The sequence below is a fragment of the Mus musculus genome, chromosome Y (assembly GCF_000001635.26).
Source record: "Mus musculus strain C57BL/6J chromosome Y, GRCm38.p6 C57BL/6J".
In the NCBI taxonomy this organism is placed as follows: Eukaryota; Metazoa; Chordata; class Mammalia; order Rodentia; family Muridae; genus Mus; species Mus musculus.
In genome coordinates, this window is record NC_000087.7 from 26,742,373 (window position 1) to 26,814,461 (window position 72,089).

The 72,089-nt window shown below is 38.5% G+C and overlaps 1 protein-coding gene across 2 annotated transcripts; it reads right to left on the reverse strand.

Moving 5' to 3' along the window:
- Positions 1–8,428: 8,428 nt before the first annotated feature.
- On the reverse strand, positions 8,429–33,004 carry Gm20890 (predicted gene, 20890). 2 transcript variants are annotated; one of them, XM_030251605.1, is made up of 9 exons: positions 32,887–33,004; positions 27,490–27,556; positions 26,796–26,830; positions 19,721–19,787; positions 19,110–19,144; positions 11,822–11,939; positions 10,956–11,055; positions 8,818–8,916; positions 8,429–8,458 (listed from the first exon to the last, which is right to left on the reverse strand). In XM_030251605.1, the coding sequence occupies exons 1-9, from the start codon at positions 33,002–33,004 to the stop codon at positions 8,429–8,431; spliced, it is 669 nt and encodes a 222-aa protein (XP_030107465.1). The 2 variants fall into 2 exon arrangements, with proteins under 2 accessions (XP_030107465.1, XP_030107466.1); XM_030251606.1 differs by lacking the exons at positions 19,110–19,144; positions 19,721–19,787.
- Between the last annotated feature and the right edge of the window lie 39,085 nt (positions 33,005–72,089).

A 72,089-nucleotide genomic window follows, 5' to 3' on the forward strand; every position in this document is an offset into this window, starting at 1 on the left:
AGAAGCAGACTGGCCAATGAAAGCCATGGCCATCGCTGCCTGCTGGCCCTCTGATGTAGGGTCAAAGTGAGTGTAAGGCCTGTATGGTTCTAAGAGGTGCTCAAAAAAAACACTGCTGGGTGCTACTTTTCCTCTTGTAGGATCCCTCTTACCTTGGCCAAATTAGTGGGGCACCTGCCAGCTCCTTTCAGCCCTGTTACTAGAGCCCAGAGGAAAACTGTCAACTGCCCCCTACTGTGAGGACTTTCAGGGTCCCAGTCAGGACTTGTCAGAGGCAAGCCTGCATCTATTTCATTCAGAAGATGTGACAGCCATTCATTGACCCCTAGCATGTTCTTTCTGGCCTCCAGCAGTATCTTTTTTTTTCTCCTCTGTGGTGAAAAGAATGCTCAAATTCTGTTGACAGTTATCCCTAGTGGGCTGATGAGAGAACATGAGAGATTACATTAGATGAGTATGGCTAGAGGGATTTCCAGAAAAGGGGGCATGATATGCCTTCAAATTATAGGATCAGTAGAGGAAAATGGCCAGTACTAAAGGGACTGCAGTTGTCTGGGTTCTGATGGAGGAGGGCCGTAAGTATATAAAGGCAGCACTGTGCAGTCTGTTTCCTCTAGGTTCCGAGCTCAACAGCCTCAGGTTCCAGCTGCTGGTCCCACCCCCACATCTCCAGCGGCACCTCAGACATGTTGAGAGGTCTGGGAGGGGACGAGTTGGGGATATGGTGGTAGGGTGTTATGCCATTGTGGAGGTTCTTCTAACTCTGGATATATCTTTGTGGGAGCCAGGGTTGCAGTTCAGACTCCACTATTTTTATCTCAGTTTTTTTTTTCTCTGAGTGGCAGAGTTAGGTCTCAGGAGTCTGGCTTTTTCCACTGAACTCAAGGTTTCAACAAGGATGGGGGGGATCCTTGGCTAAATTTTTTTAGATGAGATTCTATGGCACTTGATTTGGTTGAGACCCTGGTCCCCTCTGCCTAAACAACATTTTTAAGGGCAGAAATCACAATCAAATCAAGAGTGTCCTCTGGTGTTAAACCAACACCAAAAGCGTGCCATTCCCTAGAGCAGAAAGTTCTTCAAAATCTCTTTCTGACATCTACAGACGGGTTGTGAATCCTAGTCTTAATTTCAGTCCAAATCACAAGACTCATACGAGGGGAGTGCTAAGAGTCTGTCTCATTGTCAGAGTCACATTCAGGGAGACAAACAAGATATACACACAATAAATTACGATAACTGCAACCAGTACCCAATCAGACAGCCGAGTAAGCACACTCTTAACTTTGCACCCAGTAACAGAAACAGATGACTGAGTGAGCACACTCTCACTTGGCACCCAGTAACAGAAATGGATTGCTGAGTGAGCACCTTTCAATTGGCACACAGTAACAGAAACAGATGGTTGAGTGAGCACCACTCAATTAGCACCTAGTAACAGAAACAGACGGGTGAGTGAGCACAGTCTCAATTGGCTCCCCGATGGGAAATACCCAGGCATCCCTGGAGCTCCCTCAGACCTTCTGGGATGTCTCCCAGGTTGGCAGACAGTTACTCCTGACACGTCTGTCAGTAACACTCCCCTCCATCCCAGACAGGGAATTTGTTGCTCTCATGTGCACAGGCTACTGTAAACTAAGAATACAAAATTCAAAAAAAGCCTGCAGACAAAGACATAGACAAAGACATAGACAAAGGCAGGATCTTACCTCTCAGCGGGGATTTCTGAGAACTGGGGTAGGCCACAAATCTCAGCAAATGAGCACCCACATGTAAGACCACCAAAAGCTGGGCCTCCACTCAAGTCCTAGGATGAGCTGGCCAGCACCCCAAAGACTCAAGAGAAAACCCCCCCTGATGCCAAATTCAAGAGTTTTTACTAAATCTAGCTGAGGACAAACTCCTTCTGCCTTGCAAGGCAGGGGAGTTTGACCCTGAGCAGTAAGAACAGGGGGTTTTAACAGCTAGATGAAGAATTGGGAGGAGTTGGGAGGAGAGTTCGGAGGAGATGGGGAGAGTTGGGAGGAGTTGGGAGTAAACTTGGCTATGGGTGGGGAGTAGTCTGCATATCCTCTCTATCTCCATATCCCTATAGGTCTTCCTACAATTATCAAATCTCTGGCTGTAAGGCACAGAAACAAAAAGGCTTTTTGCTGCCTATAGAGAACAAAGAGCTTCTTTCTGAATGTATTTTAGAGATTAGGGAAAACAAGGTTGGGGATTGTCCAGGGTTTTACCTTCCAGGGAGAAATGCTCTAAGCCTTGGCCTCATATTTCTCTTTTGTACCTCATCTTTCTGCATATGAGAGGGACTCTCAGCTTTTATTCCTTTCTCTGGCAGGGAGAAGCCTACTGACTTTTGTCAGTTTGAGGGACTCCTTGAAGCTCTTTGAAGGTGTTTGCCTTCCTGCTTAAAGAGCTTCCTGGATTTCTTTTGAGTTGTTTATCTCTCTGCTTAAGGAGCTTCCTGTAGGGTGGAAGGTTTCAATCCTCTGAGGATACTATTATACAAATGTATATTAAGGGCTTTTGGAGTTATAGTAGTAATAAATTCAATGTTTCTTGTATTGTACAGTTAATAATTTTATGTCACAAAATAATATTATACTAATAATTATTTAAACTGTGTCTTATACTGCTAATATGGTTTCACATATACATGGGAGTTTGGTAGCCTCAGGACTCTGTCCAGGTAGCTGGATCATGTTAATGAATTTTACACTCAGATTGCCATTCATTTTATTTTTAGTTGCCAATTTCAAGGGCACACCATTTACTTTGCGACTACCAGTACTTTAGATTTTTTTTTTTATTTTCATGACAGGGTTTCTGTGTATACCCCCAGCTGTCCTGAAACACACTTTGAACAGCAGCCTGGCCTTGAACTCAAAAATCTGCCTGCCTCTGCCTCCAAAGTGCTGGGATTAAAGTCGAGTGCCACCACCACCTGGCTAGTACTTTAGATTTCTAAATGGTCCCCTCTGGTAAGTTGGAACAGGAAGAAAATTGTACAGCTAGTCCCCAAAACACACAATCCTGACTAGGTGAGAAAAAGTATAATCGAGGCTGTGTACCCAACATATCCAGTATAGCCCACAAAGGGCATGGTACCTGATACCTGCATTGACATTTTTTTTCGGTCCTGTCAGAGATTAGAGAAACTAGACAAGGAATAGATGTTTTGTTCAAAGTGGTTTGGGAATCCACACCATTGAATTTCCCAAGTGACTGCATTAAAGAATGTTTGGCCCAGGCATGTGGGGCTTCCAGCTGAAGTTTAAATCACCCTTCCATTAGGTAGGTCAGTTTTCCCCAACAACTTAAGTATTAGTTCAATTTTGGTTTTGGTTTTGTCCAGGATCTCATTATGTAGGTCAGAGTAATCTGGAACACACTGTGTAAACCAGGCTAGCCTCAAAATCACAGAGGATTCTGACTCTGGAGTGCTTAGGTTTAAACACATGTGCTATTACCACTCCTAGTCCCAATAATTGAAGTTTTAGTGAGTCAAGATTTGTAGCAGGACCGGGGAACCTTGTCTCATACAAAGGATTACAGGAATCCAGTTCTTTTTTTTTTTTTTTTTTTATCTATCCAGGCCATAGTTCTTCCATGTTAGTTTTTTCACATGCATGGCCAAAATACACCCTTAGCTACTGGACTCTAGTGTCTACCAGGATGCCGCACATGCACACTGTAGTGAAGTCTGCTTGGCAGTCCAAGAGCCCTGGAAGCACTCATGAGTCAAAGAGTTTCAAAATGAACTCAACTCCTGGAGCTTTGGCATTCTCATAACCCACATATTCATACCCTATCCCCTTGTTAGTCTGGTGTACAGATCCATGTGCTCTCTTTTAGTAATATCTTATTATAAGTGCCTTTTAAGATTGATTTCTGACATAGCTAAGCCTTTGCCAGTGTTCCAATGTCCTAGAAAGTCCTTGAGCTGACCATGGGTTTGGAATTCAATGTTGCCTATTCAGTGACATTCAGAATTGCCTTTGGTATTACACTATCACTTAGAATAAAAGCCAAATCACTCCCACATACAGGAATTTACAATGGTTTAGGCAGTAGATCTGGCTGTGGTTTTAGGGTAATGAGATGGTTAGCTAGAGCCAAACTCCCTAATTAGAAATATGTCTTGGTTGTGAAAGCCATTGCCCTAGGAGTGTAAGACCTCACACCTGGCTTCTAAGACTTTAGGTGACCTTAGATAGGGCTGACTTTGTCTCAGTTGTTTTATTGACCAGTTCCTGCCTGTCTTTGTGTTTACATTCCTCTGTTTTGTGTAAGAGCCATTAAGCACCCAGTAACCTCATTTGTACTTTGCCAATGTGTCACCTAACTTCCCTATTTTCTTGTGTATAAAAAGTTTGATGCTCAATTTGACAAATGACATTCAGATAGTACACAATCTCACGTGTTCATCTTTCTGTCATTCGCAGGCTCTTTGCCCATCTCGGACTAGTGACTCTTTCCATGCAGAAAGAGGGACCCAGAGGGTCTGTGGCAACAGGACCAAAAACAGATTTCTTGCTATGGGAGCAATGAGAAATGGGCTAATTTTTATTTCCTCATGAAAAGAATGGAAGATCTGGATGTCACTTAATGCATGATAGAAACTCTCTTGACATTTAACACAGATCCTGTGATCGTGCCCTTTCCAATCTGCCAGCCAGTATTCTGTCAGGGGTTTCTTAAGTTAGTGATATTGAAATTAGAATGTTTCAAGGTCCCTAGTTGACAGTCTGATGCAGAAGGCTCCTTTTGAAGGAGCACCATTTTTGCACTTGTAGTGCCAGGTTGTTCATAAGATGTGCTTCCAGTAGGAAATGTAAAAATGGGCTTTAGGGGTACATCTGGCCAGAGTTGAAGGATGTTCACATATATAGTTATCATTTAGCCTGTATGCCCACTCTGAGTGCTACCACTGACTCAATGAAGTTGATCAGCCATAATCTAGGTTTGCAGAGACATATAAAATTATTGACACTGGTTGTCCTAGGTTAGAGAATAGTAACTTTTGGATCATTTGTCCCTGTCCTAAGGGATGGCTCTGGTCGTCTTGTCATTCCACTGTTGGGGAAAACTACATATCAAAAAATAATGTCTCCCATGTTGGTAGATGGAGTATGTGATTTTTTTTATACTTGAAAAGTGGATGTGACAAATGAAGCTGGGTCCAAGTAAATCCTTATCCCAAATGAGTCAGACAAATACAGTAGATAACAGAATTAGCAGGCTGGGCCCACAAAGCAGGGGAAGATCAGTCCAAGCAAGTAGTTAAAAAAAAAAATCTGTTCATGCTGTAGGCAGCCAGCACCTAAAAGATGGTGCTGGTCTCCGGTACACCATCGCAGTAAACAACACCACTGAGCAGGTGCTAGACCAAATCTGGCACCAACCCCTCCTGAGTGGGTGCATGCAAATTAACATGTCTGCAGACTGACCAACCCTAGCAGGACGCATAGCCCTCCCCAGTGCTGGGGTGTATTTAAGCAGTCCTCCCTGGGTTCCTGGGGTTCCTGTAGCATTGAGGCATTCCTGCTCTTAAGCTGTTGAAAAGAATTCAACTGTGTTGAATTCTCTTTACCAGGAAGAGGTAGGCGAAACATCACCCCAGCAATTGTGTTCCTCTTTTCTTGCCTTTGGGAGGGCCTCAGCAAACCTAGCCCTTTCTGAGCTTCCTAAAACTTGGAAGTTTTATTTGCTTCTGAGTTGTAGGATCCTCCATCCTCCTTATAGGAAAAAATGTATGAGAATTTTGCTTCCTATAAAAACCCAGCAATGTTATATGTGTAGTTTTTTTTTATTTTGTTTTGTTTTAATCTCATGTCTGTCCCCAGCTGCAGATAGTTTTTGTTTGAAATTCTAGTGATTCTTGAGAGTGAATAAAAGAAAGAGCTCCTGAGAGGACCTAGGGCAGATGCTGCTCCTGCTGCACCTGCTTTTGTTATCACAGGATTAAATGAGCAATGCTCTTGTCAATGGAGCAAGTTTGTGGATTTATTTGTGTCAAAGGGCACTGATGGACATACATTGTTGCAAGGAGAAAAACAAGTGCATAATTTAGCATTCTTAGTGATTAGGTAAGGTTAGGTTATCTGAATTTATCTGAAGGCCAAGCCAAATGAAATGTTGTTTTGATTCCTTTTTGGGAATACAAAAATCCATGTCTCAAACTAATATTTATAGATTTTGTCAGTTGCTTTTAATGTGTTAGTGTTATGAAATATTACATGGCAAGGGAATACATTTGCTGGACCCATGCATGTTGTGACCTTCAGAAATTACACCACGGAACAGACCTGGTATAAAGGGAATGATTGGGAGAGGGTAGAGGAGTGAGGAAATGGGGGAGGTATAGAGGCATAGAGGCAGAAACAAAACCATTAGGTCAGAAAAATGTGGGGCAAAGAACAGATAGAGGGCTAGCTGAAAACAAAGAGAGAGACAGAGCTATAGAAACAAGAACAATGGGAACAGAGAGGTTGGGCCTAGAACAGAGAGAGGGGGCTAATCAGTCCTTTTATCCTGCCTTGAAGTTAGCAGTTTAGTTTCTTTCAAGAAAGAAATATATTTTCTATGAATTTTGTAAGTTAACAGGAAATATTTTCATCTCTGAGAGCAATGTTAATTTTAAAGTGTTTATAGGAAATTTTTGTGGGACTACTTTCTTAAGAACAATATAAGCCAGGTATGTTGTCACATACCTGTAATAATACCTACATGGAATGCTGAGATCACCTGGAACCTAAACATTCTAGAACTTCTTGGACAATACACAACATACTATGTGCCTATTTCAAAAATGAAATGAAGTGAAATAAAATCAACCCAATGTACCTTCTTTATTTGTATCTCTTACCTTTGGAAACTAATAAGATAATGAATCAAAAAATAAATAAATTTCAATTATCTGTATGAATGAAAACAATTTTAAATGTTAAGAAGGTTAAAAAAATCACTAAAGTGATGGGGAGGAAAGAGCCTGGGTGGGAAATGGGACAAGAAGGTGAACATGATCAGGTATTATGTGTGTGGGGAACATAACTGAAGTGCTGAGGAAAAGCAAAAAGAATGGAAACAGGCAACTTTTTGAGGTAGGAGGTGAGAAAACCCTCGGTTATATCAGAGACCTGGGAGGTGAGAGACCCTAAGGACTCAAAGGGAGGGACCTTAGAAGAAATGCCCTACAGTGGGGAGAGGGAACTTGTAGAGTCCTCCTCCAGTGGAGGGACAGGACATCAAGTGGAAAGATTGAGTTACTATCCCACAGTAAAAAGCTCTAACCCAGAATTGTTCCTGTCTGAAAGAACTGCAAGGAAAAATCATGGAGAAAAGCCTAAAGAAAAGGAGATCCAGTGACAAGACCAAATTGTGATAAAGCTCAAGGAGAGGCATCAAGGCCTGACACTATTACTGATGTTATTCTGTGCTCACCAAAAATGGGCTTATCGTGACTGCTTTCTGAAAGACCAAACCAGCAGGTGAAAGAGTCAGATGCTCAAATTTATATGCAACAAATAGACAGAAGCTGGGAACCCCTGTGGATGAATTGGGGAAAAGCTGGAAGAAGCTGAGGAAGAGGTCTACCCGGTAGGAGGACCAACAATCTCAAATAACCTGGACCTCCCAGGATGTCTCAGACACTGAGCCAGCAACCAGGCTTCATACACCAGATGATATAAAGCCACCAACACATATACAGAAAAGGACTGCCAGGTCTGGACTCAGTCAGATGAGGTCCATCTAATCCTCAAGGGACTTCAGGCCCCAGGGAGCAGGGAGGTCTGGTGGAGAGGGGACAGGATGGTGGGGACATACTCTTGGAGATGGGGATTGTGGGCTTGGGGCCCTGGGAGCATGGGGGCATATAGGCAGGAGATATGGGGTGTGGAACAGTAAGAGGGGGAACTAGGAGAAGAATAAAATCTCGACTTTAAAAAAAGTATAAGAATAAATTTTAAATAATTCAACTATATTAGTGTGTGGAATTTCAGTCCACGGGACTATATACCATTCACATATTCATTTAGATTTCCTTTGGAAGTTAATATAAAGATGCACTTACACTTAAACAAGAAAATGATTAAAGATATTTAAAAATAAAGAAGTTCTATTTTAACTCTAAAGGTATAACTGCTAGTTAACTTTGTAATCACATCACTGGGATTAACTTCCTTCTCAGAATCATCAGAATAACAAGGATTAAAGAAACTTTAAAACTCTGTTTCATAGGAAACAAAAAAGTTAGAGATTTTTTTTATTTGTTTTATATATATACCAGCAAGTGAAAATTTTTCATGCTTCATTTTTCTGAAGATGGGAAAGTAGAAGAGTACTTCAGATTATTCTCCATGATGGCTCTTTCAAACATAGACATTTTTTTTCTCAGTTCACCATCTACACCAAAAAGCATATCTTAGTTCTTGGTCCCCAAGTTCATCAAAACCTAAAACAGAAAAGTACCTCTTATTAAATAAATTCCCAAGGATACAAATATGAAAGATTCTGTGCAGATGATGTATAGGGTAAAGGTTAAGGTCAGGATTAGGATTAGGGTTAGTGTTAGGGTTATGTTTAATAAAGCAGGATAATTATAGTGTTATTAAAGTATGAGGTACATCTGAGGTCAAATTCCCATTTTATCATTTTATATCTTTAATAATTCATACAAAGCCATTAGGATTTTATGGATAATAGCAGTCATTTCAGTAAGAAATAATTCAAAATAATAAGTAGTTAAAACTTTATGATTATTAAAACATATTTAGATTCCTAAGGTCATTTTATGGACCATGTGCAACATACCTCCATGGACTTCTCATGCATTTCTTTAACTGCTTCCAGGGTCTGGTTCTGACTACATTTGGACAGTTTCAATGCTTGTTGTTCTTTTTGACAACTATTCTACAAATGTAAAAGGAAAACATTAGTATAACAATTCTGTTTATTTTTGTTGTTACTGCCATGCAACATGCATGGCAGTCTAACAATAAAACACTAAATGTATATCTAATACTAAAACATTTATGTGAGCAAAAATAATTCTATATGAAAGTTAAAAGGAATAGTTTTCCAACTGATTTAAAATTTTAACAACTATTTTGACTAAATATATATATATATATTTACAATAATATGAAATAACATTATGCTACCAATTGTGGGGTAGGAATTTTTTTTAATGTGAAAGAGTTTTTCATAATGCACAGACTGGCCTTAGCCTCCCAAGTTCTTATGTTTATAGGCATGCACCATGTATACATGAACTCGGTAAAATCCTAGTCTTGGAAGCTTAGATTGGTTTTCTCTAGATTCCAATCTCAAGCAACATATAGAAGTAGTAACATAAAGTTCTCATTGAATTCTTTAGGGTTGCGCACAACCTTGATAATTTGCATTTAAAAAAATTAAGACAAGCCCTTTACACCTTTTCACCTTGGGCTACTACAATCCTGTTTTGCCCTTTATTCACTGTGATCAATTTTTTACCTCACATTTGCACTCAAATCATCATAATTAAGTAAAATTACCTCTAATTTGCAATGCTTATCTTTAAAAAAAGTGCACCTGCATACATTTGTAGACAAAGGGTTAATATTGGGTGTCATCTTTGATTTCACAGTACTGTTTCAGAGACAGAATCTCACTAAACCTAGAGCTCATCATTTATGCTACACCTGGTGGCTACAAAGATCTGGAGATCTTCTTTTCTCTGAACTAAATCTGAGATTGGTTGTTTTAAAATGCTCACAACCACACCAACTTTTTTTTGTTGTGGTGGTGGTGGTTTGTTTTTAGTGTTGCTAGTTTGTTGTTGTTTATTTTGTTGTTGTTGGTGGTGGTGTGGGCATTCATCCCAATGCAGGGAATATAAGCTGGGGTCTCCATGCCTACACGGGAGAAAGATTACCAATTAAACCATCTTCCAGCCCTGTAAATCAATCTTATTGGGCCCACATGCAGCATATGACACATTTAGGGATCTTTTCTTCTTTAAAACTTTCCTTCACTCATGGTAGTTTTCTTTCTACCAGTGGTTCTCTTCCTTTACTGGCTCCCTCTCACCAGCTGCCATATGCAGAATTACAAATTTTGAAGTACCCTGCTGTTCTGTCTTTAGACTCCTTATTTACAGGGATGATCACTTTCCCTTGAAATGTCATCCAGAGTCCAATGTTTAAAAACTGTCTTCAATTGGAGTATTTATTATTTATCTTTAGTTCCTATCTCTTTCCAGAACTGACTCATAATGGCAGGTTCCTCAATGCCTTCTGAGGCAAGAATGAATTTGCTGTTCCTTTCAAATTGAATACTTTCCAAACTATTAACCAGTAAATAAAATAAAATAGTTAATATGATTATCGTTGTCTCAGATCTTACTTGGAAACCAGGTGATGACTCTACAGGTAGAGTAATGGAGACGTGATCTAAAATTGTTTGCTGATATTCTTCCACAGGAAAATTCTTCCAGGGCTGTTGAGATTGTTTGTTTCCATCCTCTGTTGTTACTAAATCTTTACTAAATTTAGGACTGTAAGAACTGATTTACCAAATTGAGTTGGTTTTTTAATATAAACAACAGAGTCCAGGTGAAACCAATAAATAAGCTTTCTCTCTTCTTTGAACTCTGATATATTGTGGTTTTTTTGTTTTTTTGTTTTTTTGTTTTTTTTTTTTTTTGTAGTCACTGGTAATCATCTCTTGATCTTTCTGCAAATGTCTGCCTCTTGAAAATTTATGATCTGGTATACCATAAAATGCCTAGTCGTTTTCATTGATATAGTATGCAATCAATAGTTTATATCTCAGTAAGACTAGAACAGAAGCAAGGATAGATAGATAATGGAACTTAATTTAGTTTCATATGCTCAACTCAAGGCTAGTTGTTCCATTCCTACTTAGTAATACTAGGTTAAATATTAAGTTTTTTTTATGGTACCAACCACTGATTTTTCTTTTTCTTCATTGAATTTCTGTACATCCATATCAGACTTCTGAAATGTAGTTATATACTGCTCACAAAATTTGTTGTTGATGTTCTTCCTGTAAAGCACAGTAACAAAAGCAGGCACATTTCATACCAATATGAAAATGAACACTCAGAACAAATTCAATTGAACATTTCATACTATAAAAAGAAAAATAGCAGTATAAAATATCTAATGGGAAATCATTATAGATTTTTCCGCTAACATATTATCAGAGAGGTTTTCATTTACGTTTTAGCTTTTCAAAATTAAAGAAATATAAACACACACAACACACACGTAACACACACACATACACACACACACACACACACACACACACATATATATATATATATACATGTACAAAATTTAATTATATTTCAATGTGTTTTTTTTTCATTATTTTCTACCAAATATAAGTTCTAATTTATTTTTCATACATTGCCTTAGTAAAGACAGTGCAAAACATGTCAACTAAAATATACAAATTGTCTGCATATGTAATTGTAGTTGTTCCTTTTGAATATTGTTAAACATAATAATCCATAAATTACATTCCTAAGACTATGTGCAAGACTTCTGTATTTCCACAATGAATGTAAATTAAAATTTAAATCTCATTAACATTGACTTAAAGCAGAAAATAAAATTTTCATAGATTTCTATGAATTAGATTTAGTTTGCTTGAAGGCATCATGTTATAGGGTTAACTGTTTAGACAAAATCAAAGCCACACATTTTTACTAAAGAATCAGACATGATATAATTTTTTTTAAACTTCAGCCACATATAATTTTTAAAATGATACACATTTGACCCTACAAATATAACAACTCTACCTCTCTCGTTCGTTCGTTTTGCAAAATCTTTCTAATTTCTGGTTGCTGCCTTTGAAAGATTCTTTGACATAAGTTTCCATCCATTTTCTCTTTATGTGAAGCGTCTTATAAATGTCATCTATATTAAAAATAAAGAGTCATTTTGAAGAAAAATTAGATGATTCCATGTATTCAAGTAAAAATAGATATAGATAAATTTCATTCAATAATGCTATGGAAACTTAAAATTAAATGATAGATATCACAAACATGCTTCATACTTTAGAATACTTAGGGTTTGGTATGTTCAGATGAAGGATGTTCAACCTGTAAAGTCTACAGAAATGTTCCACAACATAGAAAAAAACAGTCCATGTATTTTGGATAAGAAATATCTAATCTTATCTGAATTTTAATTTCTGTAAGGAAAATAATTTTGAGCTTCAAGAACAGTTTTCAAAAGAACAAATGCACAAAACAAAGGATCAAAAGTATACTTAATTCTTCATAAGGAAACACTTTTAATAAAGGCTAATTCTTTTCCAAATCTAAAAAAGATGATGCAACTGAAAGAACAAACTTGACTGTGGAACTGTTAGACCCATTGTTTAAAATATTCAATTAAAATAAGAGGGCAACCGGTCATATTGGTTCCCATGTTAATCCTAGTATTCTGGAGGAAAAGGCAGAGAGATATTTGTGTGTTCCAGGTTAACCTGGTCAACATACTGAGTTCCAGGACAGACAGAGCTACAAATGAGACCCTGTCAGAATCAAACCTGCGTTTGATTCCTAGCACCTACATAATGTGCACAAATATCTCCAACTCCAGTTCCAGGGGATGTGATGCCCTGTTCTAAATTCTGCATGCACCAGGTACATATGTATATGACTCACAGACATACTTATAGGCAAAATACCTATATAAATAAAAATAGATAAAAATGTTAAAATCTATGTTTAAAACAATGATCTCCAAGTTTTTTTTTAATCAAAATAAAATTATTTCTAAAGTGAATTGGTAATTATATTTCAGAACATATCCTTTAAAAAAACACTTGAAGAAAATTATGGTAGGAACTTTTGATCAGTAACTGCTGCAGTTCATGAAAATTGTAATGCTTCAGAAAATGTTTAGTACCTTTCTAGCATGCACAGTTAGCTTTCAGTAACTAGGATGAAGCTATATTTCGGTGTACATGTTTAATATTCTCACCATACATAGTACTAGACAAAATCAGATTATTAAATGATTATTCTGCCTCCTCTAAATAGAGCAAATCCTTCAGTTGAAAAAAATAATTTGGTAAAATGGGTAACTTGAAAGAAGCAAAATATTATTTTTTAAAAATATAATATTGTTTCATGGGGGTAGAGATATGGCTCAGCAGTTAAGAGTACTTCCTGTTCTTTGCAAAGGACATAGGTTTGGTGTCTAGCACTCATATGGTGGCTCACAACTATCTGACTCCAGTTCCAGGTATCTGAAATAATCAACTGATATCTGAACAACAGGTACACATGTGGTGCACATATATAACTGTAAGCAAAACACTAATACACATAAATAAGTCCAAAAATAGGTATTAGGAGCATTGTTTAGTAAGCCATGTAAGATGTTTTTTTTTGTGTGTATGATCCTAGTATTGGAAGCTTAAGCAGGAGATTTCCAGTGTAAAGACTGCATAGGTTAAATAGGAAAATGCAGGCCAGCCTGAACTACATAATGACACCATATCTCAAAGACAAGTTACTGTCTTCTGAGAAAGCTCACTTAGCATTCAGTTACATATAATTTAAAACAGATACTTTAGAATCTGAGTATCATTCTCTCATTGTTTAGTAAGTTGTCTTCCACTTACAGTTACATAATTCATTTCATAAAAAGAAAAAAAAAAAAACAATGAAGGGATTGGAGAGATGATTCAGCAGTTAAGAGCACTGGTTCCCTTCCAGCTTTCTGAGATTGGAGTACCAAAACCCACAAGGTGGCTCACTACCTATAACTTCAGTTTCAGGGGATTCAAGGCCTTCATCTGGCTTCCTCAGGTACAAGACACACTAGTTGTGCACATACACACGTGAAAGAAAAAAAAAACAATAACCATAACATAATATTTAAAAATAAGTTATAAGGGTTACATTAAAGAATTCAGTTTTGCATTGTGCCATATAAAGAAGGAAGCACAGAAGACTCCTAGAAAAGAAACTGACTTAATATAAAATTAGCACTGGATCAATGAAAATATGTTTCATGTACAGAATTTTGTATACATATCACTTAGCTATGAGTACATGGAACTGTGAAATTGTTTACATCTATTTTTTTTCCTTTTAAAATTCCTTCAAAGCTGTTACAAAAAAGCCTCAGTAGTCAAGAGGGCCTACTGTGAAAAGAGGAGTTTCACAAAGTACTTTTTTTTTGTTTTTTAAGGTAAGTAATGTTACTTCATGCTTATCAAAGGATAATTCATCAAAGATGAACTCACAATTCTGAATATCTATGCTCCAAATACAAGGGCAACCAAATTCATAAAGAAATTTTACTAGAACTCAAAGTACATATTGTACCCCATATAATAATAGTGAGAAACTTCAACACCCCACTCTGAGCAACGCAGAGGTCCTGGAAAAAAGAAATGAAAAAGAGACACTGTGAAACTAATGAGAAGTTATGAAACAATCGGATTCATCAGATACATATATATGTATCTGTCACACACACACAGACACACACATCCAAACATGCACACATATATTGAAGCAAATTCACACACAGTTCTCACTAGATGAAGAGAAATTATTTGAAAAAAAATCAACAAACCTTCATGATAATAGTCTTGGATAGATTAAGAATTTTAAGCACATACCTAAATATAGAAGCAAACCAGAAGCCAACATCAAATTAAATGGAAAGAAACTTGATGCAATCCCACTAAAATAAGACAAGACAGGACTAGACAAGGCTTCTTACTCTTTCCCTACCAATTCACTATAGTACTACAAGTTCTAGACAGAGCAACTAGAAAACAAAAATTGGTCAAAGGAATAAAAATTGGAAAGGAATAAATCAAAATATCACTATTAGCAGATAATAAAATAGTATACTTAAGTGACCACAAAAATTCCATCAGAGAACCCATAAACCTGAAAAACAACTTCAGCAACGTGGCTAGATATACAATTAACTCAAACAAAACAGTACCTTTCTTCTACTCAAAAGATAAACAGGATTAAAGGCAATTATGGAAACAACACCTTTCAAAAGTCACAAATTATAGTTCCTTGATGTGACTCAAACCAAGCAGGTGAAAGATTTCTATGACAAGAACTTCAAGTCTCTGAAGAAAGAAACTGAAAAATCTCAGAAGATGGAAAGGTCTCCCATGGTCATAGATTAAGTTAGTAAAAATGGCTGTCTTCCCAAAAGCAATCTACAGATTCCATGCACTCTCCATCAAAATTTAAACTCAATTCTTCGTAGAGACAGAAAGAGCAATATGCAAAACCATTCGGAATATCAAAACTCCAGAATATCCCAAAACTATTCTCAACAATAAAAGAACTTCAGGGGGAATCATCCCTGACCATAAGCTGTATTATGCAGAAATAGTGATACAAAAATGTATGGTAATGGTACAGAGACAATGCCTTCATGAAATGGAGAGATCTAAAATATATCATCCTGTGTGATCTCAAAGGAAAAAAAGCATGGTATGCACTCACTGATAAGTGGATATTATCCTAAAAGCTCAGAATACCCAAAATGTAATTCACAGACCACATGAAGCTGAAGAAGAATGAAGACAAAAGTGTAGGTGTTTCAGTCCTTCTTAGAATGGGGAACATAATATTCCTGATAGGAAATGTGGAGATCAGGGCAGAGACTTAAGGAATGACCATCCAGATTCTGTCCAACCTTTGGATCCATCCCATATACAGAAACCAGGCACAGTCACTATTGTGGATACCAACAAGTGCTTGCTGATAGGAGCATAATATGACTGTCTCCTGAGAGGCTCTGCCAGGGCTTGGCAAGAACAGAGGCTGATGCTCACAGCCAACAATCAGACTGATCATGGGGTCCCCAGGGGAGCAGTTAGAGGAAGAACTGAAGGAGCTGAAGGGGTTTGCAACCTTACAGGAAGAACAACAATATGAACCGAGCAGACAGACCAGAGCACTCAGGGACTAAGCCACCAAACAAAGAGGGGCACCCATGACTCTAGCGGCATATAGAGCAGAGGATGGTATTGTCAGACATCAGTGGGAGGAGAGGTCCTTGGTCCTGTGAAAGCTCCATGCCCCAGTGTAGGCAAATGCCAGGGTAGGGAGGTGGAGTATGTGGGTGAGGGAACAGGCTCATAGAAACAAAGCAAGTGTCAAATGGAATAGGGATTTCCTGGGATTAAACCAGGAAATGGCTGATATTTGAAATGTAAATAAATACACACACACTCACACACACACACACACACACACACACACACACACACACACACACACAGATGGCTTTAACTGTGTCTTCAGGTGGGTTTACATCTAATCACAGGATGATCTAAATTTTTCCCATTCCTGCTAGTTTTTTGATAAATTAGAGTAAATGTGTCTGCATCTCAATCTCCAAATAAAATCATAGTTGCTCTTATCACAACCAAGCTCCTCAACCTTTTTCATCACAATACAAATCTAAGACAAATCTTAAATATAAAATTCTTCCTGGCTGGACAAATATTTTACTGCTACAGCAAGAAGCTCTGGTTTCAATCTTCAGGAATGAAAAATAAAAACCCCCAAAATTTAGATATAAAAAATAAAGAAGGCATGATTCCTCGGGCCCCATTACATTTCTGAGGCTGAGGACTTCAGGTACAAGGCCAGTCCAGGCTGCAATTGAGGTTTCTGACAATCCTGAGATATAGAGCTAGAGGTTACTTTCCTAAACCAAAACAACAAATAAATAAAGACAGCCTGGTCTGAATTATGTCTGAATTCCCAGCACTTCTGAGGCTGAGAGAAGCCTCTAGTATTTGAGGCAGTTTGGAACCTATATATAGAAATTTCGGCAATGTGGCATTTTCACAACACGTTAAAATGTAGACTGGTCTTCAGTTTCTTTTTAATAAATTCCTGGTGGGAAGCAGTTGCACAGAAGAGGGTTTTGTCTGTTTCATCCACTAAGTGAAGTCCAGTTTACTCACACCTCACATCCCCAGTCCCCAAGAATACTTTCAGGGTCTCCATTTCCTTGGCCTTCCTGATTTCGCTAGGAGCTAGTCTGTTCAAACTCTTGCACTTACAGTGAAGTTCTCAGTTTTTCTCAGCAGAGGCCTAAGTGGGAAAGGTCGATTGTGAACCTGGAAGTAGCAACTTCCTGAGTCCAGTGAGGGTCACCTAATCTCATTACTCCTGAAGAAACACCTCCAAAACTCCACCTTCATCCCCACCCAGACCCCTAGCTGAACCAGGATTAACCAACAGACAATTGACTACCTCCACTGAGACTTCATCCTACCATGATTCCTCAAGAATTTTGCTTCCTCAAGAACTCTTTGTAGCCACCATACTGGGTAACAGGGTTTGAACAGCAGGAAAATAATCTCAGCCAAGCCCATTGCTGATTGGCTGTGTTTGCACATGAGTACTAAGTGTAAGAGAGGCTCTTTCAGTCATCTGTGATTAAAGCTTCAAAAAGCGGGTAGTATTTTAACTTCCACTACTACCCAGAGGCTTTCCATTTTCTAAGTTTGCAATACTAACTTGAAAGTTAAAATAAAATGAACTCCAAAGACGACTCTCCTACTTTGTTTCAGATGAAGGGACTGTTCTGTGTAACTCTAAATTGTTTTTTTTTTGTTTGTTTGTTTGTTTGTTTTGTTTTTTTGTTTCTTTTTTTTTTTGGTTTTTTTTTTAAAACTAAAGTGTTTTTGCATGTTTGTATTTATATAACATGTATGACTAGTTCCCCTAGAAACTAGAATAGGATGCCAAAATCCCTGGATCTAGAATTAAAAATGATTTTGAGAATTATGTGGGTTCTAGGAACTAAACCTTGGTTCTGTACAAAAGCAACAAGTGTTCTTAATTTCTAAGCCATCTTTCCATTCCTATCCTGTGTGTGTTTTAAGGTGTGCTGGACCATTTCTCACGATAGATGTTTAATTTTACTATATAATGGAGAGTATAAAAAATGACTTTGTTAATGTTGTCTATTTCCAGAAACAGAAAAACAAACAAACAAACAAAACAGCAACAAAAAAACCATAATTTTAATGGATTGTGTAAATCATAAATAGTTTCAGGATAAAAATGGAGTGTATACATTTCAGTATATGGGTGCATAAGGAGGCCAGATATAGACATCTGTTTTATTCTCAATTATATTCCAAATTTCTTTTTCATTTTCAGTTTTTTTTTTCAAGTCAGGGTTTATCTGTATAGCTCTGGTTAACCAGGAACTCACCCTGTATACCAGGGTGGCATCAAAATCAAAAATCTCCCTGCCTCTGCCTCCCAACGTCTGGGATTAAGGCATGTGCCACCACTGACTGACCCAACTTAAAACTTGAGATAGGTTCTCTCTGAATATGCAGCTAACCAATGCCACTACCTCGGCTAGCCAGCAAGCTGTCTCCACCTACTCAGCACTGGTTGGCAGCCTGCATTTTAGAAGTGGATTCTAGGCCCCCACTTTTATTTTCAAGAAAAACATTTTACTAAAACAGCCATCTCTCTAGCCACTCTTCAAGGTTTGTTCTATTGCTATAGACACTGCAATTTTTTGTTTGTTTGTTTTTTTGTTTGTTTGGTTTCTTTTTCTATTTCTCTAATCATGCCTAAGTTTAGGCTCCTAAAATGCTTAGTGGTGGTTTTGCTTGTTTCCTTACAACAGCAAATTGGTTTTCTTGCTCACTTTACAATTTGCAGCTAATTTGGCACACTGGACGAACTGACATTTCATTTACTAGTCTTATTGCTGTGTTTTGTTTCTTTGGTGCTTTTTTTTTTTTTTTTTTTTTTTTTTAATTTGCTGGGTTTGTTTTTTTTTTGCTGGTTTTTTGTTTTTGTTTTTGTTTTCACCACTGAAGAAGAAATTTATAACTTTTAATGGTGCTTTACCACTGAGCTACATCTTTAGTTAATCTTTAGTTTTGAATGTTGGATGAGAAGTTATCTGTGTGTATTTTTTAACGAAAACTATAATTTCTGTGAAGCCTACAATTATCCCCCTATGCTATAGGTTCTATAGAGATCTGTTTCCCTCGTTTGGCCTCTTCAAGAAGCAGGGAAATATTTCTAAAACACATACCTCCAGATTTATCCAACATACTGCCTACTTCATGTCTGTGAAGACAGAACAATAAAAAATTAAAGCAAGAAATATAGTAGACTGGTAGGCCATTTTTTTTTACCACACACAAAACTTTACACAGAACATTCTTTAATTTTTTATAATAAATATATAATGTTTGGTTTGGAACAAAAGTCATATGCATATAAAATATATGGTGGACTACCAACTTGAACTTGAATTATTTACTTTTAACAATTCATAAGTTTACACCCCACAAGGAGTTTATTCATAACTCTCCCACAATTGCCAAGACCCTTTTTTCCCCCAGATAGTCCCCTACTTATTTTTATGATGTTTCTCCTTTTCTTTGAGTGTGTCAAAGATCACATGCAGGTGGTCCTATTGTATGAGTTCCTATGTGTTTGTGATCACAAAGTCTAAAGGATCCCAAGCTGGGCTTGAACTTAACATATATCAGCATCTGACATTGAAATGCTGATCTTCCTGAATCTAGTTTTCCAGTGAAGGTAACACAAACACTACTTTTGAAGTACTCTATTGAACTGGCAAAAAAAAAAAAGAAAGAAAAAAAAAGAGAAAAAAAGAAAAAGAATTGAAAATATTACCCCATGTCTTCATCTCCTTTTACTTGAGGCGATATATTTTCATCTTTACCAATTGCTGGATTATTTACTGTATTGACAATAGAAAATGTAAACATTTGAAAGTATGCAATATTAGTAATAGTTAATAAAGTACTATCAATTTGAATTTCTTTGGAAAAACTGCCCATTTTGAGTTTTTGAAACAGATTTTAAAAATTAAGTAAAATTAAGTACATCCAGGAAATCTAGGACACAAGGAGAAGAAAAAAATAAGGATAACAGGTATAGATGAGAAGTAAGATTTCCAAATTATAGGGCCAGTGAATATCTTCAACAAAACTATAAAAGAAACCTTTCCTAACCTAATGAAAGAGATGTCCATGAACATACAAGAAGCATGCAGAACTCCAAATAGTTTGGACCAGAAAAACAACAACAAAAACAAAAATCCCTGCCATCATATATTAATCAAAGCACCAAATGAACAAAAGAAAGAAAGAATATTACAAGCAGTAAGGTAAAATGGTCAAGTAACATATACAGGAATTCCTATCAGAATTACACCTAACTTCTCCCCAGAGACTATGAAAGCCATAAGATCCACGGTAGATATCATACAGACACTAAGAGAGCAGAAATAAGAGCCAAAGCTATAATATGCAGTAAAACTATTTTACCATAGATTGAGAAAACAAGGTATTCCGTGAAAAAACAATATTTACACAATATCTTTGAACAAACCAAACCCTTCAAGGGATAATAAAGGGAAAACTCCAATATAAGGAGGGAAATCACATGCTAGCAAAAGCAAGATATTAATCTTGAAGTAAACCTAAAAGAAGATAGCTACATGAACAAAATTCCAACAAAAATAACAGGAAGAAACAAAGACTTTGTCTTAGTATCTCTTAATATCACCATATTCTATTCACCAATTAGAAAGAAATAGACAAACAGACTGGATGTGTAAGCAAGACCCAGCATACCAGAAACAAACCTCAGGGACAAAGACAGACATTTCCTCACAGTAAAAGGCTGGAAAACAATTTTCTAAGCAAATGTTCCAAAGAAACAAATTTGGAGTAGCCATTCTAATATCAAATAAATTTGACTTTCAACCCAATGTTATCAAAAAAGACAAGGAGTGGCACTTCATATTCATCAAAGTTAAAATTTACCAAGATGAATTTTCAATTCTAAACATTTATAGTCCAAATGCAATGGCATCCATATTCATATAAGAAACTTTAGTACAGCTCAAAATGCACATTGCACCACACACAATAATAGCAGAAGACTTCAACAACCCTCCTCATCAATGGAAAGATCCTGGAAAGAAAAATTAAAAAAAGACACAGTTAAACTAACAGAAGTTATGAAACAAATACATTAGTTGATATCTATAGAACATTTTATTCTAGAACAAAAATTGTCCATTCTGCTCAGCACCTCATGACGCCTTCTCCAAAATTAACAATATAATCAGTCACAAAACATGCCTCAACAGATATAAAAATATCCAAATAATCTCATACATCCTATCTAATCACCAAGGACTAAGGCTGATCTGAAATAATAATATAAATAATTGAAAACCCATGTACACGTAGAAGGTGAACAAAAATCCAGTCAGTGATAAATCAGGTAGGGAAGAAATAAAAAAAAAATAAATGTAAGACTTTTTAGAGTTTAAAAAAAAATGAAGTTACTACATACCGAAAGTTGTGGAACACAACTAAAGCAGTGTTAAAGGGAATCTCATAGCTCTGAATGCCTCTAAATAGAAACTGGAGAGAAGATACAGTAGTAGGTTGACAGCACACCTAAAACCCCTTGAATAACAGGAAGGAAATTCACCCAAGAGGAGTTGAAGGCAGGAACTAATCACACTCAGGGCTGAAATCAAACAAGTGGAAACAAAGGAACTATAACATAAAATCAAACAAACTAGGAGCTGGACCTTTGAGAAAGTCAAAAAGATAGATAAAACATAAGCCAGACTAATTACAGGGCACAGGGAAAATATCAACATTAACAAAACCAGTAATGAAAAGGGAGACATAACAACAGATACTTAGTAAATCCAAAAAAATCATCAGATCCTACTATATAAGCCTGTAACTTAGCAAAAGTGGAAAATCTGGATGAATTGGACAATTATCTAGACAGATGTCAGGTACTAAATTTCAATCAGGTTGAGATAAACCCTGTAAACTCTCCCATAATCCACAAAGAAATAGAAGCAGTCATTAAGAGCTCCCCCCTCAAAAAAAAAAAAAAAAAAAAAAAAAGCCCCGTATCTGATGGGTTTAGTACAGATTTCTATCAGGCTTTCAATGAAACACCAATACCAACAATCTTCAATCTATTATGCAAAAACAAAAGAAAATGAACACTACTTAATTTGTTCTATGAAGCCACATTTACTCTTATACCCAAACCATACAAAAACCCAATGAAGACAGGATACTTCAGACCAATTTAACTTATAAATATTGATGCAAAAGTACTCAATAACATCCTGTTAAACACAATCCAAGAACACATCAAAATGATCATCCTTCATGATCAAGCGGCTTCATCCCAGGGATACAGGAATGGTTCAATATATGGGAATCCATCAATGTAATCCAATATGTAAAGAATCTCAAGGAAAAAAACACAGTATTATCTCATTAGACGCTGAGGAATCATTTAAAAAAAATCAACACACCTTCATGATGAAGTCTTGGATAGATTCAGAAAGCAAGGCCCATAACTAAACATAGTAGCAAACCAGGATCCAACATCAAAATAAATGGAGAGAAACTCGATGCAATCCCACTAATATATGACAAGGCTTCCCACTCTCTCCCTACCTATTCACTATAGTACTAGAAGTTCTAGCCAGATTAAATAGACAACAAAAAGAGGTCAAAAAGTTAAAAATTGGAAAAGAACAAATGAAAATATCACTATTAATAGGTAATAAGATAGTATATTTAGTGACCCCAAAAAAATCCTCTAAAGAACCCTTAAGCCTGAGAAACAACTTTAGCAAAGTGATTGGATATACAATTAACTCAAATAGATCAGTAGCCTTCCTCTACTCAAAGGATAAACAGGCTGAAAAGGAAGTTATGGAAGCAACACTCTTCACAATAGTCTCATATTTTAATAACTTGGTGTGACACGAAAAAAGCAAGTCAAAGTTCTGTAGGACAAGAACTTCATGTCTCTGAAGATAGAATTGAAATTCTCAGAAGATGGAAAGATCTCCCATGGCCATAGATTGGTGTCCCAAATAATTTAGTAAAAATGTCTATCTTGCCATAAGTAAGCTCTGATTCCATGCCCTCTCCATCAATATTCAAACTTAATTCTTTATAAAGATAGAAAGAGCAATATGCAAAATCATTTAGAATAACGAAAATCCAGGATATTGTAAAACTATTCACAACAATAAAAGAACTTCAGGGGGAATCATCCCTGACCTCAAGCTGTATTATAGAGAAATAGTGATAAAAATGTATAGTGACCATAAAGAAAAAATGACTTCAGGAAGTTCACACGCAAACGGATAGGTCTAAAGTATATCATCCTGTATGAGGTAACACAATCCCAAAGGAAAAAATATGGTATGCACTCACTGATAAGTGGATATTATCCTAAAAGTTCAGAATACCCAAAATGTAATTCACAGACCACATAAACCTTAAGAAGGAAGAAAAAAGTGTGCATGTTTCCGTCCTTCTCAGAATGGGGAACAAAATACTACTGGGAGGAAATATGGAGACAAAGTGCAGGCCAGAGACTGAAGGAACGACCATTCAGAATCTGCCCCACCTGTGGATCCATCCCGTATATAAACACCAGACCCTGTCACTATTGTGGATACCAACAAATGATTGCTGAAAGGAGCCTAATAAGGCTGTGCCCTTAGGGGCTCTGCCAGAGGTTGGCAAAAACAGAGGCTCATGCTCACAGCCAACAATCAGACTGATTATGGGGTCCACAGTGGAGGAGTTAGAGGAAGGACTGAAGGAGCTGAAGGGGTTTGTAATCTTACAGGAAGAACAATAATATGAACCAAGCAGACCGCCCCCCTCCCCCTAGAGCACTCAGGGACGAAGCCAGCAAACAAAGAGGGGGACCATGGCTCCAGCTAAATACATAGCAGAGGATGTCCTTGTCAAACATCAGTGAGAGGAGAGGTCCTTGGTCATGTGAAGTTTGGTGTCCCAGTGTAGGCAAATACCAGAGCAGGGACATGGGTGTTGGTGGGTGGGGGAACATGCTCATAGAAGCAGAGGGAGGGTGGAATGGTAAAGGGAATTTCTGGGGTGAAACCAGGAAATGACTAATATTTGAAATGTAAATAAACACACACACACACACACACACACACACACACACACACACACACACCTAATATGATGGCTTTAACTGTGACTTCAAGTGGGTTTATATGCAATCACAGGATGATCTAAATTTTGGTCCCATTGTTGCTAGGGTTTTGATAAATTAGAGTAAATGTGTTTGCATCTCAATCTCCAAATGAAATCATGGTTGCTTTTATCATAACCAAGCTCCTCAATTTTTTTCATCATAATACAAATCTAAAGCAGATCTAAAATATAAAGTTTTTCTGGCTGGACAAATATTTTACTGCTACAGCAAGAAGCTCTGGTTTCAATCTTCAACAAGGAAAAAAGGAATAAAAAACAAACAAACAAACAAACAAACAAACAAAAATTTAAATATAAAAAATAAAGAACACATATTTCCTCAGGCCCAGGTACATTTGTAAGGCTGGGGACTTCAGTTTCAAGGCCAGTCAAAGCTGCAGGTGAGGTTTCAGACAATCCTGAGATATAGAGTTAGAGCTTACTGTCCTAAACCAAAACAACAAATAAATAACAACAACCTGGCCTGAATTATGTCTGAAGTCCCAGCACTTCTGAGGCTGAGAGGAGCCTCTGTATTTTGAGGCAATTGGAGCCTATACATAGAAATTTCGGGAATCTGCCATTTTAACAACAGGTAGAGGTAAATGAAGACTGGTTTTCAGTTCGTTTTTAATGAATTCCTGGCAGGCAGCAGCAGCTAAAAGAAGGTTTTAGTCTGTTGGCTCCACTAACTGACTTCCAATTTACTCACTCCTCACCTCCCCAAGCCCCAAGAAGACTTCCAGGGTCTCCAATTCCCTGGCCTTCCTGCTTTCTGTTAGAAGATAATTCTGTTCAAACCCCTGCCCTTAGCGAAGTTCTCTGTTTTTCTCAGCAGAGAACTAAGTGGGAAAAGTTGATTGTGAGCCTGGAAGCAGTACCTTCCTGAGTCCAGTGAGGGTCACCTCCTCTCCTTACTCCTAAAGTAACACCTCCACCCCTCCACCTTCTTCCCCACACAGGCCCCCAGCTCAAACAGTATTAATCATCTTTCAACAGACAATTGACTACCTCTACTGAGACTTCTCCCTACCATGCTTCCACAAGAACTCGGCTTGATGACTACCACAAAGCATACTGGGTAACAGGGTTTGGATAGCGGGAAAACAATCTCAGCCAAGGCCCTTGCTGATTGGCAGTGTTTGCACATGTGTACTAAGGGTGAGAAAGGCTCAATCAGTCGTCTGTCATTGAAGAGCAAAAAGGAGGTAGTATTTTAGCTGCCACTACTACCCAGAGGCTTTCCATTTTCCAAGTTTACAATACTAACTTGAAAGCTAAAATAAAACGGACCCCAAACAAGACTCTCCTACTTTGTTTCAGATGAAGGTGCTGTTGTTTGTAATTTTCAATTGTTTTATTTATTTAAGTAATTTGTTTTTGCATGTTTGTGTTTATAAACATGCATGTGTGGTGCACATAGAAACTAGAAGAGAATTCCAAAACCCATGGATATAGAATTAAAAATGGTTTTGAGCCATTGTGTGGGTCCTAGGAACTAAAACTTGGTTCTGTCCAAGAACAACAAGTGCTCTTAATTTCTAAGCCATCTTTCCATCCCTGTCCTTTGTGTCTTTTAAGGTGTGCTGATCATTTTTCTTGAAAGATGTTTATTTGTACTATACAGTGGAGATTACAAAATTATAACACTTTCTTAATATTGACAATTTGCTCATAGAGAAAAAACAAAAAGACAAAAACCATCATTTTAATGGATTGTGTAAATCAGATAAAGAGTATTGTAAAAAACTGATGTATATACATTCCAGTATAAGTATGCATAAGAGGGCGACAAATAGACATTTGCTGCATTCTCAATCACATTCCAACTTCCTTTTTTTTTTTTTTCAAGGCAGGGTTGTAGTCCTGGACCTCACCCTGGTTACCAACTGCTGGGATTATGGCATGAACCACCTCTGACTGCCCAAATTTAAAACATGAGACAGGTTCTCTCTGAATCTGCAGCTCACCAATGCCACTAGCCTGGCTAGCCAGCAAGCTGTCTCCAACTACTTTTCACTGGGTCGCAGCCTGCATTTTTAAAGCCGATTTAAGACCCCCTCCTTAATTTATATACTTTCAAATAAAGCACATTACCAAAACAGCCATCTCTCTAGCCCCTCTGAGAGGTTTGTTCTCTTGTGGTAGCCACTGTATATTTTTTTTTATTCTCTAATCATGCCTAAGTTTAGGCTCCTAAAATGCTTATTGCTGGTTTTGCTTGTTTCCTTACAAGAGCAAACTGGGTTTCTTGCTCATTTTACAATTTGCAGTTAATTTGGCAAACTGGACAACCTAACATTTCATTTGCAAGACTTATAACTGTGTTTTGCTTGTTTGGTAGGATTTTTGTTAATTTGGTGCAATTGTTGGTTTGTTTGGGGTTTTTATTGTTATTGTTTTGTTTTGTTTCTTTGTTTGTTTTTGTTTGTTTATTTTTGCCACTGAAGATGAAACTCATCACTTTTAAATGGTGATTTACCACTGAGCTACATCTTCAGCTAATCTTGCATTCTGAATGTTTGCTGAGAAGTTATCTCATATGTGTTTTAAAGGAAACTACAATTACTGTGAACCCAAAATTATCCCCTTTTGCTATACAGTCTAGAAATCTGATGCCCTCTTCTGACCTCTTTAAAAAACAGGCAAATACCTCCAAAAACACATACCTTCAGATATATCCAACATACTGTCTACTTCATCTCTGTGAAGAAAGGAAAATAAAAACATTAATGCAAGAAATATAGTGGACTGGTAGGCATTTTTCTTACCCACACAAAACTTTAAAAAGAACTTTCTTAAAATTATTTATAATAAATATATAATGTTTGGTTAAGAACAAATGTCATATATATATATACATATATATATACATATGTATATGTATGTGTATATATATATATGTATATATATACATATGTATATGTATGTGTATATATATATATGTATGTATGTATGTATGTATATATATATGTATATATTACATGGTGGAGTATCAAAGTGATCTTGTATCCTTTACTTTTACCAATTCATACATTTACACCCACAGTAGTTTATTCATTACTCTCCCACTCTTGCTGAGACCCTTCTTCTTGCCAGATGGTCCCCCTCTTATTTTCATGATTTTTCTCCTTTTCTTTGTGTGTATATCTTGGAAGATCTCAGGCAGGTGGTCATATTATACTAGTTGCTATGTGTTTGTTATCACAAGGTCTGAAGGACCTCAAGCTGGGCTTGAACTCAACATATAGCAGTGTCTGATTTGTATTGCTATCTTCCTGAATCTACTTCTCCAGTGAAGGTAATACAAACACTACTTATGAAGTAATCTATTGAGCTGGCAAAAAATATTGAAAATGTTACCCCATATCTTCATCTGCTTCTGCTTGAGGCGATATATTCTCATTTTTATCAAATGCTGGGCTCTTTACTGTATTAACAATAGAAAACAGAAACATTTGAAAGGATTCTATATAAGTAATAGTTAATAAAGTACTATCGATTTGAATTTATCTGGAAAAACTCTCCATGTAAATTTTTGGAAGAGATTTTAGAAAGGAAATATTTACACCGAGAAAATCCAGGACACAAGGAGATGACAAAACTTAAGGATAATAGGTATCAATGACAAGTAAGTTTTTCAAATTTAGGGACAGTGAATACATTCAACAAAATTATAGAAGAAAACTTCCCTAACCTAAAGAAAGAGTTGCCTATGAATATACAAGTAGCCTACAAAACTCCAAATAGTTTGGACCACAAGAGAAATTTCTTCCATCATATAGAAATCAAAACTCCAAATGCATAATAAAAAAAAAAGAAAAGAAAAAGAAGAATATTAAAAGCACTAAGGGAAAATGGTCAAGTGACTTATAAAGGAAATCCTATCAAAACTATACCTAACTTATCCCCAGAGATTATGAAAGCCATAATATCCAGGGCAGATGTCATACAGACCCTAAGGGAAAAGAAATGCCAGACAAGGCTACTAGATGCATCAAAAAATTTTACAATAGATTGAGAAAACAAGGTATTCTGTGAAAAAAAATGATATCTACACAATATGCTCGAACAAATCCAGCCCATCAAGTGGGTAATAATGGGAAAACTCCAACATAAGGAGGGAAATTACACTCTAGAAAAACCAAGAAATTGATCTTGAAGCAAACCTAAAAGAAGAAAGCTACATGAATCACATTCCAACTCTAACAACAAAAATAACAGGAAGCAACAACTACTTTTCCTTAATATCTTATAATATCAGCGGACACAGTTCACCAATAAAAATACATAGAATAACAGACAGGATGTTTAAGCAAGACCAAGCATACTAGATACAAATCTCAGGGACAAATACAGATATTACCTTAGAGTAAAAGGCTGGAAAACAATTATCCAAGGAAATGTTACAAAGAAACAAGTTGGAGTAGCCATTCTAATATCAAATAAATTCGACTTTCAACCCAAAGTTATCAAAAAAAAAAAAGAGGAGGGACACTTCATATTCATCAATGTTAAAATTTGCCAAAATGAATTCCCAATTCTGAACATTTATACGCCAAATGCAATGTCATCCACACTCATAAAAGAAACTTTAGTAAAGCTCAAAAACACACATGAATAGAGCATTAAAAGAAACCTTGACTAAATTGGTTTTAGAGACCTGCAGAAAAGATTATGCAGCTCTTTTTCCCTTCACCTTGTTCTGAGTATGGAACACCACAGGGAAATTTAAACTTACACCATTCGAACTCCTCAACTGGGGACCCCCCCCCCTTTAACAGAAGCAGGTGGAATGTTTGACCCTCATGTTTCTTTTTCAGAACTCCCACTAGCTCACTTGAAGGACCTACAACTGGTCAGAAAAGATGCCTTGGAAATGTTGAAACACTATAAAAAACTTAAACAAAAACAAAAAAACAAAAAACATACGAACCAGAAACCATCTTGGTGCCACATAAATTTCAAACAGGAGTACCTGTCCTGGTCTGGTGCCACCATTCTGGCAAACTTGAACTCAGATCAAAAGGACTTTCCCTGATGATTCTCACAAGCCCTGCTGCCACACCTCCAGCATGTACCCAGTTCTGGCATCCAGCCTGCCATGGCCCACTGGCCTGGCACTGCTCACACACAGTGGGCACTGCACAGGAACCTCCCTCCCTCCCTCCTCCCAATGGCAAGAGGCTCTTTTGTCTCATTCAATGGGCTTCTGAGGTTCTCAATCTTACATATCCTAAAGCTGTGACCTCATGTTGGCTTTGTTTGGCAGCTGGGCCAGAGGTTTAATTTTCTAACTTATAAGATCAGAACTATGTACTAGAAGGAGTGGGAAATGTGAGACCACAACTTAGAGCGTTTCTCCCTGGAAGGTAAAGCACCTGGACATTCTCCAAGATTGTTTTCCCTGATTTATAAAAATACAGCCAGAAAGAGACTCTATGTTCTCTACAGCCACCAAAAATCCTTTTGGTTTCTGAGCCTTACAGCTAGAGATTCAAAATTGGAGTTTTGACAAGGACATCTGGGCAGAGAAGAACACTCCTCCCATCTCTTCCCAACTCCTCCAAACTCTCCTCCCAACTCATCCCAATTCCTCAGCTAGCTAATAAAAACCTTCTTCTGTCACATCTCAGAGTCATACGCCCCTGCCCTGCACAGTGGAAGGAGTTTGTCCTTAGCTAGCTGATAATAAAAACTCTTGCAGTTTGCATCAGGTGTGGATTTCTCTCAAGTCATTGGGGTGCTGGCCAGCTCATCCCGGGACTTTACTGGACTTGAGAGGAGGTCCATCTTCGGGGTCTTACACATGGAGACCTAAGACCAAAATTCTTCAAACTAATATGCAAAATCAAAAGAGAAGGAACACTATTGAATTTGTTCTATGAAGCCAGATTACAATTATATTCAAACCATACAAAAACACAATGAAGAAAGGAAACTTCAGACCATTTTCCCTTATGAATTTCGAAGCAAAAATACTCAATAAAATCACTGCAAACCAAATAAAAGAATACATCAACACGATCATCCATCATGGTCAAGTAGACTTCATCCCTGTAATGCAGGGATGGTTTAATATATGGAAATTTGTCAACTTAATCCACTATAGAAACAAACTCAAAGACGAAAACAACATGATCACCTCATTAGATGCTGAGAAAGCATTTGACAAAACACAACACCCATTCATAATAAAAGTCCAGGAAAGGTCAGGAATTCAAGGCCCATATCTAAACATAAAAAAAAATACAATAGACAGCAAACGAGTAGGAAACATTAAACTAAATGAAACATTCTCATTAAAATCAGGGACTATACAAGGCTGCCCACTTTCTTCATACCTATTGAATATAGTAGTTGAAGTCCTAACCAGAGCAATTAGACAACAAAAGGAAAACAAATGAATACAAATTGGAAAGGAAGAAGTCAAAATATCACTATTTCCAGAATATATGATAGCATGTATCAGTGACCCAAAAATGCACCAGAGAAATCGTAACCATATATATGACTTCAGTGCAGTAGGTGAATATAAAATTAACTCAAACATATCAGTGGCCTTTCTCTACTCAAAGGAAAAAGAGGATGAGAAAGAAATTTGGGAAAACTCACCCTTCACAATACTCACAAATAATATAAAATAGCTTGGTGTGACTCTAACTTAGAAAGTGAAAGATATATATGATAAAAACTTCATGTCTCTGAAGAAAGAAATGAAACAAGATCTCAGAACATGGAAAGAACTCCCATGCTCATGGATTGGAAGGATTAATATAGTAAAAATGGCTGTTCTGCCAAAAGTAGTTTATAGATTCAATATAATCCCCATCAAAATTCCAACTCAATTCTTTACTGAGTTAGAAAGGGCAATTTACAAATTCTCCTGGAATTTGAAAAAAACAAACAAGCAACAACAACAACAACAACAAAAAACCAACAACAACAACAACAACAAAAAACAAAAACCTGGTATAGGAAAAACTATTCCCAACAATAAAAGAACCTCTTGTGGAATCACCATGCCTGACCTCAAAGTGCACTACAAAGCAATTGTGATAAACACTACATGGTACAGGTATAGTGGTAGACAGGTAGATAAATGAAATAGAACTGAAGTCAGAGAAATAAACCTTTAGTCACTTGATCTTTGACAAAGGAGCTAAAACCATCTAGTGGAAAGGAGACAGCATTTTCAACAAATGGTGTTGGCTCAATTGGCAGTTAGCATGTAGGAGAATGTAAATTGATCTATTCTCATCCCCTGTGCAATGCTCAAGTCTAAGTCGATCAAGGGACTGCACATAAAACCAGAGACACTGAAACTTATAGAGGAGAAAGTGGGGAATAGCCTGGAATACATGGGCAAAGGGGGGATATTCTTGAAAAAAAAATACTACCAATGTCTTGTGCTATAAGATTAAAAATGGACAAATGGGACCTCATAAAACTGATAAGGTTATACCCAGAAGTTCAAACTTGTAATAAGGAAACATGCTTCACTTTGTCCATAGCAGCCTTTTGTATAATAACAAGAAGCTGAAATGAACCCAGATGACTCTCTTTAGAGGAATGTATATAGAAATTATGGCACATTTACTTAATGAATTACTACACAGCTATTAAAAACAATGAATTCATGAAATTTTTATACAAATGGATGGATCTGGATGATATCTTCCTAAGAGAGTTAACGCAATCACAAAAAACACACATGATATTCACACATTGATGAGTGGATATTATCCCTGAAGCTCAGAATAACCAAGGTAAAATGTGCAAAACCCATGAAACTGAAGAAGGAAGACCAAAGTGTGGATATGCCGTTCCTTCTTAGAATGGGGAACCAAATAATCATGGAGGGAGTTACAGAGACAAAGATTGGAGCTGAGAATAAAAGAATACAGAGACTGCCTCACTTGGGGATCCATCCCATATACAACCACCAAATCTACTGAAGATGCCAACAAGGGATTGGGTGCAGGAGAATGATATAGTTGTCTCCTGAGAGGATCTGCTAATGCCTGACAAATAAAAAAGTGGATGTTCACAGACATCCTTTGGACTTAGCACAGGGTCCCCAATTATGGAGCTGGAGAAAATACCTAAGGAGCTTAAGGAGTTTGCAGGCCCCTAGAAGAAAAAACAACATGAACTAACAAGTACCCCACAATTCCATGGGATTAAACCACCAATCAATGAAAACAAATAATGGGATATATGATTCCAGCTTCTTATGTAGCAGAGGATGGACTAGTCAGGCATCAATGGGAGGAGAGACACTTGTTCCTGTAAAGATCCTATGCCCCAGTATGGGGGAATACCTGGGTTAGGAATTGGTAGATGATGTGTTGGGGAGATGGGGGAGAGGGGAGAGGACAGGAGATTTTTTGGAGTGGAAACTAGAAACGGGGATAATATTTGAAATGTAAATAAGGAAAAGTTATAATAGAAAAAGAAAGGAAATAATTTATTTGCAAGTTTTATGAAATAAATTCATGTTTGGCAAACATATTATATGAACAATGTTCATGTCTTTTCTTGAGGTGAAATCAAGAAAGTTCTTCTCTCTCAACATATGCTGATATAGTTCCAAGAGTAGGTTTATGTGCTGCAAAACCTTGTATATAGGAATAGAGAGATATAGGTAAAATTAGAAATGAAGTATATGTAAACTCTTAACAAAGACTTCTTCCATTTCAGGTGACTAGGTAAAGTCTAATGAACTGCAGGACACAATTAATACTGGAAATGCGATACCTTCCGAAAGAGCCTCCTCTGAAACTTTTATGTCATCGTCCTCATCATCAAAGTCCAAAAGTAATAAGTAACCTTCCTTTGGTATCACCTTCAATTTCTTAAGAGCCATTCTTCTCATAAGAACTCAGTAGTCTTCTTAGTTTAAAAAAAAAAAACAATAAAAATAAAAAGGAAAAAAAAGAACTTAGTTACCTGATTAAAAATTATCATTTAAATAATTAAAAATAACAAAAAATCAAATAATTATTTTAGCTCAATGAAAGATCATTTCTTTTTTTACTTAACATGTATATTTTTAATCAATTGCCTTTATCAGAGAGTTCTGTGTACATATTCAATATGGTGATGCATATATATATACACTTACCCGTACCATTTCCTCCGTGTATCCCATTTATCATGTCCCTCTCCCTCACAACTTGTTTTAAAAACTTCTTTAACTCACTTCTTTAAAAACCTCCTTTAGAACCTAAATTATTAGTCTGCCATTTCTCAGTTTAAAAAGAGACAAAAACTGGCCAACCTTCAACATATGAGTCCTCCCCTCCTCCCAAAAAACGATGAGCAACATCCTTTAACCTTTGAGGTATCTGAATTTTGGTCCTATCTCCCACAGAATATTTTTAAACAAAACATCAGCAATTCTGTTTACCAGTTTATCTCAGTCTAAAGTAAACTCACAGTTCTATCCAGAAAGATAAAGAACATGGTAACTGTATATTCATATCAAAAAGATCCACCACTAAGTCTACAAAAAAACATGAACTACCACCACCACCCACACAGAAAGACCTTATATTGGAGAAATTAGGGATTTGGGGAAGCCGAGGATTTCAAACATCTGAAGATTGTAAGTTCAAGGCCAGGCCAAGCCGGGCCAGCTGAAACTACAAAGATAGATCCCATCCTACAGAAACTAAACTGAGAGAAAAAGCTGAACTTGGTGGTGCAAGTCTTTAATCCCAATACATGGGAGACTGAGACAGAAAGATCTGTGGTCAGAATCCATCCCCAATGACTTATGAATCTCTTACAATTATCTCCTCTTCTTCTTTTCATTCATCTTCCTATGCCATTCTACTGTCTGCAATGTTCATACAGTCTATACTAAAGGAACACACCATAGAGAAGACAATGAGGAGGGAGGAATCCTCAGTGTGTTTCTAAGGGATCCTGAATATCACACAGGACAATCGCCAAGGCATCTCACCAATGGCTCCCTGTTCCCTGACCCACAGTCCTGCAGCTGGTTCTCTGATCCTATCCCCAGGCCCCAAGCTTTTCTCTTCCAAGGGTTCCCAATTCTCTATGGCCCTGACCTGTTCGATCCTCTTCCATGAATATGGTCCTCCACCTTCCATTCACCCTCAGATTCCACAGAAAATGGCGATCAGGAGGCTTTTCCTCACATAGTGGGCTCCTGGGCCTGAGATTCCCCACCCTGTCACACCTCGATTAACTGTCCAACAACCCTGATCAGGGCAGACTATCACTTACAGCTCATCTAAGAGGAGAACACCTTCCAAACCGCACCCTTCTGTGCTTAGCTCCTCAATGGCAAAAAAAAAAAAAAAAAAAAAAAAAAAAAACATTGTCAGGGGCCACACCCAGACAGAAGACTCAGAGGATCCTTTGTGATGCCAGCTGGAGCAAATAGGTCTCACCAAAGGACTGTGCTGATTGGCTGAATACACCCTGCGCATGCGTTCACGGAATACCAAGTACTTTGAAGGGAGATTTTAGAAGGTGGGAGTAATCTACTGGCTTTAAGACAAATGATTTCCAGTTTGTTGGTTGACAAGTGCTTACAAACTTGAAAATCCAGAACAAATATGTAACATATGAAATACAGCAAATGGCTCTACTTAATTTCAGCTGTAGAGGCTCTTGTAAGCATTTTTGGTTTTTTATTTATTTATGTGCATAAACATTTAATAATGTGGACTTCTGCATGTACACACGCACACCAGAAGAGTCTATGCTGTCCTAAGAGTTCAGAAGGGAACATGCAGATTTCCTACAACCCCTGGTACTCTCCTTTCTCTACTTTCCTAATCCTCAGCTTGATAGAAGAGTGTGCTAGGCAGTGCAGGCCCTCTCTCTCTCACTTATGTGCTTGGCCACTCAGGCCCACTCTCTCACTTAGGAGTTAGGCTGGGCAGGTCCTCTCTCTCTCTCTCTCTCTCTCTCTCTCTCTCTCTCTCTCTCTCTCTCTCTCTCTCTCTCTCTCTCTCTCTTAGGTGCTAGGCTTCACATGTCCTCTCTCTCTCTTATGTGCTAGACTGCCCAGGGCCCTTCTCTCTCTTATGTGCTAGGCTTCCCAGGACCTCCCTCTCACTTAGATGTTAGTCCTTGCAGGCCCTCTTTTTCACTTATGTGCTAGGCTGGGCAGGGCCTCTCTCTCACTTATATGCTGGGCTGCCCAGGTCCCCTCTCTCACTTATGTGCTAGGCTGAGCAGCCCCTCTCTCTCACTTATGCCTCTGTTGCCTACAGACGCTGCAAGAGAGCACTGTTTCTCTGAAACTGTGATTGTGCATATGTTATGAGCCACAATGTGGGTGCTTTGTGCCTGGTCCTCTGCATAGAATAGGTGCTTTTATTATTATTATTATTATTATTATTATTATTATTATTATTATTATTATTATTATTATTATTATTATTATTATTATTAAATTTCAAGACAGGGTTTTTCAGTGTAGCACTGTCTGTCCTGGAACTTACACCAGGCTGATTTTGAACTCAAAAATCCTTGTCCTCTGCCTCCCAAGTGCTGTGATTGAAGGCATGAACCACCACTGCCTAACCAAAAGTTGCCCTTAACAGCTAGTTTTTCCATTTTTTCAACTAGTCTAGTGTGTATTTCATGTACCCAAGAGCATTCCGCCCATTAACTTGCAGTGTTTTCCTACTTGTGCATTAGATTTCCAAGGCTGGTTTGGTGGAAAGAAATGAAAGGAAGTAGTTAGACACTATAATTAATAATAATAATAATAATAATAATAATAATAATAATAGAAACATTTTAATGTGTTTAAGTCTATCATTTTTAAAATGTATGAGTCCTCTTTTTATGGGTTCACCTTCATGAAAGAAGGGGTCATCAGATCACTTTATATATGGTAGTAAGCCACCATGTTGTTGCTGGGAATTGAACTCAGGAACTGTAAAATAATAGCCGGTTCTCATAACTGCTGAGCAATCCCACCAGTTCTAGAAATATATTTTGATTTAATTTTTATTGCATTATGATAAGAAAATATACATAATTTCAATTTATCTGAATTTGTTAACATCTAAAAACATATTTTGAGTAAACAGACTTACATCACATTCTTCTTTTTATTTTGTACCCCAACTCTTCCAGCTGATGCCCACTCAAAACCTATCAACCTTCCATTTTTTATCATGTTCCTTAATATTTATAAAATATTGTAACAATAAAAATGAATATTAAAAATGTTGTTTGATAGAAACAACAATCAATTTATATATTTGTCTGCAGCAATACTGAAAATTCTTTTTTCTCATAAATTTTAAATAACTGCAAATATATTAACTGTATGATATATTAAAATAATATATCACTATTAGTTTTTTTGGTGAACATAAATAGTCTTTTGGTTTGTTTGTTGTTTGTTTGTTTGTTTGTTTGTTGTGTTTTTAGGAGATCTTAAAATTCTTGACTTACAGATTATGCTAACAGGACCCTGAAGTTGTCTTGTGTGAGGATAGTCCAGTGACTGGCAAATACAGAAGTGGATGCTCACAATCATCTATTGGATGGAACACAGGACTCCCAATGGAGGAGCTAGAGAAAGTACCCAAGGAACTGAGATGGTTTGAAACCCTAAATAAGAACAACAATATTAACTAACCAGTACCTCCAGAGCTCATGTCTCTAGTTGAATGTGTAGCAGGAGATGGCCTGGTAGGCCATCTGTGCGGAGAGAGGCCTATGGTTTTGTGAAGGTTATATGCCTCAGCTCAGGGTACTGCTAGGGAATGTAGGTGGGAGTAGGTATGTTGGGGATCAAGGAGAGGTAAGGGGGGAGGCGGGAGGGGACTTTTGGAATGTAAACGAAGAAAGTATATAATAATTGTAAAATTAAAAAAAAAAATCTTGGCTTACTGTGATACAAAAAAAAAAAAAAGAAAAGAAAAAAAGAAGAACAATTTATGGACACTGGATTTCATTGTAATAAGGCTGTACTTGAATGTCCCTCACATCACCAAAGTATTTTACCTCCATAGTACTAAGGGTAGAGTTGATATATCTGCTGTGGCAAGGAATGAACTGTAGGCATGATTTTTGGATACTAATTTCCTGCTATGTTCAAAGCTATTTGATTTGAGTGATTGTTGTCATTCTCAGGCCACATGTAACAGGGTACATTCACTTATGGAATGGGTGTTTATTAAGATGGTCTATCCATGAAGTCATTGATCAACTGTTTCAATGAAGAATTGTTCTGCTTGGAGAGTGTCACAGAAGTTAGTTGATGATAGAATTCAGTTTTATTGGATGTGATGTTTTTTCAAAAGCATTCACCTTAGAATAATAGTAACTTATAAAGTCCTCTTCAGAATTTATACAATAATAATAAATATCAAGCAAAGCCTTTAGTCTCACTCTTTGCTGTTCTCTTATAAGCCACCTCCCAAATTAATTGTCTACATTTATTTTGGTTTATAAAGAGTTTTGAAAAATTTAAGCTGTTCTGAAAACCATAGTATAGTGTAAAAATATCTAATAAACAATCCTACTAATACAGAGGCTGAGATAGGGGAACCATGTTTTCAAGACCATTATGTGGCACACAGCAATACAGTGTTATGTATAAACAAGAAGAAAGAATATATGGAATATACAATATTGGACTTATTAATCCTATTTACCAAATTAGGAACAACATAATGAAAAACGGACAATTTCTAATTCCTCATATTTTTGAATTTCATTCAATTAGGTTATGATGGTAATATTAATTTTCATATTAATAGATATTAAGGTAAAGTGATTGTTACTTTCTATTAGTTTTATTCTTAGAGGTGGAAGCATGTTTTTGTGGATTTGTTGTAAGATTACTTTCTTGTTTCTTCTATGGTGTAGTTTCACTCCTTGTGTTGTTGTATTCCACCTATTATTCTTTGTAGGGCTGGATTTAAGGAAAGATTATGTGTAAAATTGGCTTTGTCGTTGTATATATTGTTTTCTCCGTCTATGGTGATTGAGAGTTTTGTTAGGTATAGGAGCCTAGGCTGGCATTCATGTTCTCTAGAGGTGGAATAGATGCTGGGATTAATATCTTTTTTATGAAAATACATCCATGAGTTGAGAGAGGAGGACTTCCACTGGCCTTTGTACCCTAGTGCCATGTTCTAGGTGCTGCTAGTGAATGGGGAAATAAGTGACACCCCAGTGACAACAGAAACCACCTCTTTCAGAATCCAACCTAAGAATGTCAGGCAGAGTTTATTTTGGCTGACTCATGGTAACCAGATCTTATATAGAGAGGGTGGGACTCATGTATCGCTTCAGAAAATGCTTTTAAGTTAAGTCTTATATATTTTACAGAGAAGGAAAAGAGAGAAATAACTTCATGAAGGATAACACCCAAGAAAGCAAATGATCAAGGCAGCTTTATAGCAACACACAAATCTGCCCAACAGTAGTGTTTACTAGTGGTTTGTTGGTGTTAAAAAGCCATGGAGGCTACTGGACCATAGAGGGGCTGGAGAAAGTCAGATTGCTTTTTGTTATTGTTTTATTTTATTTTAACATTTCCCTTTTGAATTCAGGCAGTCTCATTTTAGATTTTTCCTGCTGCTAAGACCACTAGTGTTCTCTGGTATATTCAACCTTACTGATCTCCAGGCGACTAGACTTGTCAGGATCAGAGTGGAAACTGGATATTTTACAACCAATTATCTGGTCCACTTGCCTACCTCTGGTTATCCCAGTTTCTCCACCTAAATTCGTTACTGATAATTTCCTCAGTATGCAGCCTGCCATGATTCACAGACAGGTACAACAACTGCTTCTGACTCAGTATTAAATTCAAGTCCTTTCTCTTCTTCAGGAATGTTAATATTTGACGATATACAAATTTATTTATCTGAGGTAGAATGGGCTATGCTAACCCATGGAAGAAGACACTCTACAGTGTTGTAATGCTGGCCATCTACAAGCTAACCACCTGACTAGTTTAACTGGTTAACTATAACTCCTTTCCTTTGTGTATACATTGTGTAACCTGGACTGTAACAGTGAAAAATATACTCTGGGCGATATTGCCTTTTGGATTATAATTGATTTAGATTGCTTCTTCACTGTTGAATCAGGAACTGCTACAGAAAAATAAAATATTTTCTATGTTATTTTTTGTTTTGGGGTTGTTTGTTTTCTTTGTTTTTTTAACATACAATTTCTCTGCATAACCCTGGCTGTCCTCAAGATCAATCTGTACAGCAGGTTTACCACAAACTCACCTGCCTTTGTGTCCCAAGTTCTGGGTTTAAAACACACACCACCACCATCCAGCTCAGCGTGAAAGTTCTTAATTTTAGTGAGGATCAATTATTTCTCTTAGAATGAATATTTCTTCCATGAAATCTAGCACTCTTAACTCTCTTAATCATACATATACTCCAATTTTCCTAAATTTTTTTTGTTCTTACCTGCCCTTGTGAATTATTTTACATACAGTATGAAGTTGAGATTGAGTGTGAGGCTGACTCTTTTACCTATTATGTGTCACTGCTCTCGGGTGAAACAAAACATACAGCACAAATTATATATATGCATAATTTTATAAAACTATGGTGTATATGTTATATATAATTTATTTTATATGTAATATATTTTATCATTTATAATATTTTGTTATATAATATACTGTAAATGTAGTTTAAATATACTTTAAAGTGAATTACAGGGTGTGATCCAACAATAGCTGTCTACCAACTGATATTCTAAGAACCTCATAGTTATTCAGTCAATGAGGTGGATTGTCTCAGGTAGTCTCCAGTGTATTATGGAATACTGAAAATGGCCTGTATTGACAGTGAAGAAATGGGTTTCCCAATGAGGGCAAACAGGCAAAGAAAACAAACTTTCTTCTTCCATGTCTTTCATATAGGTTGCAGAACATTTATATAAGTGTGTGCCAGGTTTAAAGTGACTTTTCCCACTTGAAAGATTCAGATTCAAAATGGATCTTGCCATCTCAAATTACTAAGAAAAAATCCATTAATGTCTTGCCCAGTCATTTGGATTTTAGTTAATTTTTGATGCAGTAAAGTTCAAACCCAAGAACACTCATCACATTGTCCAATTTGCTCCCCATCATTTATTGACATTTATAGCCTTCCTTCATTGAATTGCTTGTGTGTTTTGTTAAAAGTTACTTGGCAATTTGTATACATATGTCCAGACTGAGCTGATTGACTTTTTGTTGTTATTATTTAACTCTTAAACAATTATAGATAAGCCCTCATATCTATTATACAATATTTTTCTATTTTATTCATTCTTGTTATTCTTTGCATTGTGAAGAAAGAGATGGCTCAATTCTTAAACAGTACATGTTAAACTTCCCGTTCTGTTTATAGCACCAAATATAGTTTAACAAAAAAACTGTCTAATGTCAGGCAGTGTGGGAACAGGTCTTCAATCCCAGCGTTTGGGGGGTGGGGGCATAGGCAGGCGAATTTCTGAGTTTGAGGCCACCTTGGTCTACAGAGTGAGTTTTTGGAAAGCCAGGGGTAAACAAACAAACTTTGTCTAGAAAACAAAACAAAACAAAACAAAACAAAAGAACAAAAAAAAAACAAGAATAAAAACCTACTTGTGTCTCTAAGTCTTCTGGTCTCTTTGGATTCTGAATACATATCACACACACACACACACACACACACATGCACCCTCACACACAGAAAAACAACGTTCAGATTTTAAAATACATTATCTGACTCACTAAGAAATAAAACTACATCTGTGTTCCTGTTGCCAGAAAACCTTTAATCATAATACAAATTTAGTTGAACATGAATGATTTTATACAGGAGAGAATCCTGTTTAACTGTATTGAATGTGGGAGACCATTCCTTCAAAAATGTCACCTCATTAAGCACCAGCTGACCCACATTGCTGACCATCCCTATACATGTAACCTGTGTGAGAAAATGTTTAACAGATGATCAAGGCTTCTCAGACACCAGAATGTACTTAGTCAGAAAACTCAGACAGAATGGCCAAGCTAAGGAAAATTAGCATATTGCAGGGACAGAATGTAAAGAAGGTTTAAAATCTAGAAAATTTGGGAGAGTTATGTTTCATATCATAAAAAAAGATACAATAGAATTCTACGTTGTTTCCCACTGTCTTTCATTATCTGTGTTATCCACACATTTTTTTTGTATTAGTAATAAAAGAAATGAGTATTTGTTTGACATTTGTATCCATACCTATGTTTTTGTTAGACATCTGTGTCCATAGCAATGTTTTCTTAGACACTATCCTCTGGTTTCAGGTACCATGGACTATGATTTAATTCTTCACTTTTCTCAGAAGAGATGTAAAATGCTATTATGGCCCTTGAAGTCAGAAAGAATTAATATTCATGGCATAGTTTCAGTGGCTATAATGTTGACCGTCATAGAATACCAAAACAAAGATTCAGGTAAATTTATGAACAAGATGATAAGACTGTGTCTTCCTTCAGTGTAAGCATGGTAGTTGTCACCTCAGTTTCTCCCTTGACATTGTCTATTTTCAAGGAAGCTTGGGGAACACAAGAAGACCTGAAAGCCAGCACAAACCTAAGAAAGTTGTAAGCATTTGAAGTCCACTTACAGATCTCACTGTCCATACTAGTTATCCATCTCTGTGGAAGTAAAAGAGAGCAGTAAAGTGACTTTGATTATTTTGGCTTTTATTACACACATTGGAATTTTTAAATGATTGCATACCACTCCTGTTCCTAAAGGGATGTACAATTTGTGATTTCTTAATTTTAAATGAGTATAGCAGTTTTCTCTATAGAAAAGTTTGAGCATTAATTTATTGATAAGGTCAGTGCATGGGAGCTTATGTACCCTCTCCAACATGGTATGCATCTGATACTCGAGGGTCTCATCCACTAGTAGTCTGGCAGAGAAACACATGTGGCTTATACATTTGGTCCCAATTAGAAGCAGGGTAGGTTGAATCCCAGGTTTATGTTGAAATAACAACTGCTTGGTCAGGAGGATACTTCTTAAGATGGCCGTGTAGTCAGAGAAGTGAATCCTGGCTTGTGAGTTCATGAAAGACAAATTATATTTTGCTAGCTACTTTAAGCAACATAGTAGGTTCACACACCAAGACACACAGACACAGACACAAACACCAATACGAATTCACTGTAGGATCTCAGATAATAAAATTCTCCTTAATAATAATTGTTGAGATGAGTTTTCTCTAACACCAGAAAATAATCTGTCCTGGAGCTGATTTTTTAAATTAGTTAATCAATCAACATCCCAAACCTAGTATTCCTTCTCTTCTCTGCTCCCTGACTTCTCCTCCACTCCTGCTACCCCAATCCACTCTTCCTCAATTTTTCTTCAGAAAAGAGATCTTCCATGATAACTTCTAGTTTTGGCTATTGTAGTTGATGATAGACAAGGCCTGGCAGAATTTCATTCCATTGGCTATGGAAATAGAGCTAAGTGGAAGACAGGCTATGTGAACAAATCTTAACAAAAATTTACTCTCATTAACCATAAAGTCTTTTTTATTTCTCTTTTTATTAATTAGGTATTTTCCTCGTTTACATTTCCAATGCTATCCCAAAAGTTGCCCATACCATCCCCCCACTCCCCTACCCACCCACTCCCCCTTTTTGGCCCTGGCGTCCCCCTGTACTGGAGCATATAAAGTTTGCAAGTCCAAAGGGCCTCTCTTTCCTGTGATGGCTCACTAGGCCATCTTTTGATACATATGCAGCTAGAGACAAGAGCTCTGGGGTACTGATTAGTTCATATTGTTGTTCCACCTATAGGGTTGCAGTTCCCTTTAGCCCCTTGGGTACTTTCTCTAGCTCCTGCATTGGGGGCCGTTTGACCCATTCCAATAGGTAACTGTGAGCATCCACTTCTGTGTTTGCTAGGCCTCGGCATAGTCTCACAAGAGACAGCTATATCTGGATCCTTTCAGCAAAATCTTGCTAGTGTATGCAATGGTGTCAGCGTTTGGAAGCTAATTATGGGATGTATCCCTGGATATGGCAATCACTAGATGCTCCATCTTTTCGTCACAGCTCCAAATTTTGTCTCTGTAACTCCTTCCATGGGTGTTTTGTTAACTATATTACAAGTACAGCTTTACATTTTTCTCTTTAATATTTTTACATTTTCTACATCTTCCAAGCCTGGTGGACAAAGTGCTCTTTTAGTCAAATTGTATTAATTCATACCAATATTGTCCAGGGAAGTTTCTTGGTAAGCCCTTTAGAGCATCAGTTTCTTGCTTTCAGCTGTTCCTTCATCATGAGGAATAAAGTATAAACACAGTACATAGCCACAGTTTCTGTCATCAATGAGGACTTGGTCTGTGAAAGATACTATGCAGATTCTTAGCCTCTGAACTTGGCAATGGTTTACAGATGCTGATGTGAGCAAAATGAGGAACTAAAGGACAACTTTGTTAGGTCTCAGGTCTTCTTGTGCACACTGTTAACAGATAATAATATGGGGAATGAGATCTAGTTTTTTAGTGCAGAGTCATTTGCCCCTGGTCAATATTAAAAGTTTTAAACATTTCTTGAATATCATTTACTGAAATTGAATAAATTTTAAATTTAAATTATGTAATTATAACAAAAAGAAAAACAACAGCAATTAATAATAATAATAATAATAACAATAATAATAATAATAATAATAATAATAAACAATAATACAGTGAGACTGATGAGCCTTCAGTGACAGGACTTGAGTGTCTATGATAGAATTTGAGTCAGGCATTGTGTACTCACACATTAATTATGAGGATCTTGCTTAATTTTGTGTACATAGAACTGGATTATCACATGGATCTTTTCCCCCTCTTATATTCTGAGCATGTGAAGAAAAGTGATGTTTCTCTTTCTTATACAATTAAACAGATTCCATAAAAGCTTATCTTCTCCCACTTCTAAATAAGCATTTTCGTTTAATTTATTGCCATGTTGTATGCTTTAACTGTTTGGTAGTTGTCTGTTAATTTTTGGTTTATCTTACATATAAAGCAAGTTTGATAAAAATTTGGTACGGAATTTTATGCATTTTATAATTGTAAAAATATTATTTTCACTCAACTCAAAGTGCTCTGTGGTTATAAATTGGCCTCTCAGTTAGTAATACACAACACAAATTCAATTCCACTTAACCCTTCTGAAAATGAACTTGCATGGTATTGTCTGATTTGAAGCTAATAAATCTATTTAACTAAACCAGAGACATTTGTGTTAGGAAGGAAACTACTACTGTCTGTTGTTTAGAAAATGGAAAAGTTACTTCTACAGTAAAAGAAAGAAAGGAGGGCCTGCCTTCAGCAATTGTGGGAAGTCTGTGTTGCATGTGCATTTTTCAGTTCAGCAGCATCTAGGGCACTCAAAATACACAGAGATTTCTTCATATGTGGTGAGAAAAACCAAATCTACAGGAATCCCAGGCAAGTGCTTCAAGCGAAGTCTTAGTCGTGCGAAAGTAGATGTAAAACCTCCCTTCTGCATGGGAGGTTTGTAGGAAACAAACAAGCTCCAAATCCTATAAATGTAGTCTCTCTGAAACTTCCAGTAGGAGGTCTGCTTGTTTTTATATGATTTTATACATTTTAATGTACTTACACTATGGGTACATGTGTTTGATTAAGTACATATGTGTGTAACTGTGCACAAACCACTGCACATGTGTAGAGATTGCAGGACAGTGTGGAAGAGACAATCCTCTTCTTCTACCATGTATATTATTTCAGAGATGAAGTTCAGGTACGCGGTCTTGAGTGGCTAGTAACCTTACTTGAACCTTACTTGAGTGGCTAGTGGGCCACCTCATACATTCCTTGAGCTTTAATTCTTTACATCCTCTGAAGATTGCCTGTTCATTCATCATGTCAAAACCCACAGAGACTATGAAGGTGGTCATGCTGCAAACCAGCATGAGTATAGAAAATGAAGCAACCAAAGTTTAAATGAGCCATTGATATTTCTTATCATTCTATCACTCCCATAGGTCGAAGTGGTTAAAACTCTCACCCAAGGCCTTCTAATATCAGTTGCATTGAACTAAAAGTGTCTGTAGCAGTATCTGTATGCACAGCGCCTGCAAGGTCTGAGATAGAAAGAGCCCAAGCAATGAGAGGGAAGGGCGTGCATGCCACTATCTTTATCTCAGAAGTTATTTCTAGTTTGTAGCTTGGAAAGGAAAACATTCAAATTTCCACTAGGGTATCACTGGGTATGCAAACCATGCTTAAATCTAAGTCTCTAGTTCAGCATTGCCTGGCAAATGAAAATCAAACTGGATAATAATCTTGGAGGTCCTTTATATAATAAGGTATTGGCAGGGTTCTTTAAAGAATACCTTAAGGGTCCTTTGTTTATATATTATGGTTTGCAGTTTTTTTTTGTTTTTATGGGATTTCTGAGTGTTTGTGAACATATATGTCTCTGTGTCTACATGTATATTTCTTGTGCTTTTTCTTTGCCTCTTTTTTATTATGTTTGCTTTGTTCTGTTCTGGTTCATTTGTTTATTTTGTATCTTAATCTTCATTATTATTGTTATTAGTATCATTAATAGTATCATTATTATTTAGATGCCTGTTTGTATTTTAATAAAGGGAGAAAGAAAAAGTGTGAATTTGGGTGGGTCGAGAAGTGGAGAGGTTGTAGAAGGATTTGGGGGGACAGTAATCTGAATCTATTGAATGAAAAACTGTATTTTCAATGAAAAGTGTCTTCCCAGAAATTTTGATCTTACTATTAGTACAAAGGAATCAAAAACTTATTTTTTAAAGAATCATATTGTATACAGAGGAAAAAAATGAGAGCTTTTCCAACTGAGAAATGTTTCATTTTGCAAGTATGGTAAGGACCCTAGAGGTAATAATCAAGAACACAGAGCACAACACAAAGCAGAAAAAAGTACAAAGCACACACAAATATACAGGCAGGAATCAAATTAGTCAATTTATTGACCTTTTTAATGGAGCACAAATCCTCATCCATTCTCCATTCGGACAAAACAGATTTGCTCTTGTCTCCAATGACTTTGAGTAGGAATTCATCCAGTAACCTTTCTCATCTATTTCATTAGAGCTGACTCATCCCTGCCAAGATTCCAGGACAGGAAAAATAGACTCCATCATCCACTTGGGTATGTGTGTTTCCAAGTTCCTTCATATATATTCTTCCTTATGCTTGGTGAACCCCTACATTAAATTATTTTTTCCTACCTCATAACTATAATTTCCTACTGTTATAAATCCTAACATACATACCTGACATAAAGATAGTCTTAGACAACTCCAGATGATCACATGATTAGACAACTAAAATAGATCACATCTATCCTAGTACAGTTCTGGAAGGCAGAAAGTGTAAAAATCAAGGAGCTGGCTAGTCTTACTAGTATTTCCTGGCACTGTGAATGGCAACCTATAAGTTCTAAGTCCTTGTGACACTTTCATGGGAGTTGTCTAGGACTATCTTTATGTCAGGTATTTATGTTAGGATTTATAACAGTAGGAAATTATAGTTATGAAGTAGGAAAAAAATAATTCTATGTAAGGGCTCACCAAACATGAGGAAGAATATATATGAAGGAACTGTAGAATTAGAAAGGTTGAGAACCACTCTCTGGATGCTTGAAAACAGAAAGCATAATGGAGTCATAGGCTGGTCTTGGCATCAGTCTGATATCTGCTTCAGACTAATATCTTGCTTCCTTTTGTTTCTTGTCACCATGAGGGGAATAACCTAGATAGTATAGTCAAAGGACAAATCTGAGGACATGTTCAGAATCCATTTTGTGAAAACATGTGCTGTTGTATCATTTGGAAAGGGCTGTCTTTGGAACCAGTGCATGCACATGAGTTCTTTGGTGCTTTGCTCTTTCTTTCTTTCTTTCTTTCTTTCTTTCTTTCTTTCTTTCTTTCTTTCTTTCTTTCTTTCTTTCTTTCTTTCTTTCTTTCTTTCTTACTATCTTTCTTTCTTATTTTATTTTATTTTTTTTGAGGCAGGTTTTCTCTGTGTAGGCCTGGCTGTTGTAGAACTCATTCTGAAAACCTGGTTGGCCTTGAACTCATAAATTTGCCTGCCTCTGCCTACCAAGTCCAGGGAATAAAGGCTTGCAACACCACACCCAGCTTCTTTGATTTTTTTTTATTCTGCTATTAACTTATTGTTCCCAAGGTTTTTTATTTTATTATTTTATTTTATTAGATATTTTCTATATTTACATTTTAAATGTTATCCCATTTCAAGTTTTCCCCTCTAAAAACCCAATAACATGTCCCTCCTCCCCCTACTGACCAACCTAAGCACTCCTGCTTCCCTGTCCTGCCATTCCCTTACACTGAGGTATAGAGTCTCTCAGGACCAGGATCCCCTCCTCTCACTGTGTCCAACTAGGCCATCATTTGCTACATATTCGGTGGCAGCGATGGGCCCCTCACTTTGCATTATTTGGTTGGTCTTTTTTTTTTTAGTTACATATATTTTAACTTATATTTCAAATGTTGTATTCTTTCCCAGTTTCCCACTCCTCCAGAAACCCCCTATCACATCCCCTGTCCCCCTGCTTCAATGAGGGTGTTCCTTCACCTGTGCACCCTCTCCCACCTCACAGTGTGGTGGCTAACAAGTTTATATCTCTGTATCCTTATCATTCAACACCATATTGGGGATCCTGCAGCTTATAGGGAAAAGATGTCCAGATTCTGAGAACTGCAGGGTACCATCCAATACATCAATCTCAAGCCACATGTGGGTACATCTTCCTAAAAAACGTGTCGTCCTGTTAATAGCTTTCAGTTGGATCTTTAAGTACCTCAGCCAAGATTGAGGTGACTGTTCCCTGCATAATCACTGCCCACTTCATTTTGGGGAGCATCTGTGCCAGGAAGTCAGGGTAGATATCCACATAGTTGATGCGGATTTCAGTGGCCTGCAGGCACAGATGGAAGTCATGCATGTCCAAGCCTTACACATTTGAGCTTAGGAGATAGTATGTGAGCAGTTTCATGTTGTCATTTTAGATTTCTGCATAGGACATATTGTCTTTCATTAATTTTGGGATTTATTTACATTTTAAATGATAGCTCCTTTCCCATTTTCCATTCAACAAATCCCCAACCCATCCACCATCTCCTCCCTTCCCTTTGAAAAAAGGCTTAGTTTGTATTATATTTCTATATTGCACTCCATCACTGAGTGAAATCAAGACAGGACACATGTAGGAGTATAGGCAGGGTACATGGAGAAAGGCTGCTTATTGGATTGCTTTCTCAGCACAGTTTTCTCAGCTTTTTTTCTTACAAAATTTGAAAGCTTTTTTTAACTTTTATTTTAATAACATACCCACAAACACACACACACACACACACACACACACACACACACACACACAAGACATAAGATCACTAAAGAACAAGCGAAATGATTGTAAAGCAATGTCCTAAATGTATTTCATTATCTCCAGTGCCACATTTATAAGTCAATTCTAGAGGCCTTATGTCTAATCATATTTGGCAAATGGATATAACCCATTATGCAGAATTTGGAAAACTAAAATATGAACATGTTTGTATCGATACTTGTTCAGGATTTCTTTTTGCTTTTTTCTGCTTCTCTCCATAAAGGAAAGGTTTCTAAAAACGTAATTGATCATTGCCCACAAGCATTTAATGCAATAGGATTGCCTAAACATATCAAAACAGATAATGGGCCATCCTATTCTAGTAAAAATTTTATTTCATTCTGTAAGGAATTTGGAATCAAACATAAAACTTGAATTCCTTATAAGCCCATGGCAAACGGAATAGTTCAATGTGCTCATCAGACCTTAAAGAATTGGCCTTTTATGACAAAACAGTGGCAGTTATATCCCCCAAGGTCACCAAAGGCGCATCTTGCCTTTACTTTATTTGATCTAAATTTTTTGCAAACTGATATTAAAGGTCAGTCTGCAGCAGATCACCACTGGCATCCAGTTACTTCTAATTCTTATGCATTGATAAAATGAAAGGACACACTAACTAAGGAATGTAAGGGTCCAGATCCGATTCGAATCTGGGGAAGGAGCTCGGTTTGCGTTTTTTCATGTGAAGATGGAGCACAGAGGCTGCCCAAGAGATTAATTTGTTAGCTGAACACAGATCCTGAATCTTCTTATAATTATCACTCTGAGAACTAAAATTCCTCTTTTGCATAGAATTTAGTTGGGGACTCAGCCTCCCAGAAAAGCTGTTTTCTTGCTACTCTCAGAGCTTTGCAATTTGCAACTGAATAAAGTATCTGGACTTCCCCAAAAGAAGCTTTGCATTGCTACTTTCTCATTGTCTGGGTCTCTTTTTCTTAAGCAGGTCAATCAACATCCTCCAATCAGACTGCAGGGGGAGTGCATCCCTGCAAACAAAGGCTTAAGGTGGCAACTGCTATTTTCATTCTAAGGACATTCTACCATGCATTTTGGCTTTAGGTCTGATTTGAAAAATAGGTTTATTAGAAGGGCTAGGAAGGCAGATATTTCAAATATTAGAAGAGATTGGTTTTTATTCTGATAGATGGTCTTAGTCCCTTTGCTGGTCTCTGGTTCTCCATCCTTGCTGTTATTGCAAGCTCCCCTAATTTCCTCAGGCTGTGGGAATAACAGAGATGAGGAGGATGACCTCCAGCTCCTAATATAGCCTAAAAGCCACAAATTGTGATGTTACCAGTGGTATAATTCTTGTTGAGGCCTTGCTAAATCTGCTGTTGGCAATACTCCTTTAGGAGATTCACAGTACTGAGAACTGTGCATACTGATTCGTGATGATATGAATACAGTATGGGTACAGCTTCGGTGCAGATATTTACTGTATAATATCATGGGTATTCCGTGTTCTTTGTCTAATATCCACGTAGCAGTGAGTGCATACCATGTGTGTTCTTGTCTTAGGGAGAGATGTTCCACATGTATCTGTTAAATCCATTTGGTCCATGACTTCTATAAGTTTCACAGTGTCTCTGAGTTGAGTGGTAGGGATATAAAGTAGGGAAAGAATTTGTTCAACCCATATTACATGAAAAAAATTAAATTAATATATACTTTTTTTAATCCAAAAAGCATGCCTATAGACCCATCTAATGTAGGGAGATCCTATTTGATGTTTCCTCTTCGTAGGTGACTCTAGATTTTCACAAGTTGGCATAAGATTACTAGCACACTCAGATTAACATAAACGCATTTTCAGTCATGTCTAAAACCATCACACCAATCGACCGAGATATTCTCTGTACATTCCATGGGCTAAATGTCAGAAACATGTGTGTTTTACAGTGTGTCTCAGCTTTAAAGTGTAAATCCTGAAAGGAGGGCCATGGTCAACCTTCCTACTTCCTGCTTCTAGGCCACTATTTGCTGCTCTGTGGCACTACAAAGGCTTCTTTGTTAATCAGGTACCACTGTGCCATAGATATCTTGAAGTGACAGAGTGTACAAGCATCCATGGGACCTAGATGCTGATGAGAACACTCTTACACCATCTCCTGCCTTCACAACATACTTATTAAGATGGTGAAATATTGGGAAAGTCATGGTAGAACAAATTCTTTAAAGCCCAGGGCTGTTCTCAACAGTCATCTCCTGATTTTCTATATGGACCTCATATGTTACACTTTGAAGTCAACCCACAATCTCATGTTTCTTGTGCAAGTCATTAGAGTGTCAATTAAATCTAGACTTTGGGAATATATCAATAAGTCTGCATTATCTTCATATTCCCTGCCCTTAATTATGGTAACCTTGCCAAGAATAGATGTCTCACCATTCTCACTGACAGTTTACCTGGTAAATAGATAGTTGAGAAAAAGACATTCTTCTAAGGCCCAAATAGCCTAGTTAATCAGTATATGAGAAGCAGGGCTGACATCACTCAGCACAAAAGCTAAAGAGAGTCTCTTGTTTTGTGGAGAACTGAGAGAACAGCAGGGACAGGGGCCTTAATGATAGTCAGTCCAGACCTGGAGGCTGGGTCTAACAGCATCCAAAGGAATACAGGCCAATTTCCTCCAGCTTCCTGGAGGAGCACTCTTTCTCTTCAAAATGTGACAGGGATGGCACCCACAAGGGGGAAGAATGCAGTGTGTTCTAGACTTATTTTGAGCCATCAGGGTAATGATCCTCCCACATTTCCCTTGCTATTACAAATGATCAACCTCAATAGGGGTCATGTAAGCTCTGCTGACACCAGAATCTCTAATTGCAAAACCCTTACAGGAAAGACCAGTTTTCCTCCACTCTAAGGATAAAAAGCAAGGATTGGGCTCATATGGCTAAGCATTTTCTGACTAGATTTGAGAGAACAGCGTGGTCCAAGGCCCAGATTTCAGATTTGGTGATTACTGACAGTTTAAAAATAAGTACCTGTAACGTTTGCTCTGTGGTACTGAAAAATATTGTCCCCAAATGTATGAACACAAAACGGTGAGCATGTAGCCTAAGGAGCAACATTTCCCTGATTTAACACCAGGCACTTGGCATTCATTCTATACACAGAAATACCCCCCGAGTCTCCAGACCACCCTCCTCAACTGTACATTACAAGCATTACAAGTTTTTGTTATAGCCCATAAGATACAAGTCTTCAAGAAAACACAATCAGACACAAGGCAGAAACAAGAACTCATGTATTGATCAAATTGCATTATCAATAAAAAATTGTCAGCAATGGGTTGACATTGCTTAGTGTCTGCATAAAATTGGTATAAATGGACCTAAAAGTTCTGTAACAGTTCAGGAGTACAAGAAAAACAAGATTATAATTTCTTAGTAATAAAGAGAGAAACACTTTCTGTTAAAGTATTCAAAACCCTGTCTAAGGTAGATTTGTCACTCAATGGTAGTATTTGATTTGTAACTTCAAAAGCTGACCCGTCCAGCAGGTCCAGTTATTCGAGGGTCTCGAGAGGACTTTCTCCTAAGAAATAAATGGGGTGTAGAGAGAGATGAGGATATTGTGCGAACAAAGATATGGAAATGTTCTGAATTACATCAGGACCCCAATGTATTAGCCATGACCAAGGTTTAAATGCACAAGCAAAAGGGGAAGTGCCTTTCAGCAGGAGAAATGGGGCAGAAGCAATGCACCTCAGCAGGAGGGATGGGGCAGCAGGGTGGGGGGGGGAGAGGAAGTACTTCTCAGCAGAAAGGAAGGGGCAGCGGAAATTTTTCTTTTGGCGACTATTGGTGGAAGCAGGAACTTGGTGTTATCAGGGTACATCTTTAGGTCAGGACATCCAGCACTGACTTAGGGTTGGAACAATCTGTAGTTGTTCTCGGAGCAGTGAGTCTGTGGCCTGCTTTTAACCCTCTTTTCTTATCGGGGGGGGGAGAGACCCAATTCAGAGATCAGGACAATAGCGTTGCAGTAATAGCTCCCAACAAAAAGCATAGATGCACTCCCCACCACCAGAAAATTAAAAAAACAAAACAATACAAAACAAAACAAAAGCAAACAAACAAACAAACAAGCAAAAAAAGCAAAAGATACTCCAATGCACTGTATCTGCTTTGTTGTGAGTAAATCCACAAACTTGAATGGATAGCAACACAGGAAGGAATTATGCACAGCAAGGCACACACACACACACACACACACACACACACACACACACACACACACACACACACACACACAAAAGTAAAAAGAAACAGTCCAGTCAAGAAGCTATTGAAGAGAGTCCTTTAAAATTTATGATAAAGAAGATGAAGTGTATTTCTTCACAATTGATGATTTCTGGTGGAGGGCAAGGAAGATTCATTTTTATAGCTTGTGTTTGATATTTTCTAGGTTCTTCTTTTTATACTCCAAAACACTAGATAGGACAGAAATAAAGGTAGAGAGAGGAATTAGAAAATCTCTGAATCTAATTTTTTTCGTAGTGCTTCTTCTTTAACTATGGATATGAAAAAACCACAACCAACTTGCGTAACCAACCACCAAACACCAGACAAAATGTACTAGCTTTGACACTCAATCTTGTGCAAAGTTAATGCAGCAGGAGTTTTTGACTAATGTATGTTGTATGTAAATATAGTATTCCACCAAACTTAGTAACTCTGTATTCCATACTTCCTGCATTCAGCTGTTCACTATTTTAATATTAGTCATACCTATTCCATGCTGTGCCATGTGTTTTGATGCAATTAAGTTTCATCTGGGGACCTCATATGAAATGCAAATATTGTGTGTAAATCTCCCTTAGTGTTACTTCATAAACATGTTTCATCTATGGAGTAACAGTATTAATGCTTTCTGTTTGAAGTACACTTTCAGTGTGCATAAGTAGATACTCCTCTTTAGTATTTTATGATACACTAAATATAACATATAGTGTATACTTAGAAGATGAATCCAGTAAAGGATTTTTAAAATGTTGTGTGAGGGCTTTGTGATTTAAAAAAAAGTGTTCTCAATAGTATTGGCTGAGATTCTGCAGTCTTGTGTGTGCTCTTTTCTAATGAATCATAATTAACGTTTATGCTGAGACTCGGGGAGGCAAGCTTATCAGTAGAAAGAAAGCCATTATCTTGGAATCTCTCCTTTTATAAGTACTCCTATAAGTATATAAATGTCTGGGTGGCCAATTAGACAGAATGATGTTACCCAGAGAGATGTAACCCAAATTCATAGGGCAACAATGTCTAGGTAACTGTCTGGCATTGAACAGTCACTCCACTGTTCTGAACAAACTGATTGTAACCAGTAGTTTAAGCACAGGCAGATAGCATAAGTGTAAGTATGCAAGCCTGTCTTGATTTCAATGTGATAAAGATCGGGACCCAAAACTACAAAAGGAGGTAATGGGTTCTTTCTGTTTACAAGTCTCAGCTTGTAAATTGCATGATCTAGGAAAGTCAGGACAGAACTTGATTCAGAGCTGGTAAGTAGAGGCAGAAACTGAAGCAGAGATTATGGAAGAACTCTGGATTACTTTCCTCCAAGTCATAGGTATGCGAGGTCCTAGGGGATGCAAAACAGAAAAGAAAGAAAAAATAAGTACCAAACATATCACAATGGTTGACCTACATGCATACTTTAAAGTCTGCTCTTGATAATATTTGTATTCATTTGGAAATCAAGTTCTACATGGCAATTGGTAAACAGCATACTTTTCATTATTTCTATTGGATGGACATTTTTACCTGAAGGAGTGTATTTGTTGGATGTGAACATTCCTGGACTACATGGAGGTCCTAAGTTAGCTTGTATCAGATCCCCTGGAACAGGACTTACATGTGGCTGTGACACACAGGATGATCACTGGGAATTGAATCCCAGACCCTCTGCAAGAGCAGCCAATGATCTTATACTCTGAGTCATGTAAAGATCTCCACATTTCTGGAGAGAGAAGGAAGGTGTAGGAAGAGAACATTACTCAAAATGTCCAAATTCATCTAAGAATAAATTAATGCTTGCAAGGGTCTGTCAAGATACACAACAAAAACAAGAAAAAATTAGAAGTTGTGTAAAAATTTAAAAGAATGTTTGTTTCTGCTCTGTTGTGTGTTCTGACCAGGACTAAATGAACACACTAAATGAAGCTGCACTGAGAAGCATAAAGAAGGGAGGTACCACACTCTGACAAGTGCTAAGGTTGTTTCAACTGTATTTGTGTAATCCTTCAGGGGCTTCTTGTCAAAAATAAACCCCCTTTATCAAATCCCCAACAGTAAATTCTGTGTGTCTCATTTGGAGACTGGGCAGAAGATATGTGAGATGCACCAGGAATGATTAAACTTTATGTTCTCTTGCTCAGAAACCATTTTCAGGGATCCTATGAAATCCAAATGTCAGCTCCAGACTGCAGAGTATCAGGTTTTTCTTGGCCAATTCAAAATTAGAGCCAATATCTAAAAAGATGACTTATCTGTTACACAAAGTTGCTGCTACCAAATAGGAGGTGGCTATGATTCCCAACACCAACACTGTGGATCTCTCTCTCTCTCTCTCTCTCTCTCTCTCTCTCTCTCTCTCTCTCTCTCTCTCTCTCTCTCTCTCTCTCTCTCTCTCTCTCTCTCTGTCTCACTCTCTGTTTCTGTCTGATTGTGTCTGTGTGTGTTTCTGTGTGTGTCTGTCTGTTTCTGTGAGTCTGAATGTGATTGAGTGTGTGTGTTATTATAATGTAGCCCATTCTTAAAATAAGAAAGGCACTTTCACTTTGTGTTTTTTTTTTCTTTCCATTTTGGCCAAATTGTATTGATTAGCACTGGCTGGCCTCAAATTGGCTATGTATGTATGGCTTTCTTAGAAGTCAAAAGAGATATGATATAAGACCCATAGTCATCTGGTTAAAAGCAGGAATCACTGTGATACGCTTCCATTTTGTAATATTATAAGGTTTGAACTATATGAAGGTATGTAAGTAGTCTTCAAAATTAATTCCTAGGTGCCAGGGAATGGGGGCAAACACACATTTAATCCCAGGACTTATTATGCTGAGGCACGAAAATCTCTAAATTCCTTGTCAGTCTCGTCTATAGAGCAAATTCCAGTTCAGCCAAAGATATTCCATGGAATGCAGCCTGGAAAAAAAAAACTTGAAATGAATAAACTTCATAGTTAAGTAATGAATAATTAAAAAAAAAACGCTGCGAAAGATGAGTGAAATATGCAATTATCTAGACATATACCAAATCCATAAGATAAACCATCTAAACAGCACCTTAACACCTTAAGAAATAGAACCAATCATGATAATCTCCCACCAAAACAACCCTGGGACTAGATGGCTGTAGTGCAGAATTCTATCAGACCATCAAAGAAGAACTAATACCAATTCTCATGAAAGTGTTCCACAAATTAGAAACAGAAGGAACAATACCGAATTCATTCTATGAAGCCACAGTTACACTGCATATTCTCCTGTGGAGATGGAATGGTCACTGCCTAATGAGGAACTGGTCACTTCTTCCTTTCATACAGGACTTTGTTTGAGATTATTTTTTGCTTCTACCATGGTTAATATTACAAATAGATTTTAAATACAGTTTTAACATATATGAATTTTTGCTTTAGAAAATATCATGTATATTTAACAGGCTTTTAACAATCATAACTTATATTCACAACATAAAAGCAAAAGAAGTTACAACCTATTTAATCAATGAGAGAAAATTAGAGACTATTCTAACCAAATTGAACCAGGAGGAAAATAAGAACTGTACTGAAAAACTGATTTTTAGTAATAAAAATAACAAAAATAATGATAATAATAATAATAATAATAATAATGAAATACATTAGAAATTAAAAAAATGAATACATATATTTTGCTAGTTTAAGTAAAAAATACTAATGATTAATAAGAAATATGTTCACCTAATTTCGAAATCCCAATCCTCTCATTCTATGAAAATTTTGGTTGGAATTTTAAAGATTAGCTTTGTGAATAGTTGTCCAGGAAATTGACAGATGCCCTTAGGTTATGTTGCTTTCAGTTGTTATGGAGACAATGCCTCAATTACACTCCTTTCTGTGGCTTGCAATTCTAGGTCCTCAGTCTGCCACTGCCTCCACCTCCACCTCCATTTCCGCCTCTGCTCTACCTCTGCCTCCTCCTTCTTCCCCCTTTCCTTGTCCATGTCCCTGTCCCTGTCCCAGTCCATCTCCATGTCCCTGTCTCTCTCCCTGTCCCTGTCCCTGTCCCTGTCCCTGTCCCTGTCCCTGTCCCTCTCCTTCTCCCTCTCCCTGTCCCTGTCCCTCTCCCTCTCCAGCTCCCTCTCCCTCTAGCCTCCCCACTAGCACACAGATAACCCTCAGATTAGTTCAGTTTTAGTACTGATCTACTCTAGAATTTTTTTTCCTTCATGTCTACTTCCTTCCTAGCTTGTTGTAAAGCTATTTAATTCAATTTGAATCTTCCACATAATAAGAAATTTATTCAAAATTCATAGGCCAACTATTGCTAAGTAAGTGTCTGGTGTTCATCAACCACTCCACTCTTCTAAAGGAAGTGTTTTGTAATCAGAATTTTAAGCACAGGCAGATATCTTTAGTGTTAGTGTAAAATTCTGTCTTGTGTTCAATGTGATAAAGATCAGGACCAAAACTGTTAGAAACCAGGCCTTACCTAACTTGAACTGTGTTTCACCTGGGAGGCAAACAGAGGCTGAAAAGAGAGGGGAACTATATAGGTGAGAGAAAAATGGAGCCAAGATAATTTTCTGATCTAGGCTCAAATATTTAATAAAAGTTTTCACTTATAAAGGGGGAAACCCATTCTCTGCCATGCCAAGTTTCTTGCTTTCCTGATACCAAGTTGTCAGCACAGCCTTTTAGCACTAAGTCACCAAATTCACAGATTGCAGTTAACTACAGAAAATCTTGGAGAACCAATTTGGCCTCATGGCAGATGGCAGGTAGTTTCACATCAAAGGAAACTAGCTGAGGAGCTGCACTGCAGGTGGCCCTGCCTCAATGGCATAAGGTCTGAACCTGCATAGGTTGGAGGAGGTTATACTCCCCCCCGTTAATAATATTTTAAAAAGTGCTAAACTGAGGCATAAAATGTATTTATGCTCTATAGTCTTGCCTGGGAGTTATGGTGACTGCAGTCCACACCTCCCTTAGGAAATCTTAGATCTTCCTGAAGCATCAAATTCCATTATGGATGCTATGTGCAACTAGTTTGTGTTATATATCACACAAAACATGGCTCTGTGTTGTGTTATCAACAGTCATGGATTTTGGCATGTACCTCTGTTTTAGATTGGTATGGTTCTGAGATCTGGATGTCTGTCATTGAATGTCCAGTCCTCATTATCACACCTTATTCCCAATTCAGACCAAAGTCATAATATGTACTAGAATGAAGATCAATAACTGCCACCTTCACTGTTGGAGGCAAGGCTGTACATCTGCTACAGTCAGGCTGAAGGACTTGGATGACCTGCTTGAGAAACAAAGTTGGGACAGTGATAAGCAAGAGTATGAAGGTTTCTTTGGAGAAGTCCAGGTACCCCATTCAGTTGCAAATTAGCAATGATCAAGCTTAGTCTTAGAGATTCTGGTGTGGGGAGGTGGCTTTGAGAATTGCAGAAAGGCTGCAGCCTCTCTGGGAGTGGAGGCTGTGCTCCAAATTAAATTTGCTAGCTAATTAAGATTTTAGCTATCTTCCCTAATTCTTCTAATACTGGAATTATTAATAGACCAGTCCAATATTGAATTAGGATACCTGGTCACAGTGAAGTTAGAAGATGAATCACTATAACTCTATCTTGAGACTAATCTTTCTAAATCAGATTACACAGTCTCTACTGTTCTATATCCCATAATTCTTAAAAACCTTGAAGTAAAGCATCTTAGCTTGTCCAAACTGGGAAAATGATAAACAAAGGTAGGTCAAAAACATATACCCAATTCAGCTTTCTTGTCACTACAGTCAGGGCACTAAGCAAACACACCTGTTAGTGTGTCACAAAAATTAGCCTTCATATATCTGCAGCATTCTGTGAAGAGAACCTATTCTTGTCCCTTTCCCAATAAAGTAGCTACTTAGGATCAAGCCATATACCAATAAGTAGATTTTTTTCATTTGACCTAGACATGATTATGTCTCCTATTTAAGATATTATCAGGCATTTTTAAGTTCTTTGACATCCAAATTTCAAAGTTCTTAAAGTGTGATTTAAATAATGTGCATGGGGATATAATTTATCTTGTCCTTTGTTTTTTTAAAAAGAAGAGTTTTTTAAAGTTCCACATTACCCTGTATTAGATAAATTAATAAATTGTTTACAAAACATTTCAAATGCTTTACTGTTATAGTCAGTATTAATATAACAAGGCCAGCGACTAATTACACTTTCAATTGTTTATCTTGAAGAGCGGATTTAACTAGAAAGCTTTAAAATGTATTAATAGTCCCCCTCTTCCTTTCTCTTTCTCACTTCCTCCATTTCCAGCAGCAGTCTTCTTGCCTCTGCAGGTATTTTACACATGAAGTGTCCAAGCAAAATGGCATGTACACAAACAACCATACCCAGCATCAAAGTTTATAAAATAAAAGAAATGATGTGTAGACTATGATAATAAATTTTCTGGGAAAGGTAGTATAGGAGAGAGGAATCACTGTGTGTGGACTCACAAAGACACAAAGAACCCCCCAAATAGATCCAATTTACCACTCCTTAGAAACACAAACACCACAGTCAGGAGGAGGGATTTTGAATGAGGAACACTTTCCTTGTCTTTCCAAGTGCTTTGGTGGATGAGCACAATTATAGGAAAAGGGTCTCACAGCAGGTAAACTCCCACCACCACCCCACACAAAGGCAAAGTCACCTTGGTCGAACCAGGAGCAAATCACCTGCCTCTGCAGGTTGTTTCTGTTTAGCTGCATTTGGAGAAAGCAGTTGGAGCAGTTGCTGCCTGCTCTTGAGAAGGGCTCTAAGGCTACAATGTATAGGTCTGTAGAATTGCAACAAGTTTGGACCCTAGAAAAGTAATGGGTTGCTGAAATGGTCCTGGACTGTGAATCTTAGGGTCTTGCTAGGGAATTTCTTAATCTACAGTGACATTTAGACATTGGAGCAAGCAGAGGTGCTTTGATCCTTATCTTAGGCACTCAAAGTTGTCCTGGAAGACAATCGTTGTGACTGTTTGTGAGGCTTTGCTGGAGGAGAGGGGATATTGACAGCCCTCTACAGGATCTGCATGGCACACAACTAGAGCTTTCTTTCTTATGAAGCATAGAAGTGACTGAGGGCAAAACACCACAGGAGACAACTATATCAGCGTCCCTTAAGTAAAATCTTGCTGGTGTATGAAATAGTGTGCCTTGCAAATACTGAAGTGAGTGCTCACAGTCATCTATAGGATGGAATACAGGGCCCCCAATATAGGAGCTAAAGAAAGTACCCAAAAACTGAAGGGGTCTGCAACCCTATAGGCTGAACAACAATATGAACTAACCAGTACCCACAGAACTTGTTCCTCTAGCTGCATATGTAGCAGAAGATTGCCTAGTCGGCTATCATTGGGAAGAGAGGCCCTTGGTCTAGCAAAATTTATATTCCACAGTTCAGGGGAATGCCAAGGCCAAGAAGTGGGAGTGAGTGGGTAGGTGAGCAGGGGGCAGGAGGTATAGGGGACTTTTGGGATAGCATTTGAAAGGTAAAAGAAGAACATATGTAATAAAAAATGTGTGGGAAAATAAAGAGACGAGGTCGTTTCTACAATTAGGAAAAGTCTCATTACTTTATCCCATTAAATGTGCACATTAAAAAAAAAGTGGCTAATGGCTTTGAACAGGATCCTTGCTGAGGACAGGATCTTATAAAGGGTTCCAGATAGACAACTCATTTACAGTTTTACTAGCTAGTACTTATAAACAATTGATCATTGGGAGCCTCAAGCTGAGACACCCGATCACTGGGCATAAGTGTTGAGATAATTTGAAGATATTTCCATTGTTTTGAATAATCTGTATGATATTGGATACATTTACTCTATGGAAGGAGTATGTGTGTGGAGTCCCTTGTGTCACTGAAGTAGGAGTTGTAAAACACCTGTGGCGATGATGCAAGTTCATATCTATGATGTGTTTGTGATGTCAGTATTTATAAAGGAGGAGGCATCTCTGAGATGCAATAACACATTTAAAAAATAAAACCACAAGACAAAACGGAAAGGGAATATTGCCTTATGTTGTTGTATTTCTGTTTTGTGTGTGTTGTGTGTGTGTTTTGTTTTTTGTTTTTGTTTGTTTGTTTGTTTGTTTTCTTATTTGTGTGTATGGTCTGATTTTTGGATTTTTTCGAGACAGGAATTCTCTATATGCCCCTGGCTGTCCTGGAACTCACTCTGTAGACCATGCTGGCCTTGTACTCAGAAATCTGCCTACGTCTGCCTCCCAAGTGCTGGGATTAAAGCTGTGCACCACCAACACCCTGCAAATATTGCCATTTTTAGTGAGATATTTTTAATGTTTTTTTTACTGATTTATGTAAGATATTTCAAATGGTGTGTCCATTTTTTTTCACGTTGTTGCATTATTCCTTTCAAAGTTTGTTGATTATTGCTAACGAATACAGGATTTAACATCAGGACACTGACATTCTTCTTTTTCATTTCATTCCTCTCCTTTTTTTCTGTTTAACTTATCTGGAAATGGATTTTTCTGTATAGTCCTAGCAATTCTGGGCCTTCTTGTGCAGTTCAGTCCTGAATTCAAATCTACTGGATTTTATCACCAAATCCTGAGATTAAACCCCTTTCTAAGCAGACATCAACATTTTTTTTAATTTTCTGTCTCACAATACTTCTTTAGAAGATGTCCTCATCACAGTTCCCAAGTAATGCCTTCAGACACTTCTAACTTTCTGTAGCAACCTTACCATATAGAGCCTATGTAAGGCATCCTGTTGGGTAGCATTCTGCCTTAAGCTGTCCACATCCAAAGTGTTTGTATTCTTCACAGTGGCCTGTGAGGTTAGTGTGATAAATCTGGGATGAGCTGTCAGGTGAGGAATTATTCACCACTGCAGCCACAAAGCTTGCAGTTTCCACTGCTCCTGATCATGATGCTGCAGAAGGTTTCTTTGATTATCATAGACACTGGCTTCTTATTCCCAAATCTTGGTAGTGGTACTGTATTCTGCCTGTCTGTGTAAACAATTAGACATGAACCATGTCTTAGTATACTGGTTGAATCTTGAGAAGTTTGTTGTTCTTTTCTGCTGGATAGCCTGTTACTGGGGAAATCAGGCCATCAAGATTATTCTTAGCCTGGAAGGTACAGAGTCAGGGTCAGAGGAAGTGTGAAGTCTGGGTAAGGACTAGTTCTTAATCCAGATATTCCCTATGTATAAGAACCGTAATTGTCAACATTTCTCATTAAAAAAAAAAAAAAACACTTGAGGTTTATATGTGTTATTCTCAAATGACAGCTGTAAGTTTTTTCCACTTAAACACACCCCTCAATATACAATATCAGATATCTACAGGGCCCTTTATAAACTATTCAGAGTTGTGCATCCCCATGGTCTCTGGTCTGTTTCCATTGTGAAAGGACATATGTTGAGAGAGATTTGTTTACCTTTGTTCTAATGATGTCCCTGGTCTTAATGTCTCAGTATTCATCCTGGTGTGAATACTGTGGAAATCGAAAATGTTAAAGGAACCGTGAAGAAAAATGTTAATTGGTGTGAAAGAGTTAATGGGAACAGCCGTTAGTTTCCACTGACTGAAACTAAAATATTCATTACCTGTTATATTTCACAAAAACATAATTATTGCTCATTTGTTCAAAGTGGACAGCCAGGTACAAATGAAATGATTTTATCCACTGGGCTGTTTTTTTTTCAAAGCCTGGGCATGCTTCAACAAAGGAGTGCCTGAGAGCACCTGAATGTTCAGATAAAGTTTACTGAGGTCTCCTTGGCCTGAGAGTGCCTGTCCAGCCGCACTTTTGAACAAGAGGAATGGGTGGGACATACTTTGATAGAAACAGCAGGAGCTTGGTTGTCAGTCAGAAAATTGTTGAAGAACAGCAGCAGGCTGTAGTGTTTGACATTGTCAGACACCCTGTGAAAATTGCAAAACCCAAAGTAACTTGGAGCTAAAAAGTTAGAGATCTGATTAAGAGGTAAAATCTTGGATGTTGTAGTGAAGAGCAAAAACTTATAATTTTGCGCCTCATAGCATTGTGGTATGTAAGTTCAAGAAATTCAGGGCTGAAGAATAGACCAAGGTGGGTCCAGGCACAGCCAAACCCACCCTGTAGCTAAGAATGTCCAGCCATAAAAGATAAAAAAGAGAATGCAGGAACTAGCCACTGCTATCAGGGCGGACCAAATGGCCATCTGGCAGGATGGCACCTCCCTATAGATCCCCATAAATCATACATTGACCAGGTGTCCTGCTGACCTCGAGAAGTCCCAAGCCCTTGTGCCTCCCTACACCTTAGCATGCACATATTACCCTGTTAATTTGTAATCATCCCGCCAACATTTAAATAAGCTTATCATGTGTAATGGCCCAAATTCTTTTGGCTTTCCTGTTTTTGGTTTGTGGTTTTTGCCTTTATATGCCTGTAAAAAGTTTGGGCCGGGGTTGAACTTTCCTGCCCCCTGCGCAGTGCATGAGATTCGACCCCAGCATGCTGGCTTGGGCGCTCCTTTTTTGTTTGTGTGTTTGTGTGAGATAAAAGCTTGTATAGTTACAGCGAGTTCCACCTCAGTGTCCTACTGGGTGCGCACCTCCCTGAAGAGGGACACACTGAAGGGTTCTTTCATGTGGTGGATCGGCTGGGAGATGTGTGACCACCCAGGGGTCCTAGACCCACTTGGACGTAAGGCCCTCTATCTTGTCTTGGTTTTGTCTCTATATTCTGTCTGAAATCTTGTGAGATCACAGTTTCAGTTTTGCAAACTCTCTTATGAGACAGTGCTTCGAAGGGAGAGCAAAGTGGATAAGGACAGATGTGTCTAGGTGTCCACCATTTGTTCGCCCTGGGAGACTTTCAGGGAAGTCAGGGGGAGGGCCAGGGATGCCTAGTGAACCTCCTCGGGAAAAGTCAGGGATAAATTTTCTCCTTGACGATCTGTTTCTGAGACCTGTTCCTAGGCCGTCTGATTCTTTTCAGGAACTCTGGTTGACACAGAGTAGGCGACTGGTTTTGCTTTTGAGTCTTGTAGCCTTTGTAATCGTTTTTAACATGTGTGTGACAGAGCTTAACATGGGAAAGACTGTGACGACCCCACTAACACTTACTCAGAACCATTGAACAGACGTTATGACTAGGGCCAACAATCTTTTCTTTGATGTCAAGAAGGGACCTTGGCAAACTTTTTGCTCCTCTAAATGGCCAGCTTTTTGTGTGGGCTGGCCTTCGCAGGGAAATTTTAGCCTGCCTGTTATTCTAGGTGTCAAGTTATTTTTCAGACTGCAGGAGGGCATCCTGATCCGGTACCTTATATAATTGTGTAGCAGGATCTGGTACAAAATCTGCCACACTGACTGGGTTCCTGGACTTCCGGAGCTGAGGCAGCGATGGTGGCAGTAGCCATGAAACCGAAAATGATGCATGCGGGTCTGCCAGAGCACGTTCCATCGGCCCCCCTGAGGATCTATCCTGAAATTGATGATGCCTTTTTCATTGACTCCTTCCCACCCCCTTACCCCCAAAGAACTTCTAATCCTGATCCCTCACAGCTGCCCACCCCAGCAGACCCCAGGGTGGCCTCTGTGACAGGACCGTTGGGAGGGACTCCTAGCTGCGAAGTCCATAGTTCAGAGGGAAGTGAATCTAAACCAGATTCCACTGTTGCTTTGCCTTTAAGAGCTTATGTAGGAGGACCTGCCCATGCCCCGGGGCAGTTAGTCCCATTGCAGTACTGGCCATTTTCATTGATAGATATGTTGGCAGATATGTATAACAGATATGTATAACTAATCACTCCTCTTTCTCATAGAATCCCTCAGGCTTAACAGGACTCCTTGAGTTCCTAATGTTCTCCTACCAGCCCACTTGGGATGACTGCCAGCAACTTTTGCAGGTCCCCTTTGGAACTGAAGAGAGAGAGAGGATCCTGCTAGAAGCCAGAAAAAAACGTCCCAGGACCAGATGGGACCCCCACTAATCTCCCCAACCTTATAAATGCAGCTTTCCCCTTGGCCCGTTCTGCCTTAGAGTTCAATACTGTGAAAGATAGGGAGCGTCTCACAGTCTACTGATGGACTCTAGTGGCAGGGATAGAGCAGGTGCATGGTGACCCACCAATTTGGCCAAGGTAAGAGAAGTCCTTCAGGGTTCAATGGAGCTGCCCTCCGTTTTCTTAGCGCAACTAATGGAGTCTTATAGGAGATAGCCCCATTTGATCCCTCTTAGGAGGGACAGCATGCAGCTGTAGCCATAGATGTCATTGGTCAGTCTGACTCTGATATTATGAGAAAGTTACAGAGGTTAGAGGGTCTCCAAGATTATACTCTGCAAGATTTAGTAAAAGAAGCTGAGAAAGTGTACCACAAGAGAGAGACTGAGGAAGAAAAGCAAGAGAGAGAAGAGAAAGAGGTAGAGGAAAGAGAAAACCGGCATGAACGCCAGCAGGATAGGAACTTGACTAAGATTTTGGCCGCAGTGGTAGGTGGAGAAAGTTCAGAGAAGGGTCAGTCAGGGTACCTGCGCAACAGGGCAAGAAGACCCCCAGGAGAACAGAGACCTCTACTTGAGAAAGACCACTGCACATACTGCAAGAAAAAAGAATATTGGGCCAGAGACTGCCCAAAAAAGAAGCAGAGGGGCCCCAAAGTATCTGCCCTTGAAGAAGACAAGGGAAGTCGGGGCTCGGTCCCCCTCCCCAAGCCTAGGGTAACTCACTCTGTGGAGGGGACCCCCGTTAATTTTCTAATAGACACAGGAGCTGAATATTCAGTCTTGACTGAACCTTTAGGACAATTAGGATCAAAGAAGATTTTAGTTATGGGAGCCACTGGTAGCAAGCTTTATCCCTGGACAACCAAAAGGATTTTAGACATAGGAAAAAATAAAGTGACGCATTCTTTTCTTGTGATACCTGAGTGCCCAGCACCCCTGCTAGGCTGGGACCTTTGTAAAAAATTGAAAGCACAAGTCCAGTTTACTTCTGACGGACCTGAGGTATCATGGAAGAAGAATCCAGTGGCATGCTTAGTTTTAAATTTAGAAGAAGAATATCACCTCCACGAACAGAAGTCTGAGACTTTACCCTTTAAAGAACGATTGACAGGTTTTCCAGAGGTTTGGGCAGAGCAGGCTGGGATGGAATTAGCTAGGCAAGTGCCACCCAACATAGTCGAGCTAAAAATGGCTGCCAAACCCATTTCAGTCAGGCAATACCCCATGAGTCAAGGGGCTAAAAACAGCATTCGACCACATATCCAGAGACTGCTATAACAGGGTATATTGGTCCCGTGACAGTCCCATTGGAATACCCCCTTCCTGCCAGTGTGTAAACCTGGGACAAATGACTATGTGCCTGTCCAGGACTTAAGAAAAGTCAATAAGCGGGTACAGGACATTCACTCAACTGTGCCCAACCCTCACAACTTGCTGAGTTCCTTACCACCTGAACGGTCCTGGTACACTGTCCTGGATTTGAAAGATGCCTTTTTCTGTCTCAGATTACACCTGAACAGTCAACTTCTGTGTGCTTTTGAGTGGCGAGTCCCTGAAGGAGGATATACGGGTCAGCTAATTTTGACTAGGCTGCGACAGAGGTTCAAAAATTCACCCACTTTTTTTGATGAAGTGGTCCACCACAACCTTATGCCCTTTAGGGAACAGAACCTCCAAATTTCTCTCCTGGAGTATGGAGATGATTTAATCCTTGCAGCTTCAACCCAGGAACTGTGCCTTGACAGGATCAAGAAGCTTCTAAATGAAAAAAGTGAATTGGTGTACTCCTAAGAAAGCTCAGCTATGCCATATGGACTTGACCTACCTAGGATACTCCCTCCGAGAAGGAAAGCAGTGGTTCTCCGAAGCTCGAAAGAAGACTGTGATGCAGATCCCAACCCCCACCACTCTTTGACAAGTACGTGAGTTTCTGGGAACGGCAGGCTTTTGTAGACTCTGAATACCAGGGTCCACAATGTTGGCGGCACCTCTGTACCCACTCACTAAAGAAAAAGTCCCGTTCACCTGGACAGAGGAACACCAAAAGCCTTTAACAGCACAAAGGCTGCTCTGCTTGCAGCCCAGGCTTTGGCCCTGCCAGATTTGACTAAGCCTTTCACCATATACGTTGATGAGCCAGCTGGAGTAGCCCGCAGAGTCCTGACTCAGACTCTGGGGCCCTGGAAGTGGCCAGTGGCCTACCTGTCTAAAAAATTGGACCCAGTTGCCAGTGAATGGCCCTCCTGCCTAAAAGCCATCGCTGCAGTAGCCCTACTTGTTAAAGATACTGGCAAGCTTACTCTGGGTCAGCATGTGAGTGTAATCACTCCCCATGCGTTAAAGAGTATTGTATGACAGCCCCCTGACCATTGGATGACAAATGCCCGGATGACCCACTACCAGAGCCTGTTGCTAAATGACCGAGTGACTTTTGCCCTACCTGCCATCCACAATCCTACCACCCTCCTCCCCAAGACGGATGCCTCTACCTGGGTACACCAATGTGCTGATATCCTGGCTGAAGAAACTGGATCGAGAAAGGATCTGACTGACCGAACTTGGCCAGGTGTGCCTGACTGGTACACAGATGGTAGAAGCTTTGTGGTGGAGGGAAAATAAAGAGCAGGAGAGGCAGTGGTTGACAGAAAACATGTAATTTGGGCAAGTTAACTTCCAGAAGGAACTTCGGCTCAGAAGGCTGAGCTCCTGACGCTAACTAAAGCTCTGCGGCTGGCAGAAGGTAAGGCAATCAATATTTACACTGACAGCCACTATGCTTTTGCCACAGCCCACATTCATGGGGCCATCTATAGACAAAGGGGGCTACTTACTTCGGCAGGCAAGGAAATTAAAAATAAAGAAGAAATCTTGGCCCTCCTAGAGGCTATACACATGCCCAAGAAAGTGGCCATCATCCTCTGCCTTGGCCATCAAAAGGGGCAAGGTGCTGTAGCCCAGGGAAATCAATGGCAGGTTGGGTGGCCAAACAGGTGGTACAAGGCATCCCTGCGCTGCCTGTAGAGAGTATAGAAGAACCAAAAGGGACCCCAGAGATCAGTTTTGAATACACCTCCAAAGATTATGAGATGAATGAAGATCTTGAAGAACAAGGGAAGTCCAAAGGATTTAGCTACCATGGGATAGCAAGAACAAAAGAAGGAAAAATTATTTTGCCCTATAGAGAAGGAAAGGCATATGTAAAACTCATCCATCCCCTGACACATCTGGGAGCAAAGAAATTGTGTGATTAAATCCAGTCCTCAAACTATTATGTGCTCAGGCTACTAGACGAACAAGTAACTAAATCCTGCAAGTGTGTTTCCTAATTAATGCTGCACGCCCCTTTAATGAACAAGGAAAACGACAACTGGGGGATAGACCTGGAGTTTACTGGGAAGTAGACTTCACTGAGATCAAACCAGGAAAATATGGTAATAAATAGTTACTAGTTTTCATAGACACTTTCTCAGGATGGGTAGAAGCCTTCCCCACCAAGTCTGAAACTGCTCAGGTGGTGACCAAGAAGATCGTTGAAGAGATCCTACCCTGGTTTGGGATCCCCAGTGTAATATGCTTGGATAATGGGCCTGCATTTGTTGCCCAGGTAAGTCAGGAATTAGCCACACATTTGGGGAACAATTGGAAGTTATATTGTGCTTATAAACCCCAGAGATCAGTAGAGGTAGAAGGAATGAACAGGACTCTAAAAGAAACCCTAACTAAATTAGCTTTTGAGACCAGTGGTAAAGACTGGGTGACCCTCCTTCCCTTTGTGCTCCTTAGGGCCCGAAACACACCTGGGTGTTTCGGCATTACTCCTTATGAAATTCTACATGGGGGACCACCCCCCTTGACCGAGTCTGATGGGATATTGAATTCCAGTGTTGACTCTTCCTCACCCTCTTCTCTGTTTACCCATTTAAAGGCCGTAGAAGTTGTCAGAACACAGATCTGGGACCAGATTAAAGAAGCCTACACACCAGGGAGCAGTGCAGTGCCCCACAGGTTCCAGGTCGGGGACTCAGTTCTGGTCTGACAACATCGAGCTGGCATGCTTGAGCCATGGTGGAAGGGACCTTATCTAGTGCTGCTGACCAGCGCCAAGGTAGCAAAGGTAGACAGGATCGCTGCCTGGATCCATGCATCCCACATAAAAAAAAGGCATCCAACCAGGATGAAGACGACCTCAGAGAAAATTGGACAGTGGCCGCTACTGATAATTCTCTTAAACTGTGCCTTCGCTGTACACCAACCTTGGGTAATAATCCTCACACTCTTATGACCCTGACATGGGAGGCCATCTCTCAAGCTGGAGATACTGTATGGAGTACTTCAAAGCCCCCCCCCCCCCCTTATACATGGTGTCCCCCTCTGTTTCCTGAAATCTGTGCCCTGATAGATGGATTAGATGCCTGGGATATCCCTGAAGAGTCACATGAAACGGTGCCCCAAGATGAGGTAATCTATCACAAGCAGCCATATCACCAGGGGTTAAGTTCCCAAGGAAAGTACATTGCAGATATACCAGGCTGTAGTAGCAGGTCTCAACAGAGGAGATTTTGTCAGGAGCCCTTTTATGTCTGTCCCAGGGATAGGGCAAATAAAAAAGAGGCTCGCTGGTGTGGGGGAATAGAGGGCAACTTCTGTAGTCAGTGGAGATGTGAAACCACTGGTACCACTCATTGGGACCCTTCCTCTAGCTTGATATTATTATAGTATCCAGATGAAATAAGGGCCATGATTCCTTAAACATCACTTTTACTCAAAAAGCAAAAGAGACAAAAAAGATTGTATAAAGGGAAGACTGTGGGGCCTAACATTTTATGTGACAGGGACGGGCCCTGGATTCACATTTAAGATACGGCTAAAGATGAAGTGTCCCCCAACCCAGGCAGTAGGACCTACCCCCGTTCTTGTTAAAAAACCTCCAATGCCCCTTCCCAGACCTACTTTTCCCGGACATACCCTAGTTGGTCCAGCTATTCCAACAGAAGTCTATACCCCTTCCTCAGACCTGAAACTTACATTGCCCCTACTCCCCCAGATACTGAAAACCATCTGTTTAGTATGGTACAGGGGGCTTTTTGGTACGCAATTGTACCAATCCCAACATCACTAAGTCTTGTTGGCTGTGTTATGCCTCCAATCCCCCATATTATGAGGGAGTTGCTCAAGTCAAGACATACAATAAGGCTGAGGACAATTCTCAGTGTCCTTGGGGAGAAAACAGAAAACTAACATTAGCAGCTGTCTCGGGAAATGGACTTTGCCTGGAACAAGTCCCACATGACAAACGGTAACTCTGTAATCAGACTCATCATCTCCAGTCTTCCAGTAATAGAGGTCAGTACTTAGTCCCTCCCTTAGTCACAGTATGGGCTTGCAACACTGGACTCACTCCCTGTGTATTTACTTCTGTTTTTAATACTTCTAAAGATTATTGTCGTTTAGTTCAGAGGGTTCCTAGGCTTCTGTATCATGATGACAGTTTTTTGTCAATGGATTCAACCACTGGACCCGGTATAAAAGGGAACCCATTACCATGACCTCTGCAGTGCTTTTGGGTCTAGGAACAGCAGCTGGGGTCGGCACAGGCACAACTGCCTTGATACAGACCCCCCACTATTTTCATGAATTGCACAACCGCTATGGATGCAGACCTAGGAGCACTAGAGCAGTCCATCACCAAACTTGAAGAATCATTGACCTCGCTACAGAACAGGAAGGGGCTAGATCTACTTTTTCTCAAAGAAGGTGGACTTTGTGCCCCACTAAAAGAAGAGTGTTGTTTTTATGTAGACCATTCTGGTCTTATCAGGGACTCCATGGCTAAGCTCAGAGAAAGGTTAGAAAAATGAAGCAAAGAAAGAGAAGCGTATTAAGGATGGTATGAAAATTGGTTTAACAGGTCTCCCTGTTTTACGACACTGATTCCACCCTGGCAGGCCCTCTGATTATTTTTTTCCTCCTGCTTTCTTTTGGGCCATGTATTTTAAATAAGCTGGTTGCTTTTGTTAAAGATAAAATAAACACCATACAAGTCATGGTCCTCAGACAGCAATATCAACAAGAAGAAAGGTCGTTCTAAGATTAGAGCTATCCACTAAAAGAAGTGGGTAATGAACAGCAAAAACTTATAATTTTGGGTCTTATAGCATTGTGGTATGTAAGTTCAAGAAATTCAGGGCTGAAGAATAGACCCAGGCGGGTCCAGGCACAGCCATACTCACCCTGTAGCTAAGAATTTCCGGCCATAAAAGATTAAAAAGAGAATGCAGGAACTAGCCACTGCTATCAGGGCGGACCAAATGGCCATCTGGCAGGATGGCACCTCCCTATAGACCCCATAAATCATACATTGACCAGGTGTCCTGCTGACCTCGAGAAGTCCCAAGCCCTTGTGTCTTTCTCCATTTTAGCAGGTACATATTACCCTGCTAATTTGTAATCATCCTGCCGCCATTTAAATAAGCCAATTATGTGTAATGGCACAAATTCTTTTGGCTCCCCTGTTTTTGGTTTGTGGTTTTTGCCTTTATAAGCCTGTAAAAAGTTTGGGCTGGGGTTGAACTCCCCTGCCCCCTGCGCGGTGCATGAGTTTCGTCCTCAGCATTCTGGCTTGAGCGAACCTTTGTTGTTTGTGTGTTTGTATGCCATTAAAGCCTTGTATAATTACAGTGAGTTCGGTCTCAGTGTCCTACTGGGTGCGCGCTTGCCCGAGAAGGGACTCCCCATGGGGGTCTTTCAGTAGGTTTTCTGAATAAGTTTGTATTACATGGCAAAAAAAAAAAGATTTATTATATTCATTTCCTTCCTTCTCATGGTGTTTAAGGCATATATAATGCAATTGAATACTGCACATTCGGATTATTAACAGTTTTATACCAAGTTCCAAATTTAACATACCACGAAATGAGAAAGCGTACAATATATATTCCAATCATGAATAAGCAAATGAATGTAGGGAAATAGTTTTCAGGTACTAAGATACATAGCTATTAAGACATGATCAGAACAATTTAGATCAGAGGATATTAGCCTAAGCCCTATGACTTAAATTTCCCCTTGGCTGTATACTCAGAGCTCTGTGTCCTGTCTGTTGCTGATTGGAACAATGCTTTGTTTTTCAGTAGCTTCCTGCATGAATTTAACATGGTCATACACTATAGACCGTCTTAGCAGGAATCAACTTAATGTGGATCTAGGAATCTGTTACCTGTAGAGAAGGGCCTCTCTGTTAAGAATGATAAGTGACCATTGTACCTCATTGTTTCTACAGAGGATCCTAAAGGGTGCATAACCTGCTGTGAAAA

Bases quoted from the DNA above. Each gene is read 5' to 3' on its own strand.
- Gm20890 (XM_030251605.1), bottom strand. From the start codon at position 33,004: ATGAGAAGAATGGCTCTTAAGAAATTGAAGGTGATACCAAAGGAAGGT. The intron at 26,831-27,489 runs GTAACATTTTCA...CTTTCTTCACAG, and splicing joins GAAGCAGATGAAGATATGGG to AGATGAAGTAGACAGTATGT. The intron at 19,145-19,720 runs GTAATATTTTCA...CTGTCTTCACAG, and splicing joins AAAGGAGATGAAGACATGGG to ACATGAAGTAGGCAGTATGT.